The sequence below is a fragment of the Nerophis lumbriciformis genome, linkage group LG25 (assembly GCF_033978685.3).
Source record: "Nerophis lumbriciformis linkage group LG25, RoL_Nlum_v2.1, whole genome shotgun sequence".
Lineage (NCBI taxonomy): Eukaryota > Metazoa > Chordata > Actinopteri > Syngnathiformes > Syngnathidae > Nerophis > Nerophis lumbriciformis.
This window is the reverse complement of record NC_084572.2, coordinates 20,363,952-20,436,040: the sequence shown is the minus strand read 5'-3', so window position 1 is coordinate 20,436,040 and position 72,089 is coordinate 20,363,952. Positions and strand designations below refer to the sequence as shown.

The window sequence follows — 72,089 nt, the reverse complement described above, 5'->3', positions numbered from 1 at the left end:
TGGGGGGATGTCCGGGCCCTCTACTCCTCCTACTTATAGCGCACACAGTCACACATATATAGGACTTTGGGGATTGTCCTGCGGGGAGGCATGGCGGGGGGTTGAGGATGCCTCCAATGGGGCTCCAGTCCTCCTGTCTTGTCCCCTGCTCGTCCATCCCTCAATCTTAGCTGCATATTAGACACTTAGGATTTGGGGGGCTTGGTTTGGTTGGGACCCACCATGACCTTGATGTCCCCCAATTTTAATCGCATTATTAGTTCCCACAAGCATACATATCTCACTCACGCTACAGTACACACATCAATAGGGACTGGAGGTCGGCTGTAACGGCTGACCTCCTAATTTTAACTACACAGTAGACACTCTGGGGGCCTTGTACACATGCATGGGGGGTTTGGGGTTCGGCGCACCCCTCATTGCCTCGTCGGCCGGGGGGACTGCGGTCTGGTGGCCTGCCAGGCTTTTATTCATTTATTATTGTTATATATATTTTTTTATTTTTAATGTATTTATTATTTTTATTTTTATTATTTACTTATTTTTATTTTATTTTATTTTTTAAATTTTATTTTTTATTTTATTTTATTTTTTATTTTTTTAATCTTATTATTTATTTGTGTGTGGCGTCGCGCGGGTCTCACTTCCTGTTGGATGGGGTCCGTGCCCGTGTGGCCCGACCTTGCGCTGTGGGGTCTCTGTTGGTGACTTGGTGTGGTGGCGGCGCAGCCCCCGTGTCTGGTCTGGATGCTGTGTCTCGGTTGTTTGGGCGGTGGTGTGTTTGTGCGGGTTTGGGTTGGGGTGGGGGGCCTTTTGGTTGGGGGGGTTGTTGGTGTCTCTTGTTTGCGTGTTGGCGTTCGGGCTGACCGGCGGGCTGGCGCCGGCTGGTCTCCGTGGCCCTGGTGGCGTGTGGTTGCTGGTCGCAGTTTTTTTTTGATCGCTTTGATTTGATTGGCTGGTGCTGGCTGTCTGGGGTTATTGCGGCTGCTGTTTCTGTTGCCGTTTGTTTGTGGTGTGGGCCCCCGTGGCTGCTGGGTCTGGTGCAGGGGTGTGGCTGATGTTGTGACTGATGGCAGCGCGCGCGCGTGATGGCTGTCGGGGCTGACGAACTGTGTATATGTATGTATATGTGTGTGTATGTATGTATGTTTATATATGTGTATGTGTACATATGTGTATGTATATGTATATATGTGTATGTGTGGGTATGTATACGTGTATGTGTGTATGTGTATGTATATATGTATGTATGTATGTATATTTCTGGGGGTACGCTCTGGGCCTGCCTGTCAGACGGGGGTCGACGCCTCAGGCTACTGCATCCGAACTGCGTGTCTGGAGCTCCTGGGTCCCGCTGTCCATCCCTTCCGGGTGCCCGTCTTGGTTGGGGCCTGTTGGGCCTAGTCCCTGCGTCTGTTGTGGTAGCTTGGTGCTGCAAGGTATTCCGAGGTGCTGCGAGTCGGCCAGTTGCTGGGGTAGTGACCTTGTTTGTCAGCATGTCTGTGATCTTCTTTTAATTCTTTTTTTTTTTTTTTTTTTAAATTAATTAATTAATTAATTTATTAATTTATTTATTTTTTAATATATTTTATTAATATTATTTTTTAATTTTCCCCTCCCTCAGGGGGGGGCCTCGGCGGGGCGGTTGCTGGTTGTTCCATCTCCATCGTTGGGGTCCCTGCGGGTGGGGTGGGTGGTTCCCGTGGCCCTGTGCCTGGGTGGTCCTGCGGCGGCCGGTTTGGGTGGGGTGGCCGGGGGCTGGCCTCGCCGCGCTCTCCGGGGGTGGGGGGTGGGCTCGTGGGGGCCCGGTTGCCGGTGGGGCGGGGGCGGTCTTCCCGTCCGGTTGCGGGGAGTCTCTGGGTCCCTCGGGCGGGGCGTCTCGCCTTTCTGCCCGTGTGGGGTGTGGTCTCTCGCTGGCTTGGGGTCTGGCTGTCCCCTGCTTTTCTCGTGCCCTGTCCTCTGCCGGGTGCGTCTGTCTGCGGCCTGCTGCTGGCCCTTGTGGGCGGTACGGTGGGTCGGGCTCTGGGGTTCCTGTCGCTGGCCGGCTTGGCTGCGTGGGGGCGGTGGTCCCTGGTTCCCTGGGCACCACGCCTCCTGTTTGTGGGTTGGGCTCTCGGGGGTGATGGGGCCGTGCTCTGGCTCCCACGCACTCTGGGAGTCGATTGTATTGTACATGCAAATTCACATATGCTCACATACGTACATAGGTACCTACGCTCCCACATACATACACAAATACAGTACATATTTACCTACCTAATGTTCGTACATCCACACGCACATTCAATATACAAACATACACATACACATACTGTACATATACATTCACTGTACAAACACATATACACATTCTGTACATATACATTCATTGTACAAACACATATACACATTCTGTACATATACAAGTACATATGCATACTTACACTCATGCACATAATCACGTTTCATCAAACATATATTAACGTTGTTGCCCTAGGGTAAACTGGGTGTAACACATGGCACACTGACAAAGCTTAACCTATTGTGACTATAACAATCTACAAGGTTAATGTAGGTTGCTTCTCTTTCTCCCCCTCCATTTTTCTGCATTCTTTCGTATCTCAAGTTATCATTACGTATATGTATTGTTGCATTTAAACAACTGTATTGTTGATAATAAAGGTAAATTATTGGTATTGTTCATTATCAATAGCGCTATTTCTATTGGTATTTGTATTGATCCATTTGTAGTGTAATAATGCTCATTGTTATTTCTGTATTATTTTTTATTTTTCGCTAACTGCTTATTTGCTATTACTTTTACCATCATATTTGTACATGTCATATTTGCTGATGTTGCTCTATTGTTGTTGTTGTTGTTGTTTGCTGTTGTTGTTTTTGTCTCTCTGTCTAATCCCCCTCTTGTCCCCACAATTTCCCCCTCTGTCTTCTTTTTTTTTTCTCTTTCTATCCCCTCCTGCTCCGGCCCGGCTGCACTAAATGATAATATAAATACATTTAATAAAGTCAAATACAAATAAGGCAACAAGAGAAGTATCCTACACTTCTCTTTTGTAAAGTAAATCTGAACAGCCGACATGGGCATCTACATCAACTATATGATTTGCCTGAGAAGCTGGACAGGACATAAAAAAAAAAAAAAAAAAAAAAAAAAAAAAAAATTCTGAGATAATGCGAAAAAAGCAATAAAAATGTATTTAATCATAATTTCTAAACTAAAAATTGCAAAATGTGTAAAAATGCCTGTATTATTGAATCCATGTGAGTTTAACTATAATCAGTTGTTTTAGTAAGGTTTGCAAGAGCAAAAATTAGGTTTTACTCTTTATGAAAGTAAACTGTCACACTCAATATGACATTTATTGAATCATAACTCCTAAACTACACATGCAACATGTCTACAGTTATACTGTCATATAGAATTAAAAAAACTAACTTGCCTCTTTGCAAAACTTACAAAAGATATTTTTTCTAGTAAAAGTAACAAAGATACATGTTTTCAGGCATTATTAGACATGTTGCATGTTTGGTGTAGGAATTATGTTGAAAAACATTTTTATTGCTTATATTGCATTATCTCAAAATTTTTAGGAATATTACTGTCATAAAAAGAAAAAAACTACTTTTTGTGTTTGCAAGACTTAAAATAGCAAATGTTTCGAGTAAAACTCACAAGGATGCATTGTTTTAGGCTTTATTAACCTATTTGCATGTGTGGTTAGGAAGTTATGTTTAAATAACAGTCAAATTGAATGTAGCAGTTATACTGTCATTATAAAAAAAAAAAAAATTTTTGTATTTGTAAACCTGGTTAAACTCACATAGATACAATATTACAGGCATTTTTAGACAAAATGCATGTTCAGTTTTGGAGTTATAATTATATAACTTTTATATTTGGTATGACAGTTATACTGTCATATTGAATTAAAAAAAACTAACTTGCGTCATGGCAAAACTTACAAAAGTTATTTTTCTCTAGTGAAACTAACAGGGTACAAGTCTCCAGGCATTATTAGACATTTTGCATGTTTGGTGTAGGAATTATGTTGAAAAACATTTTTATTGCTTTTTTCTCATTATCTCAGGATTTTAAGAACATTACTGTCATATTGAGTAAAAAACTACTTTTAGTGTTTGCAAACCTTAAAAAAGCATATGTTTCGAGTAAAACTCACAAGGATAAATTGTTTTAGGCTTTTTTAGCCTTTTTGCATTCGTGGTTAGGGAGTTATGTTTAACTAACAGTCAAATTGAATGTAGCAGATATACTGTCATTATGAAAAAAAAAAAGTTGTATTTGTAAACCTTACCAAATTACTTGATTCTTGTAAAACTCACATAGATACAATATTTTAGGCATTTTTAGACATAATGCATGTTCAGTTTTGGAGTTATGTTTACATAACTTTCATATTTGGTATGACAGTTATACTGTCATATTGAATTAAAAAAACAAACTTGCCTCTTTGCAAAACTTACAAAAGATAATTTTTCTAGTAAAACTAACAAAGATACATGTCTTCAGGCATTATTAGACATGTTGCATTTGTAGTGTAGGAATTATGTTGAAAAACATTTGTATGGCTTATTTCGCATTATCTCAGGATTTTAAGAACATTACTGTCATAATGAGTAAAAAACTACTTTTTGTGTTTGCAAGCCTTAAAATAGCAAATGTTTCGAGTAAAACTCACAAGGATGCATTGTTTTAGGCTTTTTTAACCTATTTGCATGTGTGATTAGGAAGTTATGTTTAAATAACAGTCAAATTGAATGTAGCAGTTATACTGTCATTATGAAAAAAAAAAACAATTTTTGTATTTGTAAACCTTACCAAACTACTTGATTCTGGTAAAACTCACATAGATACAATATTACAGGCATTTTTAGACATGATGCATGTTCAGTTTTGGAGTTATGTTTATATAACTTTCATATTTGGTATGACAGTTATACTGTCATATTGGAAAAAAAACTACCTTGCGTCTTTGTAAAACTTACAAAAGATATTTTTTCTAGTATAACTAACAAAGATACATGTATCCAGGCATTATTAGACATGTTGCATGCTTGGTGTAGGAATTATGATGAAAAACATTTCTATTGCTTATTTCGCATTATCTCAGGATTTTAAGAACATTACTGTCATATTGAGTAAAAAATTACTTTTAGTGTTTGCAAGCCTTAAAAAAGCATATGTTTCGAGTAAAACTCACAAGGATGCACTGTTTTAGGCTTTATTAGCCTTTTTGCATGTGTGGTTAGGAAGTTATGTTTAAATAACTGTCAAATTGAATGTAGCAGTTATCTGTCATTATGAGTAAACCCTAATTTTTGTATTTGTAAACCTTACCAAATTACCTGATTCTTTTAAAACTATCATAGATGTAATATTTTAGTCATTTTTAGACATAATGCATGTTCAGTTTTGGAGTTATGTTTATATAACTTTTATATTTGGTATGACATTTATACTGTCATATTGAATTAAAAAAAACTAACTTGCGTCACGGCAAAACTTACAAAAGATAATTTTTCTAGTAAAACTAAAAGATACATGTCTTCAGGCATTAGTTGTAACAAATAATATTTCTATTAAATAGGCTTTACTTTGCATTTTAATTAACGTGGGATTATTTTTTGTATTTAGAAATAATAGTACCAACTTTTTTTTTCTTTTTTTTTCTCCAACATTTGTGGCACTGGCGTGGCGCCCCCTGATGGACGGCGCCCTTAGCATTTGCCTATACGGCCTATGCCACGGGCCGGCCCTGCTCAGGACCTTCGTATTGTGAGGCAGATGCACTAAACCCTCTGCCACCGTGAAGCACAGTTATACCATCATATTCAGTAAAAAAAAAAAACTTTTGTCTTTACAAACCTTACAAAATAGTTTTTTCCAGTAAAATTCACAAAGATACATTTCTCCAGGCATTATTAGCCATTTAGCATGTTTGGTTTAGGAGTTGTGTTTAAATAACTGTTATTTTGAATATGGCAGTTATACTGTCATTATGAGTAAAACCCAATTTTTGTATTTGTAAACCTTACCTAAATACCTGATTCTGATAAAACTCACATAGATTCAATATTACAGGCATTTTTAGACGTATTGCAAGTTTGGTTTTGGAGTTATGTTTATTTAACTTTCATATTTACTATGACAGTTATACTGTCATATTAAGTAAAAAAAACTAACTTGTGTCTTTACAAACCTTAAAAAATATTTATTTTTTTCCAGGAAAACTCACAAAGATACATTTCTCCAGACATTATTAGCCATTTTGTATTTGTGGTTTAGGAGTTATGTTTAAATAACTGTCAGATTGAATGTGACAGTATACTGTCATTATGAGTAAAACCTAATTTTTGTATTTGTAAACCTTACCAAAAATACCTGATTCTGGTAAAAATCACATAGATACAATATTGCAGGCATTTTTAGACATAATGCATGTTTGGTTTTGGAGTTATGTTTATACAACTTTCATATTTAGTATGACAGTTATACCATCATATTGAGTAAAAAAAAACAAAAAACTTGTGTCTTTATAAACCTTACATTTTTTTCCCCCCCAAAACTCACAAAGATACATTTCTCCAGGCATAATTAGCCATTTATCATGTTTGGTTTAGGAGTTATGTTTAAATAACAGCAAATTGAATGTAGCAGATATACTGTCATTATGAAAAAAAAAAAAAAGTTAAATTTGTAAACCTTACCAAATTACCTGATTCTGGTAAAACTCACATATATACAATATTACAGGCATTTTTAGACATAATGCATGTTCAGTTTTGGAGTTAGGTTTATATACATTTTACATTTAGTATGACAGTTATACTGTCATATTGTATTAAAAAAACTAACTTGCCTCTTTTAAAAACTTACAAAAGATAATTTTTTAAGTAAAACTAACAAAGATACATATCTTCACGCATTATTAAACATGTTGCTTGTTTGGTGTAGGAATAATGTTGAAAAACATTTTTATTGCTTATTTCGCTTTATCTCAGGATTTTCAGAACATTACTGTCATAATGAGTAAAAAACTACTTTTTGTGTTTGCAAGCCTTAAAATAGCATATGTTTCGAGTAAAACTCACATGGATGCATTGTTTTAGGCTTTATTAGCCTATTTTGCATATGTGGTTAGAAGTTATGTTTAAATAACTGTCAATTTGAATGTAACAGTTATCTGTCATTATGAGTAAACCCCTAATTTATGTAATTGTACACCTTACCAAATTAACTGATTCTTGCAAAACTCACATAGATACAATATTTTAGGCATTTTTAGACATAATGCATGTTTAGTTTTGGAGTTATGTTTATATAACTTCCTTATTTGGTATGACAGTTATACTGTCATATTGTATTAAAAAAACTAACTTGAGTCTTTGTAAAACTTACAAAAGATATTTTTTCTAGTATAACTAACAAAGATACATGTATCCAGGCATTATTAGACATGTTGCATGTTTGGTGTAGGAATTATGTTGAAAAACATTTTTATTGCTTATTTCGCATTATCTCAGGATTTTGAGAACATTACTGTCATAATGAGTAAAAAACTACTTTTTGTGTTTGCAAGCCTTAAAATAGCAAATGTTTCGAGTAAAACTCACAAGGATGCATTGTTTTAGGCTTTATTAACCTATTTGCATGTGTGATTAGGAAGTTATGTTTAAATAACAGTCAAATTGAATGAAGTAGTTATATTGTCATTATGAAAAAAAACAATTTCTGTATTTGTAAACCTTACCAAATTACCTGATTCTGGTGAAACTCACATAGATACAATATTACAGGCATTTTTAGACAAAATGCATGTTTGGTTTTGGAGTTATGTTTATACAACTTTCATATTTAGTATGACAGTTATACCATCATATTGAGTAAAAAAAAACAAAAAACTTGTGTCTTTATAAACCTTACATTTTTTTCCCCCCCAAAACTCACAAAGATACATTTCTCCAGGCATAATTAGCCATTTATCATGTTTGGTTTAGGAGTTATGTTTAAATAACAGCAAATTGAATGTAGCAGATATACTGTCATTATGAAAAAAAAAAAAAGTTAAATTTGTAAACCTTACCAAATTACCTGATTCTGGTAAAACTCACATATATACAATATTACAGGCATTTTTAGACATAATGCATGTTCAGTTTTGGAGTTAGGTTTATATACATTTTACATTTAGTATGACAGTTATACTGTCATATTGTATTAAAAAAACTAACTTGCCTCTTTTAAAAACTTACAAAAGATAATTTTTTAAGTAAAACTAACAAAGATACATATCTTCACGCATTATTAAACATGTTGCTTGTTTGGTGTAGGAATAATGTTGAAAAACATTTTTATTGCTTATTTCGCTTTATCTCAGGATTTTCAGAACATTACTGTCATAATGAGTAAAAAACTACTTTTTGTGTTTGCAAGCCTTAAAATAGCATATGTTTCGAGTAAAACTCACATGGATGCATTGTTTTAGGCTTTATTAGCCTATTTTGCATATGTGGTTAGAAGTTATGTTTAAATAACTGTCAATTTGAATGTAACAGTTATCTGTCATTATGAGTAAACCCCTAATTTATGTAATTGTACACCTTACCAAATTAACTGATTCTTGCAAAACTCACATAGATACAATATTTTAGGCATTTTTAGACATAATGCATGTTTAGTTTTGGAGTTATGTTTATATAACTTCCTTATTTGGTATGACAGTTATACTGTCATATTGTATTAAAAAAACTAACTTGAGTCTTTGTAAAACTTACAAAAGATATTTTTTCTAGTATAACTAACAAAGATACATGTATCCAGGCATTATTAGACATGTTGCATGTTTGGTGTAGGAATTATGTTGAAAAACATTTTTATTGCTTATTTCGCATTATCTCAGGATTTTGAGAACATTACTGTCATAATGAGTAAAAAACTACTTTTTGTGTTTGCAAGCCTTAAAATAGCAAATGTTTCGAGTAAAACTCACAAGGATGCATTGTTTTAGGCTTTATTAACCTATTTGCATGTGTGATTAGGAAGTTATGTTTAAATAACAGTCAAATTGAATGAAGTAGTTATATTGTCATTATGAAAAAAAACAATTTCTGTATTTGTAAACCTTACCAAATTACCTGATTCTGGTGAAACTCACATAGATACAATATTACAGGCATTTTTAGACAAAATGCATGTTCAGTTTTGGAGTTATGTTTATATAACTTTCATATTTGGTATGACAGTTATAATGTCATATTGGGAAAAAAAACTATCTTGCGTCTTTGTAAAACTTACAAAAGATAATTTTTCTAGTATAACTAACAAAGATACATGTATCCAGGCATTATTAGACATGTTGCATGCTTGGTGTAGGAATTATGTTGAAAAACATTTTTAATGCTTATTTCGCATTATCTCAGGATTTTAAGAACATTACTGTCATAATGAGTAAAAAATTACTTTTAGTGTTTGCAAGCCTTAAAAAAGCATATGTTTCGAGTAAAACTCACAAGGATGCACTGTTTTAGGCTTTATTAGCCTTTTTGCATGTGTGGTTAGGAAGTTATGTTTAAATAACTGTCAAATTAAATGTAGCAGTTATCTGTCATTATGAAAGGAAAAAAAATTGTATTTGTAAACCTTACCAAATAACCTGATTCTTTTAAAACTATCATAGATGCAATATTTTAGGCATTTTTAGACATAATGCATGTTCAGTTTTGGAGTTATGTTTATATAACATATATTTGGTATGACATTTATACTGTCATATTGAATTTAAAAAAACTAACTTGAGTCATGGCAAAACTTACAAAACATATTTTTTCTAGTAAAACTAACAAAGATACATGTCTTCAGGCATTATTAGACATGTTGCATGTTTGGTGTAGGAATTATGTTGAAAAACATTTTTATTGCTTATTTCGCATTATCTCAGGATTTTAAGAACATTACTGTCAAAATGAGTAAAAAAACTACTTTTTGTGTTTGCAAGCCTTAAAATAGCATATGTTTCGAGTAAAACTCACAAGGATGCATTGTTTAGGCTTTATTAACCTATTTTTCATGTGTGGTTAGGGAGTGATGTTTAAATAACAGTCAAATTGAATGTAGCAGTTAACTGTCATTATGAGTAAACCCCTAATTTATGTAATTGTACACCTTACCAAATTAACTGATTCTTGTAAAACTCACATGGATACAATATTTTAGGCATTTTTAGACATAATGCATGTTCAGTTTTGGAGTTATGTTTATATAACTTTCATATTTGGTATGACAGTTATACTGTCATATTGTATTAAAAAAACTAACTTGAGTCTTTGTAAAACTTACAAAATATATTTTTTCTAGTATAACTAACAAAGATACATGTATCCAGGCATTATTAGACATGTTGCATGTTTGTTGTAGGAATTATTTTGAAAAACATTTTTATTGCTTATTTCGCATTATCTCAGGATTTTAAGAACATTACTGTCATAATGAATAAAAAACTACTTTTTGTGTTTGCAAGCCTTAAAATAGCATATGTTTCAAGTAAAACTCACAAGGATGCATTGTTTTAGGCTTTATTAGCCTATTTGCATGTGTGGTTAGGAAGTTATGTTTAAATAACTGTAAAATTGAATATAGCACTTATACTGTCATTATGAGAAAACCCCAATTTTTATATAATATTTTGTAAGGTTTGTGAAGACTAAAAATACCTGTAATATTGAATATATGTGAGTTTTATCAGAATCAGGTATTTTGGTAAGGTTTACAAAAACAAAAATTAGGTTTTACTCATAGTGACAGTATAACTGCCACACTCAATATGACAGTTATTTAAACATAACTCCTAAAACACAAATGCAAAATGACTAATAATGCCTAGAGAAAGGTATATTTGTGAATTTTACTGGAAAACAATATTTTGTAAGGTTTGTAAAGATACAAATTAGTTTGTTTTTTTACTCAATATGATGGTATAACTTTCATACTAAATATGAAAGTTATATAAACATAACTCCAAAACCAAACATGCTTTATGTCTAAAAATTCCTGTAATATTGTATCGATGTGGGTTTTACCAGAATCAGGTATTTTGGTAAGGTTTACAAATACAAAAAATAGGTTTTACTCATAATGACAGTATAACTGCCACACTCAATATGACAGTTATTTAAGCATAACTCCTAAACCAAACATGATAAATGGCTAATTATACCTGGAGAAATGTATCTTTGTGAGTTGTACTGGAAAAAAGAGGAATCATTTTTGTCAATGATATTATCAATGACAATGGTAAGATTATGAAGTATGATGAATTTATAACTATGTATGGTGATGCTTGTTCAAGTTTTTCATTTAATCAACTAACTGGAGTAATTGGGAAAAGATGGAAACAAATAATTAATTATGGAACTACTAAATTATTAGTTTGTAAACCTCTAATAATAAATTCGAGTTGGCAAAAAGGAACTAAAATAAATAGAAAAATGTATAAGTTTTTTTTAATAAAGAAATCTTTGAAGGCTGTCCCATATAATACATATGGAAAATGGGAGGACTTTTTTAACTGCCCGTTGCCGTAGGATGCCATATTCAAACTAATCTATAAAACTACTATTGATGTGCAAAATCGTTATTTTCAAATTAAAATTATTTATAACTTCTTACCCACGAGGAAAATGTTAAAATTATGGAATATGACAGAGTCAGATGACTGCCGATTTTGTTTTCAGGAGTCTGAATCCACCCTGCATTTGTTTTGGTATTGTCATATTGTGTCTTCGTTTTGGGTGGAAGTTGAAAAAATGTGTTTAAGGATTGGTTTGGTTATGAAGCTTGATGTGGTTTCTGTTATTTTGGGAGAGTTCATTGACAATCATGATTTAATCAATTTAATTATAGTACTCGGTAAAAGGTTTATTTTTAAGGCCAAAAACAGATATTCACTTAGTATTACTTTTTTTAAAACATGTATTCAGTATTTTTTAACTTTAAAAAGTTACATGGTTGAAAACGAAAATGATGCCAAAAAACATAAAAAGATGGGAAGTCCTCAAAGGCTTATGTTGAAAGTGTAATTATGTTTATAGATTGTATGCTATCTGTTGTTGTGTTCCCTAATTTTGAGTGACCTGAACATAATCTGGACTGTACATACATTTTTTTATTTTTTTTTGGAAAATGTAATTTTGTTTATACAGGTAAAAGCCAGTAAATTAGAATATTTTGAAAAACTTGATTTATTTCAGTAATTGCATTCAAAAGGTGTAACTTGTACATTATATGTATTCATTGCACACAGACTGATGCATTCAAATGTTTATTTCATTTAATTTTGATGATTTGAAGTGGCAACAAATGAAAATCCAAAATTCCGTGTGTCACAAAATTAGAATATTACTTAAGGCTAATACAAAAAAGGGATTTTTAGAAATGTTGGTCAACTGAAAAGTATGAAAATGAAAAATATGAGCATGTACAATACTCAATACTTGGTTGGAGCTCCTTTTGCCTCAATTACTGCGTTAATGCGGCGTGGCATGGAGTCGATGAGTTTCTGGCACTGCTCAGGTGTTATGAGAGCCCAGGTTGCTCTGATAGTGGCCTTCAACTCTTCTGCGTTTTTGGGTCTGGCATTCTGCATCTTCCTTTTCACAATACCCCACAGATTTTCTATGGGCCTAAGGTCAGGGGAGTTGGCGGGCCAATTTAGAACAGAAATACCATGGTCCGTAAACCAGGCACGGGTAGATTTTGCGCTGTGTGCAGGCGCCAAGTCCTGTTGGAACTTGAAATCTCCATCTCCATAGAGCAGGTCAGCAGCAGGAAGCATGAAGTGCTCTAAAACTTGCTGGTAGACGGCTGCGTTAACCCTGGATCTCAGGAAACAGAGTGGACCGACACCAGCAGATGACATGGCACCCCAAACCATCACTGATGGTGGAAACTTTACACTAGACTTCAGGCAACGTGGATCCTGTGCCTCTCCTGTCTTCCTCCAGACTCTGGGACCTCGATTTCCAAAGGAAATGCAAAATTTGCATGGTTGGGTGATGGTTTGGGGTGCCATGTCATCTGCTGGTGTCGGTCCACTCTGTTTCCTGAGATCCAGGGTCAACGCAGCCGTCTACCAGCAAGTTTTAGAGCACTTCATGCTTCCTGCTGCTGACCTGCTCTATGGAGATGGAGATTTCAAGTTCCAACAGGACTTGGCGCCTGCACACAGCGCAAAATCTACCCGTGCCTGGTTTACGGACCATGGTATTTCTGTTCTAAATTGGCCCGCCAACTCCCCTGACCTTAGCCCCATAGAAAATCTGTGGGGTATTGTGAAAAGGAAGATGCAGAATGCCAGACCCAAAAATGCAGAAGAGTTGAAGGCCACTATCAGAGCAACCTGGGCTCTCATAACACCTGAGCAGTGCCAGAAACTCATCGACTCCATGCCACGCCGCATTAACGCAGTAATTGAGGCAAAAGGAGCTCCAACCAAGTATTGAGTATTGTACATGCTCATATTTTTCATTTTCATACTTTTCAGTTGGCCAACATTTCTAAAAATCCCTTTTTTGTTTTAGCCTTAAGTAATATTCTAATTTTGTGACACACGGAATTTTGGATTTTCATTTGTTGCCACTTCAAATCATCAAAATTAAATGAAATAAACATTTGAATGCATCAGTCTGTGTGCAAATAAATAAATATAATGTACAAGTTACACCTTTTGAATGCAATTACTGAAATAAATCAAGTTTTTCAAAATATTCTAATTTACTGGCTTTTACCTGTAGTTCGTAAGGGTCCTTAGCCCTCTCCAAACGGCCGCAGAATCATTGGAGCTGAACTGTTCTTATAGACCAGGGGTCCCCAAACTTTTTGACTCGGGGGCCGCATTGGGTTAAAAAAATTTGGCCGGGGGCCAGGTTGTGTGTATGCATATACATATATATATATATATATATATATATATATATATATATATATATACATACATACAGATATACATGTATACAGTCTTTATAATCCCTTTTGTCATTTAACATCAATTAACATTGATATTCATCAATATTTAACATTGTCACGTTATCGATGGGAAAATTCATTTTTAGACAATATGATTTGCCTGAGCGGCTAGGAGACACCAAGAGTAACAAGCGGTAGAAAATGGATTAGAAAGGAAAGATTTATAAAAATAAAAAAATAAAACTTCCTGTGGGCCGGATTTTGGATGCTGGGGGGCCGGATCCGGCCCGCGGGCTTTAGTATGGGGATCCCTGCTGTAGACGGTTAGAGTACACAGATTTAGTTTTCTCCACTTCCCTGTTGGAAGTAGTACTTCGCTTCTCCGGTCCCCTCTTCACGCAGCCTCCTTATTCTTGCGCAGCTATCGGAGCTTGGGTGTGAACCAGGGCTCGTCGTTGTTATAACAAGCCCAGGTGCGCGTTGGAATGATGCACGCCTCATTGAACTGAATGTATGAGGTCACAGTGTCCATATACTCGTCCAGATTGTCCGTGGTCGCTCCAATTGCCTCCCAGTCTGTCGTCTTCAAACATGCGCGCAGCTCCTCCACAGCGGTAGCTGCGCGCATGTTTGGAGAGGGCTAAGGGCCCTTACGCACTATAAGCCCAAAGCCCCCCAGGCCCTGGTGCAGCCTCAACAACCTGGAGCTGAACGCCCAGAAAACAGTGGAGATGATCATGGACTTCAGGAAAGTCACAGCCCCACCATCCCCACTCACCCTGATTGACTCTCCCATCCCCATTGTGGACTCCTTCCGTTTCTTGGGCACCACCATCACCCAGGACCTCAAGTGGGAGCCGACCATCAGCTTCCTCATCAAGAAGGCCCAGCAGAGGATGTACCTCCTGTGGCATCTGAGGTGCCGACCGAGATGCTGGTGCAGTTTTACACAGCCATCGAGTCCATCCTGACCTCCTCCATCACCGCGTGGTTCCCCGGCGCCACAGTCCAGGACAAGCATCGACTGCAGTGCATCGTACGTGCTGCTGAGAAGGTGATTGACTGCAAGGTCCCATCCCTCCAGGACCTGTTCTCCTCCAGGACCAAGAGGCGTGTGGGTCGGATCACAGCTGACCCTTCTCACCCTGGACACAAACTATTCTCCCCTCTCCCCTCAGACAGGAGACTACGGTCCATCCAGACCCACACCTCCCGCCACCTGAAGTTGTTTCCCCTCGGCCATCAGGCACATGAACAATAACAAGATCTGACAGCTCAGTTACAGCTCTTTTTATTACCTATTCTGTGTTATGTGTTTTATGTTGCACTATTGCACCAAGAAAAATTCCTAGTTTGTAAACCCGTTCTCAAACAATGGCAATCAAAACAACTGATATACTGAATTATGTCATCAAACTTACATCAGAAATACTGTTTTAAAAGATAAGGTGTGCAATATTTCTGTAAATATTATATTGGCAATAAAAACAGGCATGCAAATGTATACAGTAAAAGGATTGCACACACCTCAGGGTCCCGTCCTGTATTTAATCAAGGAATGTGCAAATTATCCACGTTTTTCTTAAGAAATATTTATTTAATGGCACTAGAATCAGTATCTCCCTCAATCAGGCCACGAGGCCTCTTCCCTGAGAACCTTCAGCATCTAGGTGAGCTGTAACGCCTCTTGCTGATCGCAAATTGTTGAGTTTGCAGATATTGATAGTTTGCAATGTGGGGAAATTTGGGTTATTCAATTTTCATGATCTATTAGGCTTAGTGCGTTAAGTCTGCCAATGCCTTTGTGTTTTGACTCGTGTCCATTTTCATTGTAAACAATGCTAAGAACATAAATCTGGTTTCTCTGGCTCAGACTCACATTTGACTTGTTAGACTGGTGCCAAAGATAATGAAACTTTCTTTATGCGTAGACAACTAAATCCTTACTGTATTGAATTGCTTTGGATGACATACAGGTCCTTGTGTATGTTTTGTCACAATAATACCTTGACATGTGGATACAGGATTAATATCTCAAGTAATAAAAGAATGGAGGGGCAACATGTGAAAGTAATTATAGAAAAACAATTGTTTTGGCATTAAATACAAAAAAGATTAAATTAAAAAAACAATACAATGGGTTATATTTCTCTTTATTGAATATATAATTTCTAATAATAATCTGTGACATGGCAAAAACGTGTCCCATAAACACTTTTTAGTAAAAATTCACAAACTATATTTCCTTATTTATACAATACAAACTCTCTTCCTATTGAATTTTATGTACATTCCTAACATGCTTTTTCAAGTGGCCTGACTGTGTAAAGTTTTTCGGGCAATGCGGGCAAGAATGCGGTTTCTCTCCTGTATGGATCATCTTATGTCTTTTCATGTTATTGCAGTCTAAAAATCCTTTCCCACAAAACGGACACCAGAATCTTTTCTCTCCATTATGCCACCTCAGATGCACGTTTAGCTCCACTCTCCTGACAAACCTCTTCTCACATAAGTGGCAGGGGAATGGTTTCTCCCCTGTGTGGATCCGGATGTGGTCCGTCACTTCTCTCTTTGTGAAAAAAGCCTTTTCGCAGAACATGCAGACATATGGTTTAAATTTCCCATGTACCATCTGAAGATGTTTGGTGAGGCCAAAAGCATATACGAAACCCTTCCCGCATCGATGGCAGACATGGATCCGACCGTTGCGGTGCACTCTGTCATGCCGTCTAAGGGTTTTGTCGTCAGGAAAGTTCTTCCCGCAGTGATCGCAAGAGAATGGTCTGTAACCTGTATGGAGACTGACGTGGCTCTCAAGAGCAGCAGGGCTGCTCAATACACGACCACATTGCCCACACTGGTTCTTGAGCAGACGGTCACCTATGACAGCTAAAGGCTGCAATGGTGATACAATAGGTGGCGCTTTGAAAAGTATTGGGTGGTAAGAAGGACTCGTCAAAGAGACTACAGTGTGATTCTGAGGTTTTGAGGAGCGTTCCTCTATCTGGGTTGGTGAAAACGAAGATCGTTTTCCTCTTACTGAAGTAGCCTCCCTCGCTGGCCCTGTAGGAGTCCACACGATTTGAGTTCTGGTTCCAGTCTCATCGCTCCCATATTGCTTTGTCGCTTGCTTTGTTTTCTTTAAATTTGATTGTTTGGATTGGTTTATTTCGGAAACTGTCTTTGTTTTTGCTAATTTCTGGGCAGTTCGTAATTTTACATTTTCTGAAATACTGCAGTTTTGACTCAGTCTGGATTTCTTAGCTGCAGATTCTCTGCTTTTACTTGAACTGGAAACAATAATAGGCAATTTAATCCAATGAACACTTGGAGGTACAGTATTTCCCAATAATGAACTAGGTTTTCTTTTTAATTGTTTAGATGTGTGTGCTTCTTTAGCAAGATTAGGACTAGGGGGTACAGTATTTCCCAATAATGAACCAGATGCTCTTTTTGACTGCTTAGATGTATGTGCTTCTTTAGCAATGTTGGGACTTGGGGGTACAGTATTTCCCAATAATGAACCAGATTTTCTTTTGAACTGCTTAGATGTGTGTGCTTCTATAGCAAGTTTGGGACTTGGGGATACAGTATTTCCCAATAATGAACCACATGCTCTTTTTGACTGCTTTGATGTGCGTGCTTCTTTAGCAAGGTTGGGACTACTGAGAGATTCACTGCAAGACTTTTTAGATCTGGTACTATCTTTCATTAGACTGACAGAAGATGAATTGGACTTTTTTGAACTAGCACAGTCACTCTTTAGTCTTGAAGATTCTGCCTTTTTATGAGCAGACCTAGCTTGTTGTGGGCATTTTTTCTGGGACTTTTTAGAACGAGCATTTTCCTGGGCGGTGATACACTTCTTACGACTCTGAGGTGGGAGTGTATTTTTTAAAGGGCTGGTGGTATCTTTAGTTTTCCTTGACCTTAGACACACAGCATTTGCTTTTGACTTCTTATGGCTAATATCAGCATTGTTTGTGCTAGACTTTCCAGTAATCTTGGCTGGCAATGTCTCTTTAACACAAGGCTTATCTTCTGCTAAACCCGACACTGGAATCAGATTTGTATCTTCGGACTTTTCAGAGATAGCATCATCGGTACATGGGGCAGACTTACACTCATTTAGAGGAGGCATATGTGTCTCAATCAAGTTATTTGTCTCTATAATTGAACTAGGATGTACAGGGGATTCAAAATTTTGGTTTGAACATTCTTCAACAATAACTTGCGGTGTACAGTTTATTGAAATGTGTTCAATAGTAGATCCTATCTTTATGCTGTCATTGTCTAATGAATGTTTTGTTGGGTTTCCATTGGTGATGTTTACCTCAATGTCTGGCTGTGGGGGAATAATATTTAAAGTGTTGGTGGTTGTGTTTTCCAGAGATAGAGCATCTTTACTTACAACCGGACTTATGAGGCAAACTGGAGCAGTCTTGAAAGCTCTGTTTTCAGTTGGACTGGTATCTGCATTGCTCTGTTTCTTGAGACGAGCTTGAGAGTACCCAGTTTCTGTTTGTAACTCTGGTGGAATTTCTGTGCTAACAGGAGTGTGCTTTGTGGACTCAAGGTCTGTAGTAGCAACATTCTCTAATGTTGGTTTCTTGGGGCTTACAGGGGTGGGCAGTGGGGAAATAACTAAAGTGCTGGTTGTTGTGTTTTCTGGAGATGGAGCATCTTTACTTACAATCAGGCTTTCTGGGCAAACAGGAGTAATTGTGAAAGTAGTGTTTTCAGTAGGACAGGTATTTGTATTCCCTTGTCTCTTGAGACTAGCTTGAGAGTATTCAGTCTCTGTTTGGAGCTCAGGGGGACTTTTTGTGCTAAGAGAAATTGGCTTGGTGGACTCTAGGTTAGTGGTAACAACATTCTCTGATGTTGGCTTCTTTTGACTTCCACGGGTGTTCCGTTTTCCTGTAAGTGGCTGAGAACTTACTTTGTTTTTTTTAGCTTGCAAGTGAATTTTGAGGTGACTTCTGAGACGGGCAACAACAGAGTTTCTCTGTGACTTTCTCCTGGACTCTTCTGCAAACTCTTTTGTTGATACCTAAAAGGTAAAATTACACGCATTAAATTTTTTTCACAGCACCTTTAGGATATAATGTAATATAGTAAGCTTGGAATTGCAATAATCAGTAAATATACTAACCACAAATGGCTACATTCACATTACCTTTTGAGAGTCCTGGTTTACAGGTGTCACTTCCAACTGGGCGAGGAATTGCGTTTTAGTCCATTGTGACCGAGGGTCAGATAAGTCCTTGGGTGTAACAGGGGTTTTCTGTTCTGGGATGTTGATTTCTTCAGTCATGTTGAAAGAAAGCTTGGTTGTTTGATCAGGTACAGTTGATAGTTTAGCCTTCTCAAAGTCTATTGTTGATTTCATTGAGACAGGTTCGCACACATTAGAAAGCGAACAGGATGGCACAAAGTCTGGTTCCTCCTCCACAATAGTGCATGATGATATATACTCTGATATTGGAGACTCATTCACAGCTTCAACAACAGATGTATCTTTTAAATTAGGACAAATGCCGGTTGGTATTGAAGGGACTTCTGGGATTGGGTTTAATGCCTGGGCATTGGCAGCATATGATATGCTAGCTGGTTTAGCAAGCCTTTCATAAGAATCCAGTTCTGAAACTAGAACAGTTTTAGTGAACACTGGCAGCTTTTTTAATTTTACCACCACTTTGGTCATATGAAATCCGCTGATGGGTACACCCTCAGTTGAAGATGTTTCCGCTTGCTCTGAGTGTGTTATTTGTAAACTTTCACAATCCAGCGGTGTGGGTGAAAAGGGCGATATAATTATTGGTATTTGTTCAGTTAACGATGACTTTTCCGTTCCATCTGAAGTAATTCTAGAATTGCTACACATGTTGCTTGGCTGTGATGCCGACATGCTGACATCATCATCTGGTCCAACAAAATCGTCTTCAGTCTCCGACGATTGGGTCTGACCAGTCCCAACAGCTGATGTAGGTCTAGGAATTATTATTTTTATTTTAGTGTGTGCCTTTAGTTCTATTGAACCGATTGTTGTTTCAGGGTCGACAACAGTAGCAGCTGTCGTTGCAGTAACAGTTTTCATTTCAGAAATTCCCATAGACAAGGAACATTTACTCTGTGCAGCAGCAACAGTGGACACAACAGCTGAAATCTGATTTGGAGAGAGCGGGGCAATAGTACATGGTGGATGACTGAATGGTGATGATTTGGAGAGATCGATGACCTCATCTGGGACTGAATCTACCGGGTTTTGTTCAGATGCTACCACAATTGGAAAAGAAAGTGAGCTTTGCTCAAACAACTCTACTACTGTAGAAGTCAAAGATGATGTAGATGTAATAAGGTTCAAAGGAGTAGTGCAATGTTGTTGCACTCCAATCTGAGACTCTGAATTGCTAGAAGTGTTTGTGGATTGCTCCATTGTAGGTACCACTTCTGCAACTTGATCATTTATATGTAGGGTTGGTGGTGACTGTGCTGGCAATGCTTGAGTAGTTACTGGAGATTGGACCTTAGATGGTAAGGTGACAAGGGGCATACACGTTGATTGGTCTATCTTTTCTTGTGGGAGGATACAATCCTTTGTTGACTGATCCATTGCTTCGACGAGTAGCATTGCATCCTGAAGCGTTGCAGATGTGTTGCTTTCCGTGACCTGACATGGTGGTGCTTGTTCCGATGCCGCAGTCCGGCTGTGTAACGTGGCAGATGGAATGTCAGTGCTTGGAGCATGACTAGATCTGTCTTTTATTTCCATGCAGGGCAGTTGAGACTCAGACGATGAACCTGTTTCTAACGGAGCTAATACTGAAACAGTCTGGGGCCCTGTATTAGGGTTTTCCGAGTCTTCTGATGATCTGTTTTGCGTTGCTGTAGAAACAATGGTTATAGCATCTTCTGACATACTTTGAGAGACTTCTGGAACCCCACATAAAGATGTGTCCCCCTTGCAAATAGAAGACATCTCTTCATCATGTCCTGCATCACTATTTGATCTTAAAACACTTATTTTTTTTTTAGTGTTATGCAATCGTTTCACTTTTCTTGAGGGCTGTCTTCTTTGTCTACTGTTAATCTTTACAGGCACATTCAATTCAAAGTCGGATATCAGCAATGTTTGCTCCCCCTGTTGTTCTCCTGGGCGGGGAACATTGCTGTACTGCAACACAGCAACATATGTATGTTCATTTCTTGGTGTTTCACCTAAAGGTTGTTTCTGAATTCGAACCTCTGGTACTGCCGATTGTTTTTTGAATGTTGTGGGACCAGGGGATCCTTTAGTCGCAAATTCTGATAACATTTGATCAGAACCAGATGCCACTTCCTTGGTGCTATTTGTTATAGCAAGTGACTTCACTGAAAGAATCTGTATCTTGCAATCCCCTTCCGAACTGCGTTGAATTGACGAATCATCACTTTTTCTGCACGATCCATATGAACATCGCTGGTAAATTTGAGGGCATTCTGTTTCAGTTTCACGAGAATATTTTGGTGCTGAATCTGAAAACGGATGGAGGTAAACAAGTTGTGTTGTTGGTGTTTAAAACAATGTTTGTCAATAATTAAATTTCTTACCTGTAACAGCCCACTCTTTTTCCCTGCTGACGACAGGGGGTTCAGAGACCTTTGAAACATACAGGGGAGAAGAAAAAATTACAAACTTAATAGCGGCCAACTTCCAACACAAAATGCATGAGTGTATTGAATGAAATAACTTTGCAGCTGGTTGAGCACAGCAACTACAAATCAAAACCTTTTTGGATTTGACTTTTAGTTTTACCAAAGTTAGATTGCGGTTACTGCTTGTACAAAAACTTTGCAGCGTGTCAAAATGATGAGCATGTTCAACTTCAGAGGGTTGTGTTTTGTATAACTACTACAAAAACATTTTGCTTCAAAATTTAACACACATCACACCTCGGGTTTTGTCAACTGACAATATTCATCATTTGAAGCATCATAGTCATGGTCCTTTAGAAGGATGTAAACCATCTGCTCTCGATCACATTGCATGTTTTGATCATCTCTGCTTTCTCCCATCGATTGACACAACATATCAGGCAAGTCGTGGCCAGGAAGAAGGTCTGCAAACATGAATACACAAAGTCAAAATGGAAATCAAAGGTCAACAATACACTTAAATGATTTACAATAGTGTTCCCTCGCCTTTTCGTGGCTGACTTCAACAGGAACCTTTAGTTCCAGAAGCTGGAGGTTCAAGGAACCAAAAACTTTTGGTGGAAAGGAGCCTAATGTGTGAGATAAATGATGTTTTCTAATAAAAGATGAGCAGTAGAGCAGTTTCTCCGGTTCTCGTGATGAGTACGATTTCTCTACAAACTGTGTGGTTAAATACTAGATAGAGGTGGTAAAAATGAATAATTATTCGATGCATCACAATCAAATGTAGGCGATTCATGAATCGATGGACAAATGTCCAAACGCCACTTGGCGACTGTGACCAAAGTGTCTGAACATTTTGCAGTTTTAGAAGGAACAAAAATTAAATCATGGATGCCTGTAGGGACTTTTATTTATTTGTTAGTAGGCTAATACAGTTTGCATGTATCCAGCCTTCCATGTATATATTTATTTATATATATATATATATATATATATATATATCTATACCGTATTTTCCGCACTATAAGGCGCACCTAAAAACCACAAATTTTCTCAAAAGCTGACAGTGCGCCTTATAACCCGGTGCGCTTTATATATGGATAAATATTAAGATTCATTTTCATAAAGTTTCGGTCTCGTAACTACGGTAAACAGCTGCCATCTTTTTCCCCGGTAGAACAGGAAGCGCTTCTTCTTCTACGCAAGCAACCGCCAAGGTAAGCACCCGCCCCCATAGAACAGGAAGCACTTCTTCTTCTACTGTAAGCAACCACCCGCCCGCGTAGAAGCAGAAAAAGCGCGCGGATATTACCGTACGTTTCATTTCCTTTGTGTGTTTACATCTGTAAAGACCACAAAATGGCTCCTACTAAACGACAGGGATCCGGTTCATGAAAAGACGCAATCTCTCCATCCGCACACGGATTACTATTTCACAGCAACTGATATTCCTGTGAACCGCACTGTGGATACAACGGGAGCACGTACGGTGAATATTCGCACCACAGGGAATGAGAAGTCATCCTTCACTGTGGTTCTAGCTTGCCATGCTAATGGCCAGAAACTTCCACCCATGGTGATATTCAAAAGGAAGACCTTGCCAAAAGAGACCTTTCCAGCCGGCGTCATCATAAAAGCTAACTCGAAGGGATGGATGAAGAAAAGATGAGCGAGTGGTTAAGGTAAGTTTAAGTTTACGCGAAGAGGCCGGGTGGCTTTTTTCACGCAGCTTCGTCCATGTTGATATACGATTCCATGCGCGCCCACATCACGCTGGTTTTAATATATTATTAAAGTTTGACTGACCTATTTGACTGTTTTTTTGACATTCCTTTAGCGCAGTTAGATGCGGCTTACAACACGGGGCGGCTTATAGGTGGACAAAGTTTTGAAATATGCCGTTCATTGAAGGCGCGGCTTATAACCCAGGGCGCCTTATGGTGCGGAAAATACGGTATATATATATACACATACACATACACACACACACACACACACACACACACACACACACACACACACACACACACACACACACACACACACACACACATAAATGTATATGTATTAGGGCTGAAACTAACGATTAATTTGATAATCGATGAATCTGTCGATTATTACTTCGATTAATAATCGGATAAAAGAGACAAACTACATTTCTATCCTTTCCAGTATTTTATTGGAAAAAAAAACCAGCATACTGGCGCCATGTTCTTTCAACTTGCCAAATAAAACAAGGAAAATGTTACAAAAATGCACACTTTTGACACCCCTGCTATAGATAAAAAATTAAATCTGATAAATCTATCGATAAAAAGCACAGCCTGACGACGCATGCGCGTTTATCACAACTCTCTCGCTCTCTCTGTCTCTCCCCCTTCCTCACGAATGCTGCTGTGCGCACAATTTGTTGTGTTTTTAACCTTCTTAACCCTGAACGTACATTGAAAATACACGCAACCCTGGGCGGAGTTTCATGAATGCCTCAAATGTCGGGCATTGTGAGTATTGTTTACACAACGTGCAGTACGCTACTTAATATGTTCGTGTGGAAACTCGTTCGGTACACCTCTGCACCGAACCGAAACCCCTGTACCGAAACGGTTCGATACAAATACACGTACCGTTACACCCCTATTATTCTGATTATTGTTTCTCAGCTGTTTGTAAAGTGTTGCAGTTTATAAATAAAGGTTAAAAAAATCCATCCATCCATTTTCTACCGCTTATTCCCTTTTGGGGTCGCTGGAGTCTATCTCAGCTACAATCGGGCGGAAGGCGGGGTACACCCTGGACAAGTCGCCACCTCATCGCAGGGCCAACACAGATAGACAGACAACAATTCCACTCACATTCACACACTAGGGCCAATTTTAGTGTTGCCAATCAACTTATCCCCAGGTGCATGTCTTTGGGTTAAAAAAATTAAAATTAAAATAAATAAACGTAGCCTCAACGCATGCGCATAGCATAGATCCAACGAATCGATGACTAAATTAATCGCCAACTATTTTTATAATCGATTAGTTGTTGCAGCATATGTATATACACTATAAATATATATATATATATATATATATATATATACACACATATATATATATACATATATATATATATATATATATATATATATATCGTATTTTCCGCACTATTAGCCGCACCTAAAAACCACAAATTTACTCAAAAGCTGACAGTGCGGCTTATAACCCGGTGCGCTTTATATATGGATTAATATTAAGATTCATTTTCATAAAGTTTAGGTCTCGCAACTACGGTAAACAGCCGCCATCTTTTTTCCCCGTAGAAGAGGAAGCGCTTCTTCTTCTACGGCAAGCAACCGCCAAGGTAAGCACCCGCCCCCATAGAAGAGGAAGCGCTTCTTCTTCTACTGTAAGCAACCACCCGCCCCCATAGAAGAAGAAGCGCGCGGGTATTACGTTTCATTTCCTTTGTGTGTTCCATGTTGATATACGACTCCATGCGCACCCACATCACAGATGGTGTCAAAAAACAAGTGAAGCACACAAATACAACACTCGCCGTCATTCCGGGTGGATTAACCAAAGAACTCCAACCGCTCGATATTGGTGTCAACAGGGCATTTAAAGCACGACTGCAAACGGCGTGGGAACAATGGATGACCGAAGGCGAACACACCTTCACTAAGACAGGGAGACAGCGCCGGACGACATACGCCAACATCTGCCAGTGGATCGTAAATGCCTGGGCGGATATTTCGGTCACAACTGTGGTCCGAGCTTTCCGGAAGGCAATGACTTCGACGAGACGGAGCCGGCCATTTTGGATCCCGTATTCGCCCAACTTTTTAATTCGGACACCGAAGGAGAAGAATTCGAGGGATTTATGAATGAAGAATAACTTCAGAAAGTGAGCGTTATGTTTATTTTGTGTGTTGTGACATTAACGTTCGAGCAATATTAAGTTATTGATGTTATTGCTCTGCACTATTTTGAATTTTACTATGTTTGTGATTGCACATTTCCACATTACCGTACATTTTGGGAGTAATCAGAGTTGTTAGAACGCTGGTTTTTTATATATTATTAAAGTTTGACTGACCTATCTGACTGTTTTTTTGACATTCCCTTTAGCGCAGTTAGATGCGGCTTATAACACGGGGCGGCTTATAGGTGGACAAAGTTTTGAAATATGCCGTTCATTGAAGGCGCGGCTTATAACCCAGGGCGGCTTATGGTGCGGAAAATACGGTATATATATATATTTATGTTGTGCGCACTAATCCAAAAACCCGATATTATCCAACACTGCAATTGCCAGTAGCCAAAGGAGGAGTCATGTAGACATATCATTCATAATTAAATGTAATACATTTAGATTAAATAAATATAAGTGTACATTATAATAACAATATACAATAGAACAATAATAATATACAATATAATCATTATTAGAAATGTAACAATATCAAAATGTCACAGTACGATCAAACTACAGTATTGAAGCCCCACTTTTTTTTTTCCTGAGGGAACTCTCTTGAAGGAATCAATAAAGTACTATCTATCTATCATAAAAACTTACAGTTTTAGTTGATTTTGATGGCCCAGAGGACCAAAGCGGTAGTGTTTTGCCAGAAGGAAGACCACATTTCCCATGAAGACTAGCGCATATGTCCGCTGTAATATTGGCACAAATTTTACACTCCCAATGCAGAGCTTCTGAAATATTTTGTTACGACACCACTTGGAATATTTTGCGCGCCCCTTACTCTTCACCGTGACTATAAATAGTATAATTTGTCTTGAAAATTGTTTTAACTAAACCTCTGCACAATATTGTGAGCTTATTAACATTAAAAGAAACAACACACCGGTCTTTCCTCGTCTCCCACCGTGGTTACAGTGAAGCCAAGTGCTGCATACGCTTCAACATATTCTGGTACAACAAAAAAAGCTTGCGGCCCGAGGTAGCACGCACCCCCTTTGGCATTGTTAAATACTTTGACCGCAATATAGGACCTGGAAGTGGCGAGAACGACACAAAAAGTGTTACCCCACCCAGTTTCTTTGCAAGGATTATGAGACATTTTTCATCTATATGGGAATATATGAACTTCTCAGCAGTCGGCATCCTAATGACAGCAGACCTTGCACAGTAAGTGATGTTTTATTATGTATGTTGGCTTTTATAAAGTCTGCAGTGAGCAGAAATCAGTGATGAAGAAAAATAAAAGCAATTGTCTTGATGCGTTTTTAAATTTCTTATTTTTTGCCCTGATGTGGGATCTGAGACGAGGATGTTGTTGTGGCTTGTACAGCCCTTTGAGATATTTATAATTAGGGGCTACATAAGTGAACTTCAGTGTTTCCCACAGGACAGGCATCTATTTGTGGTGGTGTGGTCGAGGGGCGGGGGCGGCAGCGGCGATGACCAAGAAGAACGCGGAGTTGGAATATAATTACAACATTTTATGTACATATTTATATACAGATTTGAACAATTAGTGATTCACTGAAATATATTTATTAATTGTGGTTCTTACAAAAAATATATCTTATAAAATAAAAAAGCTAAAATGTCTCTTAAAGCTCTGCCCCTTTAATTAGTGAATACTAAATAACTTAACTTTAGCCTACTACTACAACCATATTATTTACCAGCAACATGGAGTTTGCATGTTCTCCCTGTGACTGCGTGGGTTCCCTCCGGGTACTCCGGCTTCCTCCCACCTCCAAAGACATGCACCTGGGGATAGGTTGATTGGCAACACTAAATTGGCCCTAGTGTGTGAATGTGAGTGTGAATGTTGTCTGTCTATCTGTGTTGGCCCTGCGATGAGGTGGCGACTTGTCCAGGGTGTACACCGCCTTCCGCCCGATTGTAGCTGAGATAGGCTCCAGCGCCCCCCCGCGACCCCAAAAGGGAATAAGCGGTAGAAAATGGATGGATGGATGAAGTGAAACAGAGGCAGAGGTGTCCTGCCACAGTCAGTCAACCTCCTCCTCCTCCTCATGCTGCTGCTGAACAGGTCGCACCTGTGGTCCGGACTGTAGGCCTACCTCCTCTCCAAGTCGAGCCCTTTTCGGCCGTTGAAAATATTTTTCTATACTCATCTGTGAACATCCAACATTAGAATTTATTACTAACGAGCAGAACCGCTCTATGTACAGTGCCGTCTAACCTTAAGCGGCAGCAGCTCAACACATGCAGGGTTCAACATTAAGGTTTTTTTCTACTTGGCCGACTTCTCAAATCTGCTTTCCCCAATATTTTTACTTGTCCTGCCTAGGTTTTTTTCTGGCTGTGTAGTGCTCATGGCTTATATCTTACTAAAATGCTTCCCGTTGACTATTTACAACACTACACAGTATTTATTATTATTATTATCTATAATTACATTTAAATGGCACTGCATACATGTAAAATTAAATGATATTTCACATTATTGGACCAGTAGCAGTTACACCCATCTGAACAGGTCAGCCACCTGTTTAAAGCCCGATCACAGTTGAAATCTTGAAATGAAGGGCCTTTAATGGCCAAAACATTAACCTGGACAACATTTTAACAGCTGGTTGGCTCAGATTTTATTCTTTTCATTGCATTCACATGCTGCAGTGGACAGTGGACATTTTAGCTTGAGTATTAATGTAGTATCTGAAGCACCGTCTCCACGTGTGTTTATTGACAACAGGGTTATAACCTGGACACGTTAGCTCGTCAGTATGAAAACAGGTGACTGTTATTACGTGCGTCTGCCCCGGACCCCGAGTCAAACAGCGGCGGTGTTAATGAAGCAGCGCCAGGCTGCTCACCGTCAGTGAAACGCTCGGTGAAATCGCGGATTAACGCAAGCGATGCAGCTATAACCTATCTACCTATATTACCCTCGTATTTTGATCCGGTCGGTCTGTTCTTTTACTCCGTCGTCTTCTTCTTCTTCTTCTGGCCCACCAGGTGAATTAAGTGCTATTGGCAGAGTTACAATGCATAGTAGGCTACCGCCACCTACTGCACCGGAGTTGTAACTACAAGGTACATTCACAGACAGAGTCCCATTGCTTTTATGAGCGGTCGAGCGAGTCAAAAGCCGAAAAATCCATTTGTGGCAGACGTACTTCTTTCGTGGCGGGCCGCCACAAATAAATGAATGTGTGGGAAACACTGTAACTGATTTTTGCCTTCGCTGGCGTCAACATTTTCAAGATGACAGTTAAAGAGGAGGCGACTTGTCCAGGGTGTACGCTGCCCTACACCTGAGTGCAGCTGGAATAGTCTTCAGACCGTTCGCGACATCGAGAGAGACAAGGGGTGGAAAAATGGATGGATTGAGGATTTATCAAGTGGTTTTTCTGTTTCCTCATATTTCCCGCACTGAACATTTTTTTGGTGACCGACTGGCTCTATATCGCCTTGGAAACACTGGAGACGAAAGTGGCATGCATTGCTTTGCAGAACGCATACTATCTTGCCTCCACCAGGGTTTTTTTGTCTGTTTGTTAGCAACATAACGCAAATAGGTATGGATAGATTTTGATGACATTTTTCAGGAAATGTCTAAAAAACTATTCCTCTCATCGACTAAGAACACACTTCACTTAATGCTTACATGAACCACACCCTGCGCATAAGATTCTGGGGAATGTAGCCTGTACACAGCCTACACTAATGCGCAAGAAAAAAACTACACACTAAGTTTTAGTATGATACAGTCAGGCGACACAGTATTATTATGAAGACTTGGAAACCAAAATACCGGTACCGTGGTATCTACAATACTGTTACACACCTAATGATTTTAGATGCATAAATAATCGATTTAGAGTTTAATTCAACTGTGGCCCCTGAATATTAATCTTAATTGGATCGTGAGTTGCCCAAAGATTACTACATCTATGTCCCACTCCCACAAATTATAAATCAGACAAAAGAGGAAATAAAAGCAGCCGCTGACAGGTCAAGGAAGTGGACAAGAGCAAGAAAACACACTGGCCGAGACGGAGAACGAACAAAGACGTGTTCAGTTCAAATCAAGCATCGCAAAGCCTACGGGAGTATACAGTAAATCCACAAACCAGTGTACGATGTTGTAAAATCAACAATATCATTTACGCTGTAAAATTCAAAGATGCAAATTTAAGACACACATCGTAACTAATTATGCAAATTACACGTTTGTGTCATATTGAAAGCTTTGACCACCTTTCTACAAAATGCGTGTAATTAATATTTAATCTTCTACCAATATATTTTAATATTTATAATATATACAAGCCCTTACCTACATGTTGTGTATTGTTATATTTTTCATATCATTTATTACGCTCAACAAAGCTAAAAAAAAACGCCATTAGAACCGGAAACGGTGTTGTACCGAAATCTGTTACCCATCGGAATTTGTAACTCCAGGGGGCGATGTTCCCATGGCGTTTGTTTGATGGTTAAACGGCAAGCCCAAAGAGGAGGAGAAGAAGAACGCTTGCGTAAATGGCGTAAACTATCCTTAATGCTGAAACGTCAGTTGTCAGAATTTCAGCATTAATAAATTACACATATTCTGGAAATCAATGACTTACTTTCATTATAGTATGAGTCCATTGTATCAGCTGTTGATTCTCTCTCACACACATACATTTTCCGGATTAAAAGCTATAATGGAATGAAACGTCAGTTGTCAGAATTTCAGCATTAATAAATTACACACATTCTGGAAATCAATGACTTACTTTCATTATAGTATGAGTCCATTGTTATTATTAATGCTGAAATTCTGACAACTGACGTTTCAGCATTAAGGATAGTTTACGCCATTTACGCAAGCGTTCTTCTTCTCCTCCTCTTTGGGTTTACCGTTTAACCATCAAACAAACGCCATGGGAACATCGCCCCCTGGAGTTACAAATTCTGATGGGTAACAGATTTCGGTACAACACCGGCGCGGCCTTTGGTGTGACACCAAAGCTTGCTACGGGAAGTGGAATTGCAAGTATTATCTAACAATATAATGCAGAGGCCATTTTTTATGCTAACCATAAAGAAGAACGAAGATTTTTGTACGTAACTGACATCGACATGTAAGGTTGTACTTTAGCATAATAATTAAAGATTCTCGAAGTTTCCCTCCTATTGTCCGTCCCACGCGTACCGGAAGTGAGACCCTCCCGTTGTTCCAAAGCACCGCGTGTATCCAACACAATTCATCGTTACAAATACGAACTTTGCCAAATTAAAAAAACTAAATTAGTATTTTACAAATCAAACAAAATACTCACCGCACTGTATTGATGTATCACACATCTCAGGGACGTCGTCACTTTGACACGATTCGCTAATCGCCAAGGTTTTGGCGTTTTCTTTTACTCGACATGTGGTTTTCAGGGCCTCGTTCTCCATCTTGACTTTGGATAATTCCTCCTTTAATTCGTCGACCATACCTTCGAAAAGTTTGGTAGTTTCTGCGACTGTACTCTTCACTATACCCTCCATGAAGGAGGCATACTTGGTCTGAAAATCGCCCGTCGACATCGCAGCGTGGTAGTCTTTCTTCCGAATTCGTAATTACAGCCGCGCTTTTTTAAGTAGTGGTCACAGCTTAGTCGAAATGTTGCGTGTCGACGGTCTCCAATATGGCTTCCTAAAACCGTCCCCGCTTTGTGTGTGCGTGCTGACGTGACGCACTTCTGCTCCCGTCTGCTTTCAGCGACTACGCGCATGCGCGGTTGGCAACAAAGAAAAACAACGTTGGTATTTCTAGTCATTCCGAACAAAGTTTGTGTGTCTAAACCCACTAAAGCCCCAACATATATCATCGTATTTGTGTAGACTAAAACTAAATTAAATGTTACATGTATTACCGTCTCTTTTTAAGGTTTGTCCCAAACTTCTCACCGTAGTAAAATGGCGGAATGGTGATTGTTTATGTAACGAATAAGATATTTATTTTGCTTCAAAAGATCACCAAATCAATACATCTATCCTTAAAATCTATGGTGACTCAATATGTTTTCTATTCAAAACCTACCCCTTGTCTGAGAAAACTTCATATTGAAGATGTTCATTTCTGTGATGAAAAATGTTCCAACTTATATGAAGGCAGTTTTAGTGAAATAATATTTTCCGGGCACAGTTCATAAACAATATAACCTGAAGAAGTTTACAAAAGGTGAGCTTAGAAAAATAAGGACGAGGTATATTACATACTTAATTATTCCCTAAATTAAATAAATACAATTTAATATTATTAATGGAATATACCCTTCAAATGTTTTTGGAAGCTTAAATTTAACATGATGGCTGTTGTATCTGTTTGTGGAATGTGAGACTGTACATGTGTTTTGGGAGGAGATCAGAGATTGGCTGAGAAACAAGGGTGTGGAGACATCCCCATTCTCTATAGAAGAGATTAAATTTGGTATTTCTGTAAACGACTGTAATTTATAAATATCTGTCAACATTATTATGCTCCAGGCAAACATTTTCCTACATAAATGTCGATTTTTTTAATTGGCTTAATGGGTTACAATTATCAATCACATCTTGGAGAATGTTTAAGAGTACAAAAGCTCTTAAATGTATGTAAACATTTAAAGTGATTTAGGTAGCCCTTTTAGGTGTTTTTTCATATTTTTTTATTATTATTATTATTTAATACTCTATCTGTATTTGTTTTTGTTTTATTTCATTGACATGTTTCGCTGATGTTGAAAGTGCCTTGACTTTTGTGTGCATTATACATGTATGTTTGTTGTTCAATAATTTTTTTTATTTTTTTTTAAATACAAATTTTACAAATATACTTATTTGCAGCACAAACTACGTGCAAGTGATATTGTGTTTTTATTTATTTTAAAGTATATCATGTCCTCTGCGTACGTAACACAAAACCGTACAAAAACAAATACGCTATTTTTTTATTTTGTCCCAAAATACTCGCCGTAGTCAAAATGTCGGCGGGGCGATGGATGACGGAACCAAGATGAAATTCGTTTGCTTCACAAAATTAAGTACATGTTATTTATTTGTAGATATATTGTAGTTGTGTTTCATGGCTTGGAGTAATGTCGTCTTAGGCATAAGGAGCAAAAGTCACTGTAAATGTTGGTCATCGAAACCTCGCTGCCAGGTGAAGGAGAGGCTTAGCAGTCGATGCTAAGTTATGCTGCATTGATATAATTAAGCCACCCAGGACAAACAAAAGAGCTGACAGGTGTAAAGGGCCAGTCGTTTCATCACTTTTGAGAACTGCAAAGGGGATCATGGCCGACCCACTCGTAACCTTCCAGTCGCAGCTTTCCGGTGTGATGGAGACGGTATTCAAAGCCGCTATGTATGAGATCACCAGGCTTGTGCAGGACAGTTTCGTGGAGGAGGTCGCACGGTGCAGGGAGCAGGTCGAGCGCCTAAAGAGGAGACTAAAGTGGTCGGAGAGCAAACGCAAAGAGCCACAGGGCGACAGAGGACTGAAATGTGCAGACTTCAGTGCACTGCAAGTGCCCAACAAAGAGAAGCCAAAAGTGATGCAGATAGGTAATACATACCCTCATTACCTTATATTTTGTGTTTCTTGTTCATAATAATAATAATAATAATGAGATAGCCCCCCCCCCCCCCCGCTACCCCAAAAGGGACAAGCGGTTGAAAATGGATGGATGGATAATTAGCTTTTATGGGCAGCACGGTGCAACAGGGGTTAGTGCATGTGCCTCACAATACGAAGGTCGTGAGTTCAATCCCGGGCTCGGGATCTTTCTGTGTGGAGTTTGCATGTTCTCCCCGTGACTGCGTGGGTTCCCTCCGGGTACTCCGGCTTCCTCCCACCTCCAAAAACACGCACCTGGGGCTAGGTTGATTGGCAACAGTAAATTGGCCCTCGTGTGTGAATGTGTGTGTGAACGTTGTCTGTCTATCTGTGTTGGCCCTGCGATGAGGTGGCGACTTGTCCAGGGTGTACGCTGCCTTCTGCCGAGTACAGCTGAGATAGGCTCCAGCACCCCCCGCCACCCCAAAAAGGGACAAGCGGTAGCAAATGGATGGTTGGATGGATGGAAAATTAGCTTTATTGTCTCCAAGGAGACAATAAACGTTGCACATCCATCCATACATCCATCCATACATACATACATACAGTTCATCCGACAATACAGTGACAACAGTGAACAGTGTGCAGGTATATCAGTTTGTTATGAGATCACACAATCCACTCCCCCTGTATTGCACTATCCCAATATTGCACTCCTTATTATTGCATCAGGTTATTACAGTGGTTTTCTGTTGTTAAGTGCTTTGATTGCCAGTGGGACAAAGGAAAATCTATACCTGTTGAGTTTGTATGTTGCTGTTCTCTGCCGTTTACCATTTGGCATCAACACAATTTCACTATGAAGTATGTGGTGTGGGTAATGGGTGATTTTAAGACCCTGTTTCCTCACAGTCTTGTCGAATATTTCTTGAAGGGAATAAGGGGGCTGCATTCCAATTATTGATACGTTTTTGAAGTTGGGTTTTGAGTTTGACAGACAGATTTCCAAACCATATGGAGATGCCATAACGGATGACAGATTCAATGTTTGCCTTATAAAACAACATCATGATATTACTTGCCACACCGTGGACCCTGAGCCTCCTTAGAAAGTGCAGGCACTGGTTAATACGGGAGCAAACAGAGTCAACTTGGTTGGCCCAAGTTAACTGGGAATCAAAACAAATACCTTATTACCTGTAGGAGGACACCTGCTCCATTCTCTCCCCATGGATAATGATTGGGCTGTGATCCCCCACAGATTTGGGATCAAAAACCATCTCCTTTGTTTTTTTTACATTTTAAAATCAGATTTTTCTCTTCACACCAACTCACAGCCCCTTCTGTCTCTTGTTTGTATGAGTCGATGTTGGAGGATAGTTTAGGCTTAATCGTTTGGGCTTTGTCTAATGTGAACATTAAATCATAACTGTACAGATAAACACATGTCCTATAGTATATCCATCCATCCATCCATTTTCTACCGCTTGTCCCGTTCGGGGTCGCGGGGGGTGCCGGAGCCTATCTCAGCTGCATTAGGGCGGAAGGTGGGGTACACCCTATCCTAATAGTCCAATGTGTGGCTAATAAAGTGTAATAAAACAATCAATTATAGATCCTAATTATTTATACTCTCTTCTTCTGTAGAAAAAAACCTTAAACAAGAGAGTGAACTGCAAGAAGATATGCAAAGCCAAGAAGATGCTGCTGGACATCCTTCTCGTATGGAAGAGGAGGTCTGTGTCGATATGAAAGTGTCACAGGTATTTGCTGTATAAATCCTGGGAACTGTGTAATGTGTTGTCTTTTTAATTGGGATGTATTTTATTTTATGTATTTATTTGAATTAGGACAATGCATATTCATCAAGATAGAGCAATAATGTAAATATGCCGCAGTTAGCACAACAGCTCATATTCATCCGTTGTCCTAAGGCAGGTTAATACATTCAACAGGTCATGATGCAAAAGAATACATAAATCACAAGGCATTACATATTGCAAACATACCATAAGCACAGACCATGGACAAAAAAAATAAAACAAACAAAAAAACAAGTTAATAATCTAATTGTGCGTGCATGTCTGATTAGTTTTAAACCACTGTTTCAGTGCAGTTTTAAATGTTAAATAGCTGTCACAGTTTCTGTCATGGGCTGGCAGCCTGTTCCATAACTGTATGCCTCTGATAGACCCCACCATTTGGCCAAATTTAGTCCTGCGCCTTTGTATGTTGCAGTCCCCTCTGGTCACTGCTCTGGTGTTTACTTGCCTGCAATTTTTTTTAAATTAATACAATCTATCAAGGTAGGGGAAGCAAGTTTATTTAGAACTCTAAAGATGAGGCAAGTATCCATGAATATCTGATAATTATCTAAATCCAAAATATTATACTGCCCTGCGATGAGGTGGCGACTTGTCCAGGGTGTACCCCGCCTTCCGCCCGATTGTAGCTGAGATAGGCTCCAGCGCCCCCCGCGACCCCAAAGGGAATACGCGGTAGAAAATGGATGGATGGATGGAAAATATTATACTTAGTTAAAATGTTACAATAATGATACTTTAGGGGCTTTTTGTCAATATTTTTTAGTGTTCTCTTGATGAGAGACTTTAGTGGCTTCAGGATATTCTCTGAGGTGTGGGATGTGCCGATCGATCGGCCACAGATCAGTGTCAGAGACTTGTTGTGATAAAGTAGCTGATCGCCATTCCTGATTAATGCATTTCATTGCCGATCACAAACATCAATCCACTCTGGCTGACGCTGTTTTTTATTTTTAGCTCCCCGGCTGACATGCAACTAGCAGCTAATTATGTATCTCCATAGAAAGTTTGGACCCACTCCTCTATGCTAATAATTATCACCTCCATTACAGCAAATAAACTGCATTTCTCAGTATCTCAAAGGGGAATTGAACTTTGTTCGGAATTTTGCCTATCATTCACTATCCCTATGTAAGACATTTGTTCATCTTTTTTATGCAATATAATTTGTAATATACGGCAAATACGAGGTGGATAATAAAATGGGAGTAATCTATTCTCCCATAAAGCCCTCTAAAGACCTCCAACAATACTCCATTTACCTCTCGTGGCCTGAATATTGACCAAATTTAACGCTGAAGAACTACTTTTAGCGGTGCCGTGATCTCAGAGGTAACAAGCTTATGCAGCTGTTGAGACGGTGAGCTCCTGCATCGCCTCTGAGTTGGTTAAAGGTCATTTTAGATTATAAATCAGAATTAGTAGAAGATTGTGGCCATAAACCGAGAAGTTGGTCAACTTTGACATCAGCTTAGACCCGAAGATGGCGAGAAGAGACAAAAACACACTTGTTTTTGTTTTACCTGCGTGAGGACTATGATTCATTCTTAATCTAAATGAAAGTTATGAATAACCCATCAATCGGCATCCCAGTGAGAGCAGACATTGTACAGTAAGTGATTGTTTTATTATGTTTGAAGATTGTATTTCTTGTTGATCACTTAGCAATAGTGCTCTTTGCTGGATCTGCTTATCACTCTGCTTCTAAAACTCGTAGATCATCCCCCTAATATTCAGGTTGAAAAATATAAGGTTCTTGATCATCATTTGTCCCGAAGTAGTCGTCGTTGTATATCATGAAGTTTGCCATGATTAGTAGTTGTTGAAGGAAATAAGCGAAGGTTGCAATGTGTCTGTGAAATTAAAGGCCGACTGAAATGCGATTTTCTTATTTAAACGGGGATAGCAGGTCCATTCTATGTGTCATACTTGATCATTTCGCGATATTGCCATATTTTTGCTGGAAGAATTTAGTAGAGAACATCGACGATAAAGTTTGCAACTTTTGGTCGCTGATAAAAAAGCCTTGCCTGTACCGGAAGTAGCAGACGAGTAGTGTGACGTCACAGGTTGTGGAGCTCCTCACATCTGCACATTGTTTACAATCATGGCCACCAGCAGCGAGAGCGATTCGGACCGAGAAAGCGACGATTTCCCCATTAATTTGAGCGAGTATGAAAGATTTGTGGATGAGGAAAGTGAGAGTGAAGGACTAGAGGGCAGTGGGAGCGATTCAGATAGGGAAGATGCTGTGAGAGGCGGGTGGGACCTGATATTCAGCTGGGAATGACTAAAACAGTAAATAAACACAATACTCTATTAGCCACAACACAACCAGGCTTATATTTAATATGCCACAAATTAATCCCGCATAACAAACACCTCCCCCCTCCCGTCCATATAACCCGCCAATACAACTCAAACACCTGCACAACACACTGAATCCCACAGCCCAAAGTACCGTTCACCTCCCCAAAGTTCATACAGCACATATATTTCCCCAAAGTCCCCAAAGTTACGTACGTGACATGCACATAGCGGTACGCACGTACGGGCAAGCGATCAAATGTTTGGAAGCCACAGCTGCATGCGTAATCACGGTACCGCGTCTGCGCATCCAACTCAAAGTCCTCCTGGTAAGAGTCTCTGTTGTCCCAGTTCTCCACAGGCCAATGGTAAAGCTTGACTGTCATCTTCCGGGAATGTAAACAATGAAACACCGGCTGTGTTTGTGTTGCTGCAGTCGGCCGCAATACACCGCTTCCCACCTACAGCTTTCTTCTTTGCTGTCTCCATTGTTCATTGAACAAATTGCAAAAGATTCACCAACACAGATGTCCAGAATACTGTGGAATTTTGCGATGAAAACAGACGACTTAATAGATGGCCACCATGCTGTCCCAAAATGTCCTCTACAATCTGTGACGTCACGCGCTGACGTCATCATACAGAAACGTTTTCAGCAGGATATTTTGCGCAAAATTTAAAATTGCACTTTAGTAAGCTAACCCGGCCGTATTGGCATGTGTTGCAATGTTAAGATTGAATCATTGATATATAAACTATCAGACTGCGTGGTCGGTAGTAGTGGGTTTCAGTCGGCCTTTAATGCGCTGCAATTGATGGCTTTATGGGCGCAATAGATGCAATGATGTAATGACAGAAAAACCAATGTGTTATTGTTTCACATAAGGATTGTGATTAATAGGCAAAATTCCCCCAAAAAGTGCAGATCCCCTTTAAAAGGGTCGTGCCATTTATGCTTTTTCTACATTTAAAATACTTCCTTGTGGTCTACAAAACATGTAATTGGTTATAGAGTATGTTTTACGACCATCTTCAAGCCGTGTCTTCAGGATGCGCCGTTTTGTTAGTGGTCTTTGTGTCTCCACTTCAACTGCGTTTTCACCCCGTCAGTCATGTTGTAGTTTATCATTCTATACTAAAAACTCACTGCTGTTAGTTTCAGTCCTGTTGCTCAAACGAGTCATCTTCAACTTGGAAACCTTGTACAAAAATGATATGACGATACATTTGGACTAGTTCAGTAAAAGTATTAACAGAGTAAAAGTTGAAAAAAAAAAAACCTTTTTCAGTGTAAATACATAGTTTATTTTTAAAGAGTTAAAACAAGCAATGCACCTATTCGATGGAATGACCCATTTGCTAAAGATTGCAGTATTACTAAATTTATGCTGTCGCTTCTTGTGAAACATTATTTTGTTTTGCTTTTTGGTAGTCTTCAAACGTGCCAAATCTAGATCGGCTGCTGAAGGAGGAAGCCCTTCGCATTACACCCGAAGCTAAAGATTCCGAGGACGTAGATGGTATGTACCTATTTTAAACTCTTCAGCAATCTGCGATGTTGCGTTCACGCCAATCCAACCAATTCTATCCATTTTGGCAAATACATTTGTCCCTCAGTAGGCGCTCAAACGTTTATCAAAGTTTAGATTTTATTCTTCTGAGAATGTCTCCAACTTGTGGATTTTTTTGGTGGTGTTTGTTTTCATAATATGGTAATTTGACAATAGGTTTAGAGGATAGGCTTTTATTTTCATCTAATGTAAGTCAAGTTTCGTTTCACTGTGTGATGATAAAACATGTGTAACACATCACTATTAATTTTTGAAACCATGCAAACATGTTGTGTGCTAATAATTGATATTTAGCAGGGGTGTCCAGATCTAATTTTAATATCGGAGCGATAAAAAACAACACAGTATTGGTTGATATAGGTTTACATCTAAAATCTCCGATACAAAAAATCCTGCAGCGTGTTTAATAAAGTGTCCTCCAATAAGCACACAGTGTTGGTCTTTTCTTGTATTTTAGTCAAATCGTTTACAAAAGGTAAACATGGTAAGTTGTAGGCTACTAGGACCCAGCAGCTACACAACATCTAAGCACACAATAGCACAAAAGCTAGACATACTGTACGTAATAAGTGTCCTAATTGAACAATATTACGGCCTAAAACAGCACATTTGTCAATACGGACAAGTATCAAATAATTATAGTTGCATATTACTTACACATAAAATATCCAGTAACAAATATGTCTGCATCATACAATTAACTGCATCTTGAGATTAACACAATTAATTATTGTGGACAATAGGTGTCGCCAAAAAACGTAATTAGCACTCCACTTCAACTGAAAGACAACATAAGTTCATTCCAGATGGTTGATAATAAATAGGTTAATGTTTTTCTGACCTACTATTCTCTATCCGACTAATTTCACGTGATCAAACCTTTTCTAACATTATACACTACATAATAAAACAAGTATGTGTGGCTGTCTTCGACTAAGGATTTTCATAGTCAAACCCGATTTGCTAGCTTTTGCTCATCGTCGACGATCAGTTGAATGTATGACATTTTTTTAAAGACAAAAACACAGATGTGATATAGTATGTAGTAGTAGTATATACTGACTCGTCATTAGGTGTCAGTAACGTCACATGTATGTGCTCTAGCAGATATACACAAATATTCCAAGTTAATTCACGGTAATTATAAAAGGAATACAGTCAATTATTAAAGTGAACCAAACAATGATATAATTTGCAACTTTTTCCACCTTAATAAAAGGCTCAACCACAGTGAGGTTTGCTCTGGTGCACAGGTAAACAGCCTGTGGCATTTTAGAAGAACAAGGCGGGTAAGGGAAATCAGCAATTCAGATTTGTAACTTCTGGACAAGGATTGGCTCTAATGGCTGGGTCGGACTGGCTGGAGTGCAAAGGGGAGCTGTGCGTGTAACGTAGTTGGAGGACTAGCTGCCATACCCTGACCGCACGGGGACAGAAGCCGAATTTTCAGTGCATCACTCGTCAAAAGTGTATAAATAATTAGGTAAATATATCCATTCATAATAAATGATTAATGGGTTATACTTGTATAGCGCTTCAAGGTACTCAAAGCGCTTTGACAGTATTTCCACATTCACCCATTCACACACACATTCACACACTGATGGCGGGAGCTGCCATGCAAGACGCTAACCAGCAGCCATCAAGAGCAAGGGGTGAAGTGTCTTGCCCAAGGACACAACAGACGTGACTAGGATGGTAGAAAGTGGGGATTGAACCCTAGTAACCAGCAACCCTCCGATTGCTGGCACAGCCACTCTACCAACTTCGCCTCGCTGTCCCCGTAGAATGTATTACTTCAATTTGTGTTTATGCAAAATACCCTGATTCTTAAGGTGGCATTTTTAAGATGTGGTGGCTTTCATATTGCTGTGGCTCTGCGCCACAAATTATTACATGTAGGGAAAACCCTGCTTACTCTCTAAAAACTTGCTATGCACCCAATAAGTTGTATCTAATATTTAAAGAAGACATGATGAGGATGCATGCAATCAATTCATTGTCCAATCACACCTGCTGTATGTGGGGGCCTCAGCGGGTATTAACTCGCCTCCCTCTCACAGAGGGGAGAGATTATATTAATACCGGACGATTCCACTTTGAGGTTGTTTGTCGCATCAGAATCGCCAAATCTCCGACTATTTGAAGACAGCTCTCCTTCAGCTCTACATGGATTTATATTTTGTACTGATATCCTATCGGATCCATATCAGTATCGGGCATTACTTAAATTGGTATTGTATCAGAAGTGAAAAAAATCAGGACACCCCTACTATTTACTTTAATTTGTTGAATTCTGGTACTTTTTCGGTTTGAGGGTACAAAGAACACTGTAACATTGATAACAAATTAATACAATTCCAAGCTGAAAAATCGTCAAACCGTTGCAATTTTTGCTGCAACATTTTGAAGAAGCTGCTGTGAAATTAGCCATTTAAGGCTGCAACAATCACAAAAACATCAAAATCTTAGAGGGATTGCTTTCTCAATTTTAAAAGCCTTACAAAACCAAGCAACCATATTTTATTGCTCCTTCTCTCCTGTTTATTATTATCAGAAGCAGAGACGTCAGTTCTGCCCGGGCCAAGTAAACACTCACACATAAACTGGGGAGCAAGCTTTGACCAGACGTTGGAATCTTCTCAAAGTGTCCACTTGGAAACACCTCTGGAGGGCAGGTATATGATGGATGACTTTAAAAAGACTAATTATGGAGACATGAGCATGGATGATGTTGCTAGTTTGGAACTACAAGGATCCTCGCAACCAGGCGCAGACATGACTTTTACCAGTCACTATGAAGGGGATAGAGACGCACCGGAGGAGGCTAAGGAACAAACTTTCCAAACAGGTGAAGTGATGTATGGGGGCGGCTCAAGAGCTGACATAGATTTAAGAGAATTATCTTGTTTGCTGATTAACGAGGACGGTTACATTCAGAACCAGAGCCTCATGCATGCTTCAAGCAGTTCAAGCCAAAGATTGAGCTACCAGGACCAAGGCGACACATCTTTGGTTAGCACAGGAGATCTGTATGGGTCCTCGAAAGCGTTCCCTGCTTGTGATAACGCACATTTTAGAGCAGTGAGAGGAGCGAGGGGCCGTTTTTGTAACCAACGCTCTCTCTCCTTTCCTCACTCTGCTGCCCATTTTGCACACAAGCAAACACACGGAGGTAGCGCTCCACCGTGCTCCTGTGAGCACTGCAAAAAAACAGTCACTCCAGCCTGTAACCTCGACGTCAGCCAGAGGATCCATTCAAGGCAGGAGCTTCACCATTGCAGCCGTTGTGGTAAAAGTTTCTCATCGTTCTCTGACCTGAAGACACACAAGTGTGGCCAGTGCGGCGACAAACGGTACTGCTGCGGCGTGTGCGGGAACAAATTCAGCCGTTTGTGGAACCTGAAGCTGCACCAAAGAATCCACACTCAAGAAAAACCACATCAGTGCGCCACATGTCACAAGAGCTTCACGCGAGCTGATATATTAAAGGTGCACCAGCGTACCCACACAGGAGAAAGACCATACTGCTGTACCGTGTGCGGCCTTAGCTTTAAACGCCTGGATCATCTGAGATCACATCAACGCAAACATTTGACACATCTGTAGAGGCGTGAATATCATAATCAAACACTTTTTTGATGCTTGTTATTTTAGCTAAATTATGTCCTCTGGTTACTTCATTTCTTTACTGTTCCTACATTTTTTGGTAATGATAAAATTATATTTGTTTGAAAATGTAACAGAAGGATTAATAAGTTGTTCTTATGTCTAGGATTCCACTTTATATCAGGCTGTATTAATTAGTGTTAGGAATGTTGTCTCTTTTAAGAGAGTCTGTTCTTTTGCCCCGACTCCCTTACAAACATCAGTCTCTTTCGACTCCCAAACAACTCCTCAAATTTTGTTGTTGCTTATTGACTTAATTTATTACCCAAATTCATGCAATTAAATTTTTTTGTGTAAAAATATAAATCACATGTTTAAGGATTACAATCTAGTTGTGTGTAATATTTTGTACTTTTCAAACTATTTACAGTGAAATAAAAATTATAACGACAAAATATGAATGAGTATGTAAAATGTAATGAGAAAGCTGTATCCAGGTAACAGTTTTTGCTCACGTTTAGCAAATGTTAGCATTCTGAAACAAACAATCTTAAATTTTGTTTCCTGCTACTCATGTTCCCCACCTTTCCAGCATGTGGTCTCTAATTGTGTAGCAATATTCTTTCACCCCGTTCTTTCCCTCCTGTCTGTGTGCCCACGATTGTGTTGTGTGTGTGTGTAACACACCAACACCTCCACTTCTGCTCAGTGTCGACACAACGCCAGATTTCCACTGGATGCGAAACGGCAACATGATGGCGGCGGATTCTTTCCGTTTCCATTCAAGTCAATGTGTCGATATCAACTGTTGCAGAACCACTTGCGCATGGTGACACCATGCCGGTGGCGTATCGCGTTACTGTGCTAAATGTACACAGAGATTCTATATTTTATATTTATTTGATATATTATATATATTTTATACTTCTATATTTCTTTTTTTTTCCCTTTGATGCGCCTGAAAGAATGACTGCATATCACAGTAGCTCCTTTGAATTCCTCCTTTTTACTTTTTTTGGTATTATTCTCAACTTTTCTTGCTTTTTGTAATCACTTATCTTTATTTTCCTTGTGGATCAATAAAGTTTGTCTAAGTCTAAAAATTTTTTTAACAATTTCCCTTGTGGATCAATAAAGTTTGTCTAAGTGTGTATTTGCCAGAAGGCACAACACAGCGGATCAATTTAGCTAACACTAAATAAATTATCCTGTTTACTTTCAAAATAAAATACTCTGTGTTCTAAGCAAATCATATTTTACACTTTGAAACGTCCTAATGGGCGGAGACGGACTAGAAGTCAACTTGTCAAAAATAATTTCGCATTGTTGACACACATGGATAAGACATGCTGATTTTGTAGGTCCAAAAACAAAGAATCATACAATATTACAGGATGGACAGCTATTTCGGGGCCTTTGTCAAATACCAGCTGATACGGAGGCTGGGGAAGCAGTGGAGTGGTTGAATGAGAAGTGTTGTTTGTGTGTGTGCACAACGCTTGCCATGGATGATGTTACTGTTGAGTTATTGCTTGGTACAAATAATAAAAGTAAACTAGTCGTTCTGCAAGGCAAAACTGTCGTATTTTCCACGGATCAAGTCAGTGCCATCACAGACGCCCGCCCGCCTACGTGTACTGATACGGCCAAGCTCAAGACGTTCCCCGGTGTTGCCGTTCAGCAGCCTTTACTTATTCCGAATGGCAGGACCAAGTTCATTTGCTTCAGCTCCTCTGGGAGGACAGAAAAATATACTTTTGTTTCGATTTACTACAACTCCTCACCGCGTGATTACGTGCGGATTCGCGTGATCTCGTAGAAGTCCACGCTACTTCACTGCACGGCGGAGCAGCATCAATGCGCATCAGAACGGCGGTGGGGATGGGCGAATGGCGGAGATGTTCAGTAGCGGCGCCGTTAAGCAGCCATTGCGCATCCAGTGGAAATCTGGGGTAAGACTTCACACTGGGGAAAAAAACACATCAATAGTACTTATGATTTAATGCTCTAACTCAGACCTGGGCAAATTAAGGCCCGGGGGCCGTAGGTGTCCCGTTGAGCTTTTCAATCTGGCCCGCCGGACATTCCCAAATAAAGTTTTTAGATCTTTAAGAGGGAAACTGTAGCTGCCATTATGATGTGCAGTGATGTTTTCAAATTACCGTAAGTCTTGAACTATAAAAAGTATTTCAGTGGTTGCGATCTGCACTTTTGCATGATGTACTAGTTACTATGGTAATCTAAGTCACCGCAGCTCAGACGAGGCATCAAGCACTGTGGGTGGGGAGCGTTTCCACAGAGTGTTTCCAGAGCGGCCTAGTGACATATCAGATATATCAGATTGTAGGTGGGATTTTTTTTTACCCTTCGCGTTCATATTTCGCTGTGTTTGTTGCGTTTCGCTTTATTGTAAAATATCGAGAAGGGGTGTGGCGTTCATTTGTTGTCAATATTCAGTGTTTTATCGGTCATGGTTGATATTGTAAATCCCACATTCTTTATTTTCATGTACATTCTGGGTGTCTCACTCAGTAAAAAAAACTTACAATTCCATCATGTTTTTTAAGGCGGTGTGTCATAACGTTTTTAGCTTTCAATCAGACATTGTGAGGTTTTGTATTAGTGTTCCTAAAAATCAATTATATCCGGCCCCCAGACACATTTGTTTCTCTAAATTTTGCCCCCTGAGTCAAAATAATTGCCCAGGCCTGCTCTAACTCAATAACAACTGAGCATGCATGGTTTTGTGTTACAATTATATTTCAAACCTTTATATCATATGATGAGCTTTTATCTTATCAACTCTCCTAGATATACTTTTACAAATAGAGTACAAATGGAAACATGTTTTATACATTTGACCAACATTCTATAATTCAAAATCTAGAAACAACTTAATTGCGTGTAACAAATGAAAATTAGGGGATTGTAATATTGTGTTATTTACTAGGCTTATGGAAAAAAATCCTAATTTGGAATTTCAATTCGATTTATTTGAAGGATTGGGATTTGGATCGACTTGACACCACTCAATGGATGTTGAAATCAATCAATCAATCTTTATACCACATGAAGTAGAATTAAACGCATCATAAATCATTTGTCATGTTAAACAAAGGTTTTGTCTTTAATACTAAAACAATTTCAACTCTAAATGTAAGTACACATTCCCTCTATTAAATATATAATTCTGGGACTTTTTAAACTCTAAACGTAAGCACACATTCCCCCCATTAAATGAATAATTATGGGAAATTAAGTATTTGTTAAATTATTTTTCATAAATTGTATGTATACAGGTGAAACAATATTCAATAAATTAGAATATTGTGCAATGATTTGTTGTTGTTTTTTCCAGCAATTCGATTTACAAGTTGAAATTAATATACAACAAAGGCTCATAACATGCAACTCAAGATATGTTAAGCCTTCTATAATGAGTATTTCAAGACATGAGGTTCATAGTAATTAGAATTATATAAGTTATGTAAAACTCATCTATGAGTGAATATACAGTTAGCATGATTCTGGAAAATACCCACCATCCCTGTCATTTGGAAGTCAAATTCTGCTTCCTTCAATTCATATTTAAAATGCAACCTTTACAGGCCTGAAAATGAAGTTACTGTATATTTTGTTTGCTCATAAATGTGCAGTGTAATAGTTGGCTAACACTTTACTATAATTTAGTGTGAGTGTAAGCATAAAGGTAACATTTCCTCCACACTACAATCTGCTACCCAATAATATACAACAATTCTTCTCAACAAAAAAGGAGAAATATAACATTAGAGAAAAATGCAATTTAAAACATCTGTACACACATACAACACTTAAGACCTTCAGTATATCAGTATCCAGTCCATTAAATTATGGACTGGATTAAGCAAATAAATTGAACAATGTACTAATATGATCCACTTCAAGAAACTCTTCAAACTTAAAGTGTTTACAAAGTACAAAGAAGAAGAAACATGATAAACATTCTGAATTTATTTCATCAATCCATTCCATTTCTAGATAATCTTACTCATCTCACCATATGAAATATAACTTACTTCACGAATAATAATTGATTTAATTTTATTATCATTACTTATGGAGTATATTTTGAATAAATTGAGAACAGGAAGTGAACAAAAGTGTTAGCAAGTGCTATGTAAAGGAAAAGGGGTAGGATTAAATCAACTCCGCTTCTTCCTACTCCGTTTCGAACATGTTGAATAGAGAAACTGGAAATTGTGATGTAAAATGTTGTATGCATGCATGTTCGAAATAAACTCAAACTCAACCAACTCAACAAGAAACAAGGTAGTGCAGCGTCAGGGTTTCACTTTAATTAAACGCGTTTGGTGTCACAGTTTGTCCTCCAAGCGACCACCGTCGAGAGTGTACGTGACGTCACAGCCGACAAACAAAATGTCGGTCGCGAAGCTGACAACACATTTTAACGGGTTTAACAAGCGTGTTTTTGCATTTGCTGGTCCTTTTAGTTCTTTTTTGTGGGTAAAATATGGCAGCGGATAGAGCTAAGACAGTATAAATGGCACAAATGTTCCTGTAGTATCGGTAGAAACCATAAACATGCTCAGCTAGCGAGGCAGAATTTGTCAAAGAAATACGAATATTCGAGTAGCGGCTGCACAAATCGACGACATTTTAAAATTTGTTGGTATAAAAAAACAAAAACATTATTACATTATGTCCGAGCTGGAGACACTCGTCGTCACCTTCCAGACAGAGCTGTTGGACGTGATGGAGACCCTGGTGAAAAGCGCCATGTTTAAGGTCACACAGTTGGTCGAGGATGGCTTCTTGGAGGAAATTAAGCGCAAGAACCGCGAGGTGCAGACCCTGAGGGTGAAGTTGGAATGTGCTGAGAAGAAATTAAGTGACAATGGTGTGAAAGAAAGACGGATGAGTGTTGATGCAAGTTGTGACACTGGCAACACTTCAGAAGACCTGCAAGATGGTAAGAACATGCTTAACGACATGCCACCATTTTCTAATATCAAACTATGTGGAATAACATCCTTTTTATTCCCCAGATGCGTTGAAGGAATGCGGTTTGAAGAGAGAGACATACAGTGATGACAGATCATTGAGAAGTCGAAGAACAGAAGAGGACCAGACTCCTGCAGCTCTCACTCATGTAAATAAGTCACATCATTTGACATCACCTGATGTCCCGTTTTTGATTGATTGATTGAAACTGTTATTAGTAGATTGCACAGTACAGTACATATTCCGTACAATTGACCACTAAATGGTAACACCCAAATAAGTTTTTCAACTTGTTAAAGTCGGGGTCCACGTTAATCAATTCATTAGTCCGGCTCATTAAATATGCAAAGTGGTGGTCATGTGAGCGTGTGTTGTTTAATGCGTTCTGGGCGGTGGTTTGCCTTTCGTGAAGAAAAATGCTCTATACTTGCGTTGTTTCAGGCTGTTGGCACGGTTATATTCGCTAAAATGATGATAATAATAATAATGGATTAGATTTATATAGCGCTTTTCTAGACACTCAAAGCGCTTCACAGAGAAGTGAGAACCCATCATTCATACACACCTGGTGGTGGTAAGCTGCTTTCGTAGCCACAGCTGCCCTGGGGTAGACTGACGGAAGCGTGGCTGCCAGTTTGCACCTACGACACCTCCGACCACTACCTATCATTCATTCACCATTGTGAGCGGCACTGTGGGTAAGGGTGAAGTGTCACTTTGTTCACCAGAAGTAAATTGGTAAGAAAAAGTCACTTGACTAAATATAAAGAATAGGGCTCTTAAGGGCACGTGATTTCGCAATGCATTGTGGCTATTGTGTAGCCATTTTTGCTGGATGTAGGTTTTGTTTACATGGTTTTACTGTACCTGCGGTAATGTGTGAGAGAGCAACAACCTGGATTAAAATCTATGGTACAAAATAAAAACATCAAGGGACCGCACCGAGACTAACTGTACTTTACTCCAAAGGCTCGCTACCTCGAAAAAAATAAGTTCAATTGGTTGAATTGATTGACATGAGCACGTCCAATTGACAGATATTTGTGTAAGCTGCCGCTGTTGTCGAAGCCATCCATCCATTTTATACCGCTTGTCCCTCTAACTTGTGTATATGTTGTCAACGGAGAAAGTTTTTATACCGCTGAAGAATTTCAAAATGCAAAGTCGGTTTAGGCTCATTATCCGCCGCCCAAATTGCGCATAATATACGGTTTTCATCTTGTATGTGTTGGAGATGGAGTGAGGGTGCCCAGCCTCATTTCATAAAGTTTCCCTGAAAAAAATAGGCCCAATATTACTTTTAAAAACGTTGATCCCTGCACTACTACTCCAAAAATAATACTTATACATTTTTGTGGGATTGCCCCTCGACTAAAACCACAAAATCCTTTATTTTACTGAAGCGATCATGACCACGATTGTCACAGTTTATAGATGAGGCACGTTCATGCCATGTTTTATACTTGTTAAAGCAAACAAAACTTAAACTTAAGCACAAAGTCTTGTATTTAGCCTTGTAAATAAGTAATTCAGAGTCCAGAAAGACCCACAATGCAATGCATTTCCACATGACACTTTCAAGCCCTATAAGAGTAAAGCATTCCTATGCTGCCCATTGATTGGATGCCAGACTCCAGTTCTTCATTTTGACTTCCGTAAGGACTGCAGTGTGTGCGACGTCATATTCAAATGCGGGTCAGATTGCGTTCACATTTTTTTGGGAACGTGAACGGCCACTAAAAAGATCGGATTTGACCCTGCATTTTGAACTTAGCCAAAGATTGTACTCACAATCAAACTAAAGATTCCTTCAAAAGGTATGCATGCTCAGGGAGACACAATTACATTTCCATAAACCAAAGATTGTACTCACAGTCACACTAAAGATTCCTTTAAAAGGTATGCACGCTCAGGGAGACATAATTATATTTCCATATTCCTTGTTATAGACACATGCAAGAGTTGCATGAATTCCAGGGGGGTGCATGTCTTGCCACAACACCGGCTCCAATTTGTGAGCAAGCTGCAACAAACGCGTTGTCTATTTACAGTGAAAAGCCGCTTCTAAGATACTAATCCTCACCACTATGGCAAAAAAAATAGGATGTTTCCTTCAAATATTATAACTGGAGAACATGAGAAAAAGAATGCTAAGCATGCTAAAAAGGGCAACACAAGAAGCTAAGCAATGTATAGTCTGGGTAATTTATCTAGATGTAAATAGTATCAAATACCTAGTGTTGTGTAAGTATATAAACACTACTAAAAGTAATTCGATTTATATTTTTCTTATTACAAAATATTTTTGGTGGTGTTTCTTGTGTAAAAACTCAAGGAGTAAGCAGCTGGAAACAAATGGGAGCCAATAGTAAAATACAATTGTAAGTAGCATCCAATACCACAAATTTAATACATCATCTGATTTACTAGCAAATTATACATTTTAATAAGACCAGCTTTTTAAAAATGTCTTACTGTGTTTAGGGTAAGTTCAGTTAAGTTACTTGCTATAAAACATTTTTAGTTCCATGATCTATTGTCAAAGTATTGAATCAGGACTCGAAATCAGAGGACAACATTTTTTTTATCGGGACATCCCTAGTTGACAGCATTTGTTGGTTTGCCAGGCCATTTTTAACTTAGTCTGGGAGGAAAGGTAAAATAGGGATGTAACAATAAACAGTATTATTTATAAACTTCTCTAAAAATTGCTAACGGTTATCATTACCACTTCAAATTAAAGTGATCGTAAAACCCTGATAGATAACGTTACTTCGATAAACTCACAGATCGGTGATACTGCTCATTTACAGTCGAAGCAAGCTAGTGTGCTAATGGCTGGGCTGGCTTAATAGGAAACTGCACTTTTTTAAATGTGTGCATGTCATTCACAAATCTTAATGTAAGACAAGTACACATATACTTTTTAATTTTTTTAATGCAATCTAACTAGTAAATAAACGTGAGCAAAAGTCAACTAACAATGGAGCTCTGGGTGTAATCTATTGTGCCCTTGGGAAGGCGTCTAAAAACATTAAAAAAATGGCAACAATATTCCATTCCATCCATCCATTTTTTATCGCTCGTCCCTTTCGGGGTAGCGGGGGGTCTAGTCACCTAAATAATAACCAAGTATTAACGATATTACTATTATGAGCGCTAATGTTAAGGAACTACTTTTAGAGGCGCTGTGATCACAGACAGCTAACGAGCGTATGCTGCTGTTGACATACATTTCTGAGCCGGTGAGCTGCTGCATTGCTTCTGAGTTGGTAAAAGTTAACTCGAGATTATAAATTGTGCCCCTCACTTGTATACCGTAGTAGAACGTTGTTGCTATAAAATGAGAAGTTGGTCAACTTTGACTTTCAACACAGACCCGAAACATTTGGTCTGCTAAGTAATCTTGTTGATCCTAATATGAAGATAATCAAATTAAATGTAGCAATATTTTCTCTGTTTAGACACCAGAACATACTGATGTGGTGCCAGTGGTGAAAGATGGAATCGGTAAGTTGTCATGTTTTTCTGTCCATCTTCATACATTGATATCATTTATAGTGGAGTAGATTTAGTATTTAAGAATTCTTCCTGGAATTCACGATGTTCCCACAATTCCCACAAACTATGAATTGCCTCGCGACTTTTTACGGTCTCTGCAACTTCCTGCACATATTGTCATCATTTTCGCCGGTCGAATTGTCCCTAAACAGCCTTCAAAGGCCCACATCAACTCTTGAACCAATAAAATGTGTCCCTGCATCTCCCACCCGCCTTCCTCATTTTCTTGTTGACATTGACAGGGATGTGGAAATGTAACAAAAATTACCGCTAAAGATCGCGCCCAACTGTTTCCCAGTGTTTTCAACGGAAGTGGTGGTAAACTACGTGCTTTGTGTTGGAACATAAATGAAAGTTTATGAAGGACAAACACATTTCAACCATATTACAAGTTTGAGTTCAAGATGGTGACAGCTCTTTTGTTCTGGCTCTGATGCACCTGTAGCGCCTGCCTGATGGTAGCAGGTCGCACAGGTGAAAGCCAGGGGGTATGCTGTCTTTGGTAATGTTTTTTGCTCCGTTGAGGCAGCGGGAGTTGTGTAAATCCTTCAGGGAGGGGAGGGGGCAGCCGATGATTTTTTGTGCAGAGTTTATGACCCTCTGAATCGCCTTCCTGTCTGCTTCAGTGCAGCTGGCGTACCATGCTGTTATGCAGTACATCAGCAGGCTTTCGACAGCCGAGCGATAGAAGTTTACCATCAGCTGCCTCTCCAGTCTGTTCTTCCTCAGCACCCTCAGGAAGTGGAGTCTGCGCTGGACCTTCCGGATGACCGCAGTTGTATTTGGGGTCCAGGAGTGGTCTGTAGATAGAGGGTGCCGAGGAACTTGAAAGAGCTGACTCTCTCCACCTCCTCGCCGTCAATGTAGAGTTTTTTTTTCTGAAATCAACGATGAGTTCCTTGGTTTTTGTAGTGTTCAGTGCCAGGTTATTCACTGAACACCATGCTGTTAGTTTCAGGACCTCATCTCTGTATGCAGACTCATCCCCCCCCCTGTAATGGGTCCAACCCCCGTTGTGTCATCAGGTAATTTGATGATGGTGTTCTCCGGGTGGGCTGGACTACAGTCATGGGTGTAGAGGGAATACAGCAAAGGGCTCAGCACACAGCCCTGTGGAGAGCCGATGCTGAGTGTGCGGAAGGAGGAGAGATGGGCGCCGAGTTTCACCGTCTGGGGTCGGTTGGTCAGGAAGTCCTTAATCCAAAAACAGGTTGGTGTGGGGAGGCCTAAGTCTAGCAGTTTGGTATCCAGGATGTCTGATATGTTAGTATTGAAGGCGGAGCTATAGTCGATGAAAAGCATCTTGACATCCCGGTGTTCCAGGTGGCTCAGTGCAGATTGGAGAGCTTTGGTTATGGCGTCGTCCGTGGATCTGTTTTCCCGGTAGGCAAACTATTGTGGGTCTAGAATGGGAGGGGGCATGCTTGGATGTGGTGTAGGACCAGCCTCTCGAAGCACTTCATGATGAGTGCTACTGGGTGATAGTCGTTGAGGTTGGTTGTTGCAGCTTTCTTGGGTACCGGGATAATTGTGGCGTATTTAAGGCAGGGTGGGATGAGTGCCTGTGCCAAAGAGAGGTTGAAGAGGACAGTGACAATGTAGGAGGGCTGGTCAGCGCATACTTTGAGCACATTTCCGGGCAGCGAGCGTGTGCACAAATACAAAAAGAGTCCAAGAGAAGCGACAAATTATTTGCAGTCATATTATTGTTATAATACAATATACATTCAATGACAGCTATCTATCTAAATAGGTTTTTGTACCTAAAGCTCATGCACATACATGTGTTATGTACGTATCTACTTACGTCATTATGTACGAGAAGTCGTAGGAGGGCCGTGATATGCTGTGTAAAATGCATTGGAAAGTTTGCGCCCTTTAGGCATCTTGTGTAAATGTTGCAAAACACCTCTTTTAAGTGTTCCTTACAACCTTAAATTAAAAAAGCAAAGGATTTAATCAAGATTTGAAAAACAAATGCATGTATTAATATTTTACTTGTTTTATACCACACAGACTTAAAAGTAGACAGTAGATGGCAATAACAACATACTCAGAACTCATTGTCAAATTACTTTACTGTCTTAATTATAGCTAATATACGGTAGTAATAATTCATTATAATTACACTAGTAAACACCATCAAAGGTGTCCTCATTGTCTGCTGTCTGCTCTGACGTCAACAAGTTGCAGATATTTTCCATGTACGTATGTTTGACGCTTGAAAAGAGTTTGTTCAACTCAACTAGAGTGATAAATAACATATGTGAATTAATAAGGGTGTCACCTAGGTCTCGGCGGTATATTGATTTTATCGATATGTATTTGAGGTTTTCGTCGTAGACTATTTAAAAATTAACAAAAAAAAAAATGTCTCCTTTTGCTCCAGCATACTTTTTGCCGCCAGGGCTTCCGTAGATCTCGCCCGCCCCCTATTTTCCTTAGCAGAGATTCAAAACATGGCTAATGCTAACGCTAACAAGAGAGAGACAGACGTTTGTTTCAAAGAAAATAAAAGTGTTGTCAGTACTTTGGTTTTGCGGCAACACGCGTGGAACAAATGACTGCACAGCGCAAAGTGTTTAAAAAAGGCAGCAGCACAAAAAACAGCTGAGTGCGGGAAATACAACTACCTTACAAGGCGAACAAGACTGCAACTCCCGCTAAAAAGCAGCGTATTGTGGCAGAAACATTTACACATAGTGATCAGAGTTCTGATGTAACATAGGACGCTACTGTTGATGTGGTTGTATGTAAACATGTCAGCGTCAAAAGCCCAGCAAGTTCAGTGCAGGGAATACGAGCAAAGCAAAGCAAGCAGAAGTCTACTATGCACAAAGAGGAGGATTGCTTTAAAAAAATTAGCTTGAAAAGCAAAATTGGGACAATGTGTATAATGAAAATTATGTTGATGAAGCATATGAAAATGTTTTAAACACATTCATAATGCTTTATGAAGAAAATTGTCCATGGAAATAACTCAGTAGAGAAAGAACAATCAACCATGAATGACAAAATGATTAAAAAAATGCTTGTACCAAGAAAAACACATTATATAGAAAATGTATAACACAAAGAACTACAGAGGCAGAAAATAAGTACACAACGTATAAAAACAAGCTAACTAACATACTATGAACATGTAGAAAATAATATTACAGTCAATTATTAGACAGGAACAAAAACAATATGAGAGCAACATGGGGCATTCTCAATAGCATTATTAAAAATGGCACTAAGAGGGATTACCCCCAATACTTCTCAGACGGAAACATAAATAATGACAACATGAAGGAAGTAGTTGAAAGCTTCAATAATTACGTTGTAAATATTGGACCAAAATTGGAAGAAAGGATTTCAGACCCAGTTTCAACCGAGGACTATAATGACACCATAGAGAGAAATCCCAACTCAATGTTCCTCACGAAAGTGATACAGGAGGAAATAGTTAAAATTGTGAAAAAAATGCAAATCTAAGACTTCAATTAATTGTAATGAAATTGATATGGAAACAATAAAAAAGGTTATTGAGGAGATCTCAGGGTCATCCATCCATCCATCTTCTTCCGCTTATCCGAGGTCGGGTCGCGGGGGCAGCAGCCTAAACAGGGAAGCCCAGACTTCCCTCTCCCCAGCCACTTTGTCCAGCTCCTCCCGGGGGATCCCGAGGCGTTCCCAGGCCAGCCGAGAGACATAGTCTTCCCAACGTGTCCTGGGTCTTCCCCGTGGCCTCCTACCGGTCGGACGTGCCCTAAACACCTCCCGAGGGAGGCGATCGGGTGGCATCCTGACCAGATGCTCGAACCACCTCATCTGGCTCCTCTCGATGTGGAGGAGCAGCGGCTTTACTTTGAGCTCCCCCCGGATGACAGAGCTTCTCACCCTATCTCTAAGGGAGAGCCCCGCCACCCGGCGGAGGAAACTCATTTCGGCCGCTTGTACCCGTGATCTTGTCCTTTCGGTCATAACCCAAAGCTCATGACCATAGGTGAGGATGGGAACGTAGATCGACCGGTAAATTGAGAGCTTTGCCTTCCGGCTCAGCTCCTTCTTCACCACAACGGATCGATACAGCGTCCGCATTACTGAAGATGCCGCACCGATCCGCCTGTCGATCTCACGATCCACTCTTCCCTCACTCGTGAACAAGACTCCGAGGTACTTCAACTCCTCCACTTGGGGCAGGGTCTCCTCCCCAACCCGAAGATGGCATTCCACCCTTTTCCGGGCGAGAACCATGGACTCTGACTCAGAGCCATTAATGCATATTATTAGTAACCTATCATTTCAAACAGGCAAATTCCAAAACAAAATAAAAACAGCTAAAGTTGAACCAATGTATAAGACTGGAGACAAACACCATTTTGCAAATTATTGACCGGTTTCTTTACTTCCACAATGTTCTAAAATCAGTGAAAAACTGTTCAATAACAGATCAGAGAGTTTCATAAAATAAAAACATAGAATACTCGAACTAATATTTCAACTTTGATGGCTTTAATCAAAATTACAGAGGTAATTACAATAGATAGGAAAGAATGTGCAGCAGCAGTGTTTATGGATATACCGTAACTAAAGCATTTGACACAATCACAATGTTTTAATCAAAACATTTGAACGGTATGGCATCAGAGGGTTGGTCTTAAACTGGGTTAGAAGTTACTTAACCAACAGGAAACACTACGTCAAGCTAGGCGAACACACATCTACAATGCTAAATATGTCCTGTACCCCACGGATCAATACTAGGACCAAAATTGTTCAATCTTTATAAAAATGACATTTGTATGGTTAGGACTATTTGCGGACGATACAACAGTGTTTTGTTCAGGAGAGAACACACAGAAAGAAGCTAATACAAATAACAGAAGAAATTAACAAAAGATGGCTTGACAAAAACAGACGATCCTCAGTAAAACTAATATAATACTATTTGGTAACAGTAGAAGACAAAGTCAAACACAAATACAAACAGACAGAATAGAAATTGAAAGAGTAAATGAAACCAAATTTCTAGGTATAATGATTGATGATAAAATTAACTGGAAATCCCATATACAAATATACAACATAAGGAGGCCAGAAACATGTCAATAATGAATAAAGCTTAACATGTATTGGACCAAAAATCACTTTATATTCTCTACTGCTCACTAGTGTTACTATATCTGAGTTATTACCGTCTCAGTGGCCTAGTGGTTAGAGTGTCCGCCCTGAGATCGGTAGGTTGTGAGTTCAAACCCCGGCCGAGTCATACCAAAGACTATAAAAATGGGACACATTACCTCCCTGCTTGGCACTCAGCATCAAGGGTTGGAATTGGGGGTTAAATCACCAAAAATGATTCCCGGGCGCGGCGCCGCTGCTGCCCACTGCTCCCCTCACTTCCCAGGGGGTGATCAAGGGGATGGGTCAAATGCAGAGGACAAATTTCACCACACCTAGTGTGTGTGTGACAATCATTGGTACTTTAACTTTAACTATTGTGCAGAAATATGGGGAAACAACTACAAAAGTACACTTCATTAATTAACGGTGTAACAAAAAAGATCAGCTAGAATAAAACATAATGTTGGAAATAGAGAACATTCAAACCCTTTATTCATTGAATCAAAAATAGTGAAATTCCACAACATAGTGAATTTGCAAACAGCTAAAATGATGCACAAAACAAACTACAATCTGCTACCAAAAAATAAACAACAATTCTTCTCAACAGAAGAGGAGGAATATAACCTTACAGAAAAATGTAATTTAAAACATTTGTATGCACGTACAACACTTAAGACCTTTAGTATTTGGAATTAAATTATGGAATGGATTTAGCAAAGAAATCAAACAATGTCGGCAGCATGGTTGAAGAAGGGGTTAGTGCGTCTGCCTTACAATACGAAGGTCCTGGGTTCGATCCTGCGCTCGGGATCTTTCTGTGTGGAGTGTGCATGTCCTCCCCGTGACTGCGTGGGTTCCCTCCAGGTACTCCGGCTTCCTCCCACTTCCAAAGACATGCACTTGGGGATAGGTTGATTGGCAACACTAAATTGGCCCCTAGTGCAGGGCACCAGGTAGCCCATAAGGACCAGATGAATAGCCCGCTGGCCTGTTCTAAAAATTCGCATTAATCAGTACCCAAGAAGTACCTCTTGGTTTCAAAAATGTTGGTGACCCCTGCCCTAGTGTGTGAATGTGAGTGTGAATGTTGTCTGTCTATCTGTGTTGGCCCTGCAATGAGGTGGCGACTTGTCCAGGATGTACCCCACCTTCCGCCCGATTGTAGCTGAGATAGGCTCCAGCGCCCCCCGCAACCCCGAAGGGAATAAGCGGTAGAAAATGGATGGATGGATGGCTCAAACAATGTACTAATATGATCCAATTCAAGAAGCTCTTCAAAGTTAAAGTGTTTACAAAGTACAAAGAAGAAGAACCATGATAAACATTCTGAATTTATTGCATCCATCCATTCATTTTTTAGATAATCGTATTCATCTCACCATATGAAATATAACTTACTTCATAAATTATTTATGTTTAATGTTTTTATTTATGTAGTATATTGTGAATAAATTGAGAACAGGAAGTGAACAAAAGTGTTAGCAACTGCTATGTAAAGGAAAATGAGTAGGATTAAATAAGCTCTGCTTCTTCTTACTCCTTCTCGAACATGTTGAATAGAGAAACTGGAAATTGTGAAGTGTCATGTTGTACACATGCATGTTCGAAATAAACTCAAACACTTTTCTTTTCTTTGGAAAAGACGTCTTGCGCTCGTTAGCATTAGCATTAACCTAGTTTTGCTCGGTTTGTTGACCTCCGCTAGGGAAGTTAGAGGGCAGGCGAGGGCTACGGAAGCTCATGGGGGCAAAAAAAACATGCTGGAGAAAGAAAAAACCTTTTTTTATTTTTTTTATTTAAATCGTCTGCAACAATAAACTGGAATATATTGATAAAATCGATATGTCGCCCAGTCCTACTGAATCGATTTCATTACACTGAATCATTTCAGGTCGTGTCGTAAAATAATACTGTTACTGATACAAATCGGCAACCACACAAATCAAATCGTTAATACAAATCGTTAATACAAATGGTAAATGGGTCGTACTTGTATCAGAATCAGAATCAGCTTTATTGTCATTACGCAGGGTAACGAGATTGAGGCCATTCCATACAGCGCGATGTGTGCATACAAGAAAACAATGTGTAAATATGTAAAAATATACAAAATATAGAAGTGCAAAGAAAGGTGTGGAAGAGAAAAGTGTACACTCTGTACAATGTACACTCTATACACTCTGCGCAAAATGTACACCCTATACACTCTGTCCAAATGTACACCCTATACACTCTGTATAGCGCTTTTCTACCTTTTTAAGGAACTCAAAGCGCTTTGACACTGTTTTCCACATTCACCCATTCACACACTGATGGCAGGAGCTGCCATGCACGGCGCTAACCAGTCCCATCAGGAGCAAGGGTGAAGTGTCTTGCTCAAGGACACAACGGACGTGACTAGGATGGTAGAAGGTGGGGATTGAACCAGTAACCCTCAGATTGCTGGCACGGCCACTCTCCCAACTTCGCCATGCCGTCCCTATATATATATATATATATATATATATATATATATATATATATAGTGTTTCCCACACATTCATTTATTTGTGGCGGGCCGCCACAAATGGATTTTTCGGCTTTTGACTCGCTCGATCGCTCATAAAAGCAATGGGACTCTGTCTGTGAATGTACCTTGTCGTTACAACTCCAGTGCAGTAGGTGGCGGTAGCCTACTATGCATTGTAACTCCGCCAATAGCACTTAATTCACCTGGTGGGCCAGAAGAAGAAGAAGAAGAAGAAGACGACGACGACGACGACGACGACGGAGTAAAAGAAAAACGGACCGACCGGATCAAAATACGAGGGTAATATAGGTTATAGGTAGATAAGTTATAGCTGCATCGCTCGCGGCTCGTCATATATTTAACGTTGGAGACGGTGCTTCAGATACTGCATTAATACTGAAGATAATTGTCCACTGTCCACTGCAGCATGTGAATGCAATGAAAAGAATAAAATCTGAGCCAACCAGCTGTTAAAATGTTGTCCAGGTTAATGTTTTGGCCATTAAAGGCCCTTCATTTCAAGATTTCAACTGTGATCGGGCTTTAAACAGGTGGCTGACCTGTTCAGATGGGTGTAACTGCTACTGGTCAAATAATGTGAAATAGCATTTAATTTTACATGTATGCAATGCCATTTAAATGTAATTATAGATAATAATAATAATAATAATAATAATTACTGTGTAGTGTTGTAAATAGTCAACGGGAAGGATTTTAGTAAGATATAAGCCATGAGCACTACACAGCCAGAAAAAAACCTAGGCAGGACAAGTAAAAATATTGGGGCAAGTAGATTTGAGAAGTCGGGCAAGTAGAAAAAAACCTTAACGTTGAACCTTGCATGTGTTGAGCTGCTGCCGCTTAAGGTTAGACGGCACTGTACATAGAGCGGTTCTGCTCGTTAGTAATAAATTCTACTGTTGGATGTTCACTCCTTCACACAGATGAGTATAGAAAAATATTTTCAACGGCCGAAAAGGGCTGGACTTGGAGAGGAGGTAGGCCTACAGTCCGGACCACAGGAGGTATTATCAAAACGGTGTAGACACTTAGAAATCTCATAAGGAAAGTGAACAGACGTCCATCAGTATGAAAATGAATTTGCTTCCAATACTTCCAGGCTTCAACTAGTGCCGCAGCTGAGGCAGTAAGAGAGGGTGAGGAGGAAGGGATAGTAAGTACGCAGGGAGATGTTGTAGGAGAGGAGGGAGACAGGCAGCATGTAGAGCCAGCTAGGGCGGAGGCAACAGGTGAGACTCAGCAAACATTGAAAAATAAAGCAGGGTCAGATCCGAAATGCACTTTTCTCATGAAAAGGGTCCTATTTTATATTCTTATGTGCCTTATAGAGAGGACCACGACAAAACATAGAGCGACTGGGTTCGATCCAGAATGGCTAAAAATGCCACAATTTAAGTCATGGCTGTATAACACCCAGCACGGTAAGCTCCAGTGTCTCCCTCTTCTCTGGAGGAGGGTCTGGCGAGCGAGACTAGCTCCAGTGCGACCTGTTCAGCAGCAGCAGGAGGAGGAGGAAGAGGAGGTTGACTGACTGTAGCAGGACACCTCTGCCACTGTTTCACTTTATGTTGCTGGTAAATAATATGGTTGTAGTAGTAGGCTAAAGTTAAATTATTTAGTATGCACTAATTAAAGGGGCAGAGCTTTAAGAGACATTTTAGCTTTTATATTTTATAAGATATATTTTTTGTAAGAACCACAATTAATAAATATATTTCAGTGAATAACTAATTGTTCAAATCTGTATATAAATATGTACATAAAGTGTTGTAATTATATTCCAACTCCGCGTTCTTCTTGGTCATCGCCGCTGCCGCCGCCACCCCCCTACCCCCGACCACGCCACCACAAATAGATGCCTGTCCTGTGGGAAACACTGATATATATATATATATATATATATATACACATACACACACAAACATCTTAAAATGCTACAACTTTATTTAATGTTAATGACATGCTGTGCCATACAGTGCAGTACCTTACATTTGTTATGTTAAGTCACACACGGTTTTTATGCTTGAAAATGCCTAATTTAGCCCACAATATGTAAAATTAGCTTTCCTAAGAATGCTAATGGCACCAAGTGGGTGTTGCATTTATGGGCCATTCCCCATTAATGCAACTCTTGTTTCATCCTCTTGATAAAGAAGTGCCATGTACTCACAATTTAAATGTCAATGATTGAAGTACATACAGATGATATCTAACCTCTTAACATTTCCTGAAGGCCTGGAGGACTCCGACATGGCTGTGCTTCTGTCAGTGGAGATGGATGCTGGTAGGACAGGCCAAACACTGCATCATCAGAACCTTGGAACTGACAGGAAGTGTGATTCAGCCAAAGTTTCGGTCCATCGTGCAGAGCAGGGGCTGGAAGAGTATTTCACAGAAGGCAATATGAGTCCTGTTACTCATGACAGAGGTCAGCTTTGTAGCTCCTCCCCTAAGGGAAGACTTTTGAAACTTGACTCACTTGGTGTGTCCGTCAAGCAGGAGATAATTGTGGATTGTGGGGGCATCCCATGTGTGAAGAAAGAAACTTCACAGCCAGAAATTGCGTCTTCTTTTGCAATTAAGAGGAACAGAGAGACTTATTTAGCACCGAAGCAAAACACAAATCCCCGTAAAACGACGGCACAGGAGCAGCTGAAGCAGAACTCTAACGTTGGCACGTTTGACAGGTCACGGGCTGCCATGAAGCAACTTATTCGGCCTATTAAAAAGCCTGCTCTATCGAACAACACGTTAGCGTTGTCTTGCACTTACTTAAACGTAGACCCCCTGAACCGTATTCCTTCCACGTCTAAAGCCACGCCCCCTGCTACACTTCAGCGAAGTCACCCTGCAAATAAATTCACCTCTGCCGTTAGTCGAACTGGCACCCAGTGTGTCAGTAACAGATCCCAGCCTCACGCGCGCTCTTTGGCCCACCCAGACGGCCACGCGGTACACCCCTTGCGCTGCGGCCATTGTGACAAATGTTTCCCCCATCTCAGCAACCTGAAGGCCCACCTGCAGATTCACACGGGCGAGCGGCCTTTCTGCTGCTCTCTGTGCGGCCGCAGCTTCACCAAACTTAGCAACCTCAAAGCCCACCGCAGAGTCCACACGGGAGAGAGACCATACTGCTGCCTAGCCTGCGGTAAACGCTTCACACAGAAGTGCAACCTGAAACGCCATCAGAGAATACACATGGACGAGTGACAGACACGGCGGTCAGGAAACCACAGTTTTTTTGTGTGTAAATGTCCCTGAGATTGAGTGTTTTTTGTCATGTTGTGCAGTTCACGTGATACTTTTGAAGGCAGCTTCTTGTATTCGTCTCCTGGAAGTGATTGCAAGCATTTTAAAATATAATGTCTTACTGTAAGCAACAGGCACAATTGGGTTGTTGTTAACTGTGTCATTTACCATTAATTTGGGGTCTAGAGATCCGATATTGATATTGGTCCGATATCAGCAAAAAAACAAGTGTCGGATGATATCGTCTTCCATGTAAAATATCCGATACAAGCAGTCCTGCAGCGTGTTTACCTGTGCAAAGCTGAATAGCCAGTTAACATCTGAATGTCCTCCGATAAGCACACGCGGTTGGTCTTTTCTTGTATTTTAGTCTCATCATTAACAAAAGGTAAACATGGCAAGCTATAGGAGTCTAAAACCGCACGTGTCAATATGAAAAATATCAAATAATTATAGTTGCATATTAGTTACACATGCAAAGTCTCCCTGGCAGAAGCGTATGGGAAAGTATTCAGTAACAAACGTGTCCGCATCATTCAAATTACTGTGTTATGACCTTAACTTCATTAAATTATTGTGGCCACTCTTTGTCGCCAAAAATAATAACCCCTCCACTTGAATTTTAAAGACAGCACAGTCTATTCCACACAATTAATAATAAATATGTTAGTGTTTTTCATACCTTACATTGTTGTCTGACTAATTTCACTTGATTAAATCTTTTCTAACATTCCACACCATAAAATAAAAGTATGTACTATGATTTGAGACTATATATCCAGTGTTCGTAATACCAGCAACGCTGGTATTACGAACCAGTACTTGCTGTACTTTATAAGTACAGCAAGTTTAATGCCATTGCTTTTACGAGTAACAAGTCATTTACCGTATTTTCCGCACCATAAGGCGCCCTGGGTTATAAGCCGCGCCTTCAATGAACGGCATATTTCAAAACTTTGTCCACCTATAAGACGCCCCGTGTTATAAGCCGCATCTAACTGCGCTAAAGGAATGTCAAAAAAACAGTCAGATAGGTCAGTCAAACTTTAATAATATATTAAAAACCAGCGTGATGTGGGCGCGCACAGAGTCGTATATCAACATGGACGGAGCTGCGTGAAAAAAGCCACCCGGCCTCTTCGCGTAAACTTACCTTAACCACTCGCTCATCTTTTCTTCATCCATCCCTTCGAGTTAGCTTTTATGATGACGCCGGCTGGAAAGGTCTCTTTTGGCAAGGTCTTCCTTTTGAATATCACCATGGGTGGAAGTTTCTGGCCATTAGCATGGCAAGCTAGAACCACAGTGAAGGATGACTTCTCATTCCCTGTGGTGCGAATATTCACCGTACGTGCTCCCGTTGTATCCACAGTGCGGTTCACAGGAATATCAAAAGTCAGTGGAACCTCGTCCATGTTGATAATGTTCTCTGGCCGGATCTTTTTTTTCAGCTATCTTGTTTTTACAATATGCACGGAAAGTAGCCAATTTTTCTTGAAAGTCTTTAGGCAGTTGCTGTGAAATAGTAATCCGTGTGCGGATGGAGAGATTGCGTCTTTTCATGAACCGGATCCCTGTCGCTTAGTAGGAGCCATTTTGTGGTCTTTACAGATGTAAACACACAAAGGAAAGGAAATGAAACGTAATATCCGCGCGCTTCTTCTTCTTCTACGCGGGCGGGTGGTTGCTTACAGTAGAAGAAGAAGCGCTTCCTGTTCTATGGGGGCGGGTGCTTACCTTGGCGGTTGCTTGCGTAGAAGAAGAAGCACTTCCTCTTCTACGGGGAAAAAATATGGCGGCTGTTTACCGTAGTTGCGAGACCGAAACTTTATGAAAATGAATCTTAATATTAATCCATATATAAAGTGCACCGGGTTATAAGGCGCACTGTCAAATTTTGAGAAAATTTGTGGTTTTTAGGTGCGCCTTATAGTGTGGAAAATACGGTAATTATTTACTTTTAAGCCCGTTACAACGCCGTTTAAGATAGCTTGATGTAACCTGGCACGCTACTTTTGATGTGGTTTGCGGTCCTCTCCAAGGTTTCTCATAGTCATTCACATCGACGTCCCACTGGGGTGAGTTTTTCCTTGCCCTTATGTGGGCTCTGTACCGAGGATGTCGTTGTGGCTTGTGCAGCCCTTTGAGACACTTGTGATTTAGGGCTATATAAATAAACATTGATTGATTGATTGATATTGTCAACAGGACAGCTTTATAAGTACAGCAAGTTTAATGCAGGAAATACCGTTTTACTCGTGAAAGCAACAAGCAGCACTGCACCAAAATGAACTTGATATCAAATAGGAAGAGGCAATATCACACTGTGACACAGCAGACAACAACATACGCACTCGACCACACAATGGGAATAATGATCACCAAATCAAAGATTTATGTGACAAACTTGCCATCCAAACAATACACCGTTTGTTGACAAGAAGATATGACCGCCATCAAAGCACATACAATCTCTTTATTAGCCAGAGTTAACACAATCCGGTGAAAAGATTCAAAGAGCTGGCGTCAGAGCCGACAAATTGCCGCTGCTAACTGCTAAAGCTAACAAACATAGCTCTGTTAAAGCCCTTTTTGACATTGCATGTCACTAGGCAACAGGCCCCGCCTTTTAAAAGAACACACACACTGCTCTCATATGAAACGTCCCTCAACTACATACGCGAGATTGTGAAGTTGTTGTTTTTTTAAAGTAACATATTAATTACTTTCCCTTTCGTTAAAGACTAATACAATTACTTTTTGGTAAAATAACGGGTAACTATAATTAATTACTTTTTAAAAGTATTTTTCAGAACACTGTATATATCATATCGGATCAATAGCAGTATCGGTCTATCCTCAAGGCTCCAATATTGGTATCATATAAGAAATTAAAGAGTTGTATCTGCATGCCCTTGCTAAAAATATTTATTCAAGTAATACACAAATTCTGCCATTTTTATATACAGTGTACCTCTTTTACGCAACTTGTTTATTGCCAAAATATTGTCCCAAGTTTTTGTGTTCTGTCTCAGTTATTGTAAGGTCTAAAACTGTGTGTAGCAAACTACTGTAATCCGTTTGCCCATGTATCATTCTGTGGAATAGTGTCTAAACCAGGGGTGTCAAACTCATTTCAGCTCAGGGGGTCCGCATGGAGGTAAATCTATTCCCACCTGGGCCAGACGGGCTAAATCATGGCATAATAACTTAAAAATACATCTACGACAATGTAAGATTGTTTTCTTAGTTTTACTTTGGCCAAAGATAGAACAAGCACATTGTTCATTCATATCAGCAATATACTTCAAATGTAAAACTGATATAAACTCAATACATGCAAAGTGAGATATGTCAAGCTTGTATTTGTTGGAATGTTGATAATCACAGTTTACAGTTTTTGAAAACCCACAGTTTTTGGAGAATTTCAATTCGAAGTTGTATTAAGCTGTAAGCCATAATCATAAACATTGTATTAAAAGAAAGATTGCAATATTTTGAGTTGCATATGAGCAGATGCCATTAGTTTCACCTTGTCGATATGATTGCTGGAATAAACAAACCTTTGCCCGATATTTTGATATTTTTGAGTTTCACTTGTATATATGTAATATGTGCATACGCATGTTCGTATGTATGTTATAAATGATAAATGGGTTACACTTGTATAGCGCTTTTCTACCTACAAGGTACTCAAAGCGCTTTGACAGTATTTCCACATTCACCCATTCACACACACATTCACACACTGATGGCGGGAGCTGCCATGCAAGGCGCTAACCAGCAGCCATCAGGAGCAAGGGGTGAAGTGTCTTGCCCAAGGACACAACGGACGTGACTAGGATGGTAGAAGGTGGGGATTGAACCCCAGTAACCAGCAACCCTCCGATTGCTGGCACGGCCACTCTACCAACTTCGCCACGCCTGTACAGTATTTAATGTATGTACTGTATTGTACCATGGCTTGGAATTTGTTCTTTCTATTTTTACTTCATTATGTTCTTTAAGCTTTATTCATTGTTTAGAAATTATCATTGTGTCATTTCTATGTTGGATTTACATATATATATATATATATATATATATATATAAGCATAGGAAATGTTTTTATTTGAGCTGGTTTTTGGAGAGTACCAGAGTCCACTTATCCTGCTAGCAATGTTTTTTACATGTTTTTTACATACTCATTACCTTCTTTTTTTTATATACTTTTACCTTCTTTTCCTTTGTTAGCCTTGTTTTAACAAACTTTTTAATGTCATCTACTTACTTTTTACCTACTTTTATTTTTCAACTAATTTTACCTTCTTTTACTTTTACTGTCCTCCTTACCTACTAATGTTACCTACCTTTACTGTACCTCTACTGTTACATACTTTTTACCTTCTGTTTCCTTTGTTTTCCTCTTATTTAACCTTCATGTATCTACTTCTGACCTTTTTTAACCTATATTTATCTTCTTTTCAAAATGATTTAAATAATTTACCTATTATTTACCCTTTTCCTTCTTTCACAGTGCATACTTTTTTTTTCTTTAACCTTATTGTACCTACTTTTTAACTAATTTATTTATTACCTTCTTTTTACCTTCTTTTACACACTTTTTTGACCTTCTACTTGTTGTCTTCTTTATATATGAGCGTATATGTATGTCAATTTTTCTCAAAGTATGCGTGGGAGCTAAAGAAGGGCCCCAGCCATCCAGAAAGGAAACAAGCGACCACCGGACCCCCGCAGGCATGCCGGGCCAGCAACAGAACTCCCAGGACCAGGCCCACTGCGATTTAAAAGCAATATATGTAGGGTAGGTTTTAAATATAGGTAGAGGTTAATAGTATATTTAAGTAGAATGGAATGGCAAGGGAAAATATAATTGATTGTGATCTTGTGGTGCAAATAGATACTAAAGGCATCATCTTGTTTGCCAAAAAAGCATTTTTTTAACCTTGATTTCAGATATTTGATACATCATTTACGTTACTATTTGTATTTCCAATTGAAAGTTTTCATTGTCAACATTAGTGCCCATTAACACTTTCAGTTGCATTTGGATAAAGAAAGACAACATTTTCTGTCCTCAGTTGCTATGATGAATCATAGAGTCAGCACTCTATTGATCATGTATGTATTTTTTATTGTGGTCTTAACCCAGTCCACATAGCCAATATTGATTCAACTAACTTTGTGAAGCTGTTCTAGAATCTATAGAACACTCAAAAGAGTTTCCCATCTTAGGGTAAATCATTTTAGACTTCAGGTTCACAATCAGTTTGTTTTCCTACCTGGAATACTCCCTGGTGAGAACACTGCACCTTCAAAAAAAGTCTCTCAGACATTGAAATAGTTGCTCAAATGTATTCAGTATGAAATTACAACAAGTAAGTATATAATTAGGTCCAAATTAAATAATTTAAGGTACAGTTGAAGCTTCTTGTTGCCTATGGAAAAATTACCAAATCCAAACTGTTTTGTTTCTCTTTGTTAGCTTTTCAGATTAGTTTGTAATGGATGGTTTGAATATGTCTTACATACGTTTTGATTGGTCATAAAAATGTATGTTGTCATATTTATCTACACACCAACGTTCACGTTAGTTTAAATCAGGCCTGGGCAATTATTTTGACTCGGTGGGCCACATTTATAGAAAAAAATGTGTCGGGGCCGGTATATCTATCTATCTGTGTGTGTATATATATCACATTTAAGATATGAAAATCTGCTGTACAATATGTGTGTTTGGGTCCTATTTTTAGGAACACAAAAACTCACAATGATGTCTGATTGAATGCTAAAAACGTTATTACAGACCGCCTTAAAATAGGAATGGAATTTTAAATGTTCTACTGAATGAGACACCCAGAAAGTACATGAACATAAAGAATGCTGGATTTAGGATATTAACTATGAACGATAAAACACTGAATATTGACAATATATGAACGTCGATCCTCTTTTACTTCTCACATCCCTTCTCGATCGACATTATTTACAATCAAGCGAAACATAACAAAAATGCAACAAACATGGCAAAATGTGAATGCAAAGGGTAAAAAACCCCACCTACAATCTGATATAATATCACTTTTCTTGCAGAACTTTGTTGTAAGAATCTCCTTCCGCGTCTGTCCCTGACGCCTGCATTTCAGGCTGGCCGCTCTGGAAACACTCTGTGGAAACGCTCCCCACCCACACTGCTTGGTGCCTCGTCTGAGCTGCTGTGACTTAGATTACTATAGTAACTAGTATATCATGCAAAAGCGCAGATTCCAACTGTTGAAATACTTTGTATAGTTTGACCTACTCAGTTGCCTAGTGGTTAGAGTGTCCGCCCTGAGATCGGTAGGTTGTGAGTTCAAACCGGCCGAGTCATACCATTCATTCAGGCCTCCGTCAGTCGTAACGACTATGGAAACTGCGCCAGTCCAGAGGTCAAGTTTAAACTCAGCAACAACGCCTGCTGTGGCTTCCCGTTGTTGTTTCCACACTATGACACGAGGCTGAAGTGACCTCTCCAGGGCGCAAGCCAGGGCAGAGTAGTATGGAGGTCAAGCTGTTGCCTAAGCAGCAGGACCCCCCTCTTCACACTGATGATGGATCCAAAGGAGCAGCAAGAGCTGGTACAATTTGGCACCAACAGTGTCGCAGGAGTTGCCACTGCACCGCTGTAGCCAGCAGTGGACCACCTTAGGTACTCCGTCTCCGGATTTTTCCTCAGGGTTTACTCCCGAAGCCTTCCCCTAGAAAGGTATGCCACAAGGCAGGGGCGTGTTTGGATCGGAGTTTACCTTCTCCTAGATGGGTCGCCTTACTGGGCTGACGGGTCCCATCTACCCATGCGGCAGGTTGTACTGGGTTACATTTTACCAGTAGCAGGAATAAGACCTGACCTGAACCATTTAACATACGAGTCATACCAAATACTATAAAAATGGGACCTATTACCTCCCTGCTTGGCAATCAGCATCAAGGGTTGGAATTGGGGGTTAAATCACCAACAATTATTCCCGGGCGCGGGCACCGCTGCTAACTGCCGCTCACTACTGCTCACTGCTGCTCACTGCTGCTCACTGCTCCCTTCACCTCCCATGGGGTGATCAAGGGTGATGGGTCAAATGCAGAGAATAATTTTGTCACACCTGGTGTGTCTGTGACAATCATTGGTACTTTAACTTTAAGACTTACGGTAATTTGAAAACATCAATGCACATCATTATGGCAGCTACAGTTTCCATCTTAAAGATCCACCAAAATTATTTGTCTGGTCGGCCAGATTGAAAAGCTTAACGGGTGCGGCCCTCTGGCCTTAATTTGCCCATTTCTGGTTTAAATGGTTTTAAAATATCGGACATAACCACAAATACTACTCAATCGCTTAGTTATACAATGTCGTCCTCTGTTGTACAAACAGGGGTACTGACTGAATTGTCATTAAACAAACCATTTAACATACAAGTCTAATTACATGTGATTGTAAATGTGTAATCTAATAAAACATTTAAAAAACGCACTATATATAATATGTTTTTAACTTTAAAAAATTAACCTTTGATCACATGTTGCCTTGTAATTATAAAAGCACGCTAAAATAATCAGTTATAACATAATGAACGTGTTCAATATTTGATCGTTGGGTTGTTTAATTGACATATACATTTCTTAATTATGTTTAATGTGTGTTACTTGGTTTGCTTTTTCAACATTAAACCTGATCAAAATGTAGTTTAAATCTGAGGATATCAGGTGTGTATTCTTCTGTTGTATATGCTATGGTTTCCTGTAACCGTGGAACAGTACGACTGAGCTGGCATAGGATTTCTGCCCCACGTCACCCTGAACACAATCAGCGGTGATGGAAATGTTAATAAAAGTGTTTATTAACCTTCAAATTAGTGTTTAGTAGCCTTCAAGTTGCTGGCATGGCTGTTTTACCCACCATGCCACGCTGTCCCCAAGCAAGATTGTTTTAGTTATATTGTAAAACTTAAAAACGTTGCTTGGAGTAATGAACTTACACTTACAGAGTCAGAACACTGCCTCTCCGTTTGCATTGAAAAGAAAAAATACAAATGGACTCTAAAAAAAAGTATTTTGATTCAGAATACATTTTTGACTCAACACGAATCTCGCAGTATATTATTTGGTATGTACATAATAATAACATCTAGGTAAAACATGATTAGAGAGTTACAAAAGCTCCTCTTGGCTACTGATGCTTATGAACTAAAAGTAAATGCAGGAAAGGCCTTAAATATGTATTTTGGTAAATTGATTAAAAAAAAATAAAAAAAAGATTCTTGAAAACGATGAACTGTTACAGGATCAGAGTTAATAAGAATCGCAATTCGGATGTGAATTTATTTTTTCCAGTACCCTCACTAATTATTGCTCTTCTACACTGAAAAAGAAGCATGTTTTGTTTTTCTTTTGTATTTCAAAATAAAGTTCAATTAAAACATCCGTTTTTTGTTTTTCAATTCCCATTCATTAAAGTAAAATTCAGTGAGTTCAGGCCTGAGGGTGGTAAAAAAAAATCTGCGAATTAGGAATACTTTTAATAAATTCAACATTTCATATTTAGAGCACAAAGCCAGTTTGGGACCGAAAAAATAACACAATTAGAGCCCTCTAAACATGAAAAAACACCCATATAGTCACCTTTACACCTCTTTAATCCGGTATAGAAGCCTTGAGCGTGTTCTTCTGTAGATTACAGGACTCACTGGTAGCATGGAAGATCCTCCAAGTGTCATTGCTATGGCAGTCACCCGGCCACTACAACATGACCACTACGTTAAAATGCTTCATCACATCCTGAGCACGTCCTCTAAGTTAGAACTGGTCTTCCATATGCTGAAACCGCGGGCATAAGTTGTTCTGCAAAAACTTGGTCGACTTGACAGTCTCAGCTACGATCATTGGCCGCAGAGCCGCCTTATTGCACAGGTGCTGAAGCCCAAGGGGCGATTTTACTTTACCACGCTTACCCACGACGCCTTTGTGAGAGACCAGTGTATTTCTACTGAGCTAAAATCACAGGCAGTCACCTGCCAGCACTTTACCTGATTTTGAGGTCATGTCTCATCTTTTGACATTGCTCGTGCCAAAGTCTGGATGTGGAGATGTGTTATTGATGAGGCAGGAATTGAAGATGGTGTACATCAAAACGTTGGTCAATTTGATTGTCACAGTGAAGATAGCGCCAAGATTAGCTGCCGCGTTATTGTTAGCATTGTTCACCCTGAGCTGGAAATGGAAATCCCGCTTGGTGAATATCTTCATTGATAGCCACAACATAATTATATAAAATTAGACAAATACTGCATTATAAAACATACAAGATTTGAATAACACTTAATTTGACACATAATACAGGCCAGAAATATGAAGACACACTTTGAAATAACAAACAAATAGTCGACGGCTGGATTTTGATATGAAGTTTGCACTGACTGCACTCTGAGACAGGATTTCATTTTGTGAACGCCGTTTGTTTATTGATACACATGTAATGTGTGCCAACAGTGTTACCTTTTGGTTGAAAGTATGAACTGCACATAGAATCAATATGTAGTATATAGTGCAACATAGAAACTTTGATGTGTTCTCCTTTGATTCCCATTTTTTGTAGGAACACTGACCATATCTTTAATTCAGCTTCACCTTCTTTTTTAAAATAATCCTCTGTTGCCGGGAAGTTAAAGCTGATTTCGGGCAAATTGATGCACTCTAAATCTTTTCTGTTACAGACTAAAAACCATGTAAAGAAAGTTATTTGTTGGAAGTTGATTTACATTTCTTTCTTTTTGTTGTCTTCAATATTAATAAGGATAACATTTTATGCAGAGGTATACTTATAACAATTTTAAATACAAATTATACTGTAGCTGCTGACAGAAGCAACATGCATATTTGTTATATAATTTCATAGTTGGTGAGAATAAATAAATACAATGCATACATATATGTTCATATTGTACACATACTGTGATTAAAATGGTATTTCCTTGGGTTAATTAATGCAAGTTCATGTTAACTTTATTTTTGTTACAAACCCATGTAAATTGGAGGGGAATAAAGAAAAACTATGTTTTCTTGAAAAAAAGGAAATTAATAAAATAAAAACAGTTACATAGAAACTTGTAATGAAAATGAGTAAAATTAACTCTCAAAGTTTAGTACTATTAGTGGATCAGCAGCACACACA

General features: G+C 39.1%; 2 protein-coding genes and 1 long non-coding RNA gene across 4 annotated transcripts; 2 read left to right on the top strand and 1 right to left on the bottom strand.

Annotated features, from left to right (window-relative positions):
- Positions 1 to 15,268: 15,268 nt before the first annotated feature.
- LOC133621671 (uncharacterized) lies at positions 15,269 to 31,286 on the bottom strand. The gene is made up of 5 exons (XR_012051166.1): positions 30,874 to 31,286; positions 21,914 to 22,080; positions 21,572 to 21,620; positions 19,158 to 21,496; positions 15,269 to 19,031 (listed from the first exon to the last, which is right to left on the bottom strand). It is a non-coding gene; the product is annotated as an uncharacterized lncRNA (long non-coding RNA).
- Positions 31,287 to 32,363: 1,077 nt separating this feature from the next.
- LOC133621670 (uncharacterized) lies at positions 32,364 to 45,721 on the top strand. 2 transcript variants are annotated; one of them, XM_061983923.1, is made up of 4 exons: positions 32,364 to 33,127; positions 34,767 to 34,855; positions 38,682 to 38,769; positions 41,378 to 45,721. In XM_061983923.1, the coding sequence occupies exons 1-4, from the start codon at positions 32,857 to 32,859 to the stop codon at positions 42,427 to 42,429; spliced, it is 1,500 nt and encodes a 499-aa protein (XP_061839907.1). In that variant the 5' UTR covers positions 32,364 to 32,856; the 3' UTR covers positions 42,430 to 45,721. The 2 variants fall into 2 exon arrangements, with proteins under 2 accessions (XP_061839907.1, XP_061839906.1); XM_061983922.1 differs by having other exon boundaries at positions 32,366 to 33,127; positions 34,767 to 34,882.
- Positions 45,722 to 46,547: 826 nt separating this feature from the next.
- LOC133621669 (uncharacterized) lies at positions 46,548 to 65,460 on the top strand. The gene is made up of 4 exons (XM_061983921.2): positions 46,548 to 47,401; positions 47,478 to 47,581; positions 50,898 to 50,943; positions 60,870 to 65,460. Exons 1-4 carry the CDS (start codon positions 47,131 to 47,133, stop codon positions 61,844 to 61,846), a joined length of 1,398 nt encoding a protein of 465 aa, XP_061839905.1. The 5' UTR covers positions 46,548 to 47,130; the 3' UTR covers positions 61,847 to 65,460.
- The last annotated feature ends 6,629 nt before the right edge of the window (positions 65,461 to 72,089 follow it).

Coding starts and splice junctions, on each gene's coding strand:
- LOC133621670 (XM_061983922.1), top strand. CDS start 32,857: ATGGCCGACCCACTCGTAACCTTCCAGTCGCAGCTTTCCGGTGTGATG. Junction 34,883..38,681: donor TCGATATGAAAGTGTCACAG/GTATTTGCTGTA, acceptor GCTTTTTGGTAG/TCTTCAAACGTGCCAAATCT. Junction 38,770..41,377: donor AGATTCCGAGGACGTAGATG/GTATGTACCTAT, acceptor TATTATTATCAG/AAGCAGAGACGTCAGTTCTG.
- LOC133621669 (XM_061983921.2), top strand. CDS start 47,131: ATGTCCGAGCTGGAGACACTCGTCGTCACCTTCCAGACAGAGCTGTTG. Junction 47,402..47,477: donor TTCAGAAGACCTGCAAGATG/GTAAGAACATGC, acceptor TTTATTCCCCAG/ATGCGTTGAAGGAATGCGGT. Junction 50,944..60,869: donor AGTGGTGAAAGATGGAATCG/GTAAGTTGTCAT, acceptor CATTTCCTGAAG/GCCTGGAGGACTCCGACATG.